Raw genomic sequence first — 55845 nt, forward strand, 5'->3', positions numbered from 1 at the left:
CCTTGGGCTTGTTTACCCAATGGATATAAAATACAGTTGTATACGTTTAAAATGATCTAATGGGATAAGACAATGTCCGATTAAGTGATGTAATTGTACACCCCCATTGATAATACACAAATTTACACCATCTGAAGTTGAACAATTAAACTGTTTTTAACCTATTTTTTTATCATATATCAAAAATATACTATGACACCAGTAGAATCAGACTGCAGAGCCCAAATTTGAATTAAGTCCCCAATAAACTTTTTTTGGGGGATTTAAAAATCAATTTTATATGTTGCTGTGATCATTTTGATGGAAGCAAAAGCATTTTTTAGTTTGGGGTTAAATTGTTTCTTACAGAACAATTTGATGTGATTCAGATTATATCAATACAATAATAAAAACTCTACTCTGTTCGATGCAAATAATTTTTTTCTAAAACAATAATTTATATAGAAGAAATTTAACTTTAAAATAAAACATATTATTCTGAAGTCTGAACCAATTAGAAGCCTTGTTTCATTTCAGTTTTTTACAATTCAAAAAAGAGTGTTTTCACAAAGTGACTTATTTCCAATGTAGTTAAATAATTTTTATTTAATTAAAATGAAAAGAATGAAAACTATACACATAAAAGATACATGCTTTTTAAAAATATTTAAAAAAATAAGTTTGAATAATCTTATATTTTATCATATTTGTATATGTGACAAAAAAAAAATTGTTGTATTGCGTAAACATTTGTTGTCATCTTTCACTATTTAACCCTTTACAGCCAATTTTTTTGTGTTTTAAATAAGTGATGGAAAACAAGCACGATAAAGTTAATTCATTGATATATTGTAAAGAATTAAGTTTTTAATGAATTTTTTAGATGAAATCAAAAGGCCTAATTTTACTCTATACCAGAATACTATATATATGAAGCAAAACACTCTAAAGGCTACGAATTTTACCCAAATAAAAAAAGACCTTTTGCTCTGATCAAAAAAGACCACAGCAACAGTAAAATTAATTTTTAAATCCCCTCAAAAAAGTTTATTGGGGACTTAATTCAAATTTAGGCTCTGCAGTTTAATTCTACTGGTGTCATAGTATATTTTTGATATATGTTTTAAAAATAGGTTAAAAACAGTTTAATGGTTGAAACGATTAGATACTCAACTTAATGAACCAACGAATCAAAGCTCAATTAAAGTCCTCAACGTTGTTAAGTGAACGAATAAGAAAACATTATTAACACCAAACCTTAACCTTGGCCTATTTGTAGTGACCCTTCTAAAATTTTTGAAGCAAAAGATCTTAGAAACTTCTTTTTAATTATTTAATAGAGGTTTTGAAGAAAACAAATTATGTTTTTTTTTATTAGGACAATGGAAATAAAACCTTAACATTGATCTTTTCTCTTTAGTCTATTATTACACCCCTAGTCCATAAAAAGATACTAAATCTAAAATTTATGATGCATCAAACATAATTTTAGGAAATGGAATGGGGGAAATTGTTTATTTCAGTTATAAGAATCATCAAATTACAGAGACAATGATGTCCATAAATAGCTTAGGTACCAACTGCAAAATATTGAATTTATTTCTATGATTAGTTATTTTGATATCTATTAAATGTTTAGTTTAGTTTAAGTTAGTTCATGCAATCTAGCTTAGTTAAAATACTTTCTAGTTTTTAATAGCGGTATTTGCACGAAATGCATTTGAACTTAAATTTAGTGAACAGCATATTTTTCCTGATCAATGGTTTAAACAACATCTTTATGGCATATATTTAAAAGAATTTCAACTTTCTACCCGTAGTTTTTAAAATATCAGAACTTGACAATCGTATTTTTAATATATGAAATTTGTTTATTTTCACAAAACCAACATGACGACCAATTTAGTGTTGTCTAATTGTTTGTTATTTATTGTATTAAAAAATCAAAAATGTTTGATTGTATATTTGAATATTTTGCTTTAAACATTTTTTACTGAAATGCATTTCTTGCAACTATCCTTTTAACAACAGCATTCAAATAACAGCGAAAAAAAAATATTTTTAATTTTAATGATATGAAAATTCCAAAACAAAGAACTCTAATTTTTAGGTACTCTTTCTGTCAAGCACTATTTACTTCTACTTGATTTTATATCATTTGAAAAACAAAACAATATTTTGTATCAATTTTTATTTTTCTCACATATTCTAACAATATATTAGCAACAAAACTATAAAAAATCACAGACAGTTTACTTCAAAAACTCTCAAAATCACAGAAAGTAACAAAACAACAAAGAAAGCATTTTTAAGCGTCGCTTTGAAACCGATTAATATCCGGTGGATTAGAACGGAAAAATGATGTATAGCATCATATTATATCTAGTTTTTTACGAATATGAAAATATAAATCATATATTAAAACAAGTTTTTTGGCCCGGGCCTTCGGCTTCTCGGGGCTTAAAAACTGGTTTTAATCTTATAATTATAATCTTCTAACATGATGCGATAAATAATTAGGTATTCTAATGTCTAAAAAATTGCACTAAGCTTCAGTTTTGATTTCAGTCTCAGTTTCAAAATCATCAAAATATTCCCCTACTTCTGACTCAACTAAACTTTCAATCGTTGAATCAGTTTTCAATGAGTTATTGCTTGATTTCATAGATGATTTTTTCGTTTTGTCACTTTCAGCAATCGATTTTTCAGTGCTTTGTGATTTTGAAGATTTTCTTGAGTTAATTTTCGAGGATTTTCTATTTATATTCTCAGAAAGTTTTTCTAATTCTTCTTGTTCAAGCGCCATATCCTTTTTGACAAGTTTAACAGCTTCTTCATATGTCATTTTGCCATGCTTCGGTTTGCATCGGCCATAGAGAACTTTTTCTTTTGAGGGTTTCTGTTTCTTTATATTGAAATCAAGGGATTGGCAGTACTTTCTGTAGATAGACTGTTGAATTCTAAATTTAAGAAACTGTATTAAAAATAATGTAAATTAAACGGAGTATTCAGTGCTTTCCCTCAAAGTGCCTGTTGTTGGATACTGAAATTCGAACCCCCAAACCTTATTTTTGGAAATACATTTAAAGGAGAGGGAGATTTTTATTCCTATGTCTAACCCCTATGGGCAAAACCAACATAACATAACCTAGCCTACAAAAATAAACAATAAACAAGCAAGGACGGGTCAATGCTCGACAGGCACTTTGAGAGACACCGCCTAATATTCTTTACATTAGTTAAAATCATTGTATTATTGAAATTCAACAAATTCATCATACCGTAAATGTTTTTCTGTTAGCTTTAGCTGTGATTGCATCAGGTTTAAAATACTTTTCTCAGCAGCTACCGCAACTCCACTGTTAAAAAGTTGACTCCCGCCAAAAATCAGCTGATTAGAATCTCCAAATAGCTGATCGTCATCACCAGAATACAGATTAAACATTGGATCCAGGGTTGGGTTGTATAGGTAGTGATTCAAAGTTGGCTTGCCTAAAAAAGGAATAATACTCGTACAATATAATTATTACAAAGAGAAGACAAAGTAATTTCATAAATAAAATGTTGGATTAGTATTTAAACGGAAACAGTGACGTGCGGTAGGGGGGATGTCTATTGTCTGCCTTTTCTTCTTCTCAACCCCGTATAGTTTTACACCCTCTGGAAAATCTCTGTACACGCCACTGAACAGAATTCTAACCTGCTTGAATAGAAGCATCCGTGTTTGTAACAGTTTTCTTATATTCAGATTCTGACTTGTGTTTGGATTTTCTTTGACTTTTTGACTCTTCCAGCCCTTCTTCTTGAACTTTCTCTCTGAGAAAAGAAATACATAAGTAAATTAATGACCTTTGTTGACTCAAAACTCTGCCTCTGATGATGAAAACAGAAAAATATATATTATCCTATTTAATTTTATTAATAAGTTTTTTGTTTGAAGCTTAAGATCTCAATAACTTCTGAACAGATTCGGTTCTATATTTTAGGTAGGCTTTTTATAGGTAAAGAGATTGTTAAAGGCTAATTTAATTTCATATTTATTTAGATTGTTAAAGGCTAATTTAATTTAATATTTATTTCTTGGAATGGTTTTAATTTTTCCAGCCCCTGTCCTAGATGCTAGGGGCGTATCCGCTAGTATGGATATAAAGCTAAACTAAATTCTAAATACCTATGAAAATTGCAGAGATTTCTGCAATAGTAGCAATCTTCTTTATCTAGTGATCTTTGTTTCTTCTTTTTCTTTCCAGCCTTTAATTTTGTTTCTGCTTTAGGCTTCACAGTTTCTCTGTAATTTATATGAAATTATTATAATTTATAACCTTAGGTAGAAAAATCCATTGAATATCTACAACCAATTTCACCCAAATCTAGGGCCCTTTGTGTGGGCTAACCAACTATAACCTTATTTTATGATGGACGGTAAAGATTAGAAAAATAATATAAGGGGGGGGGGGGGGGTGCGTAATGACATCTAAACTTAAACCGTGAGCAAAATGGTCTGAATGGTCTAAACGGTCAGACAACCAACCCTTTAGTCTTTAATTATGAAGCGGTGTCGGCCCGAGATTCGAACTTATCACCTCCCTGGCGATGGGCGGATGCGCTACGTGTTGATTGGGTTAATTCCTAATACTAAGAATCAGAAGTTATTGGTTGATATATACATAATTCAAATTTCCTGACAGACTCGATAAGAGTATCCTCGGAAGTATCATCAGAATTGTTTGAAATGTGAATAGAGGTGTCTTCATTAATACTCTCGGATTTAATGGTTGTTTCTCTTCGTAGCAACTCGGATTTCTTCTTGTTAGAATCTTGTCTGAAAATAAACATTTATTTTACTACTTCTTTGCGTACCTAAGCCCCAAAAAATTGGAGCGGTTGGAATAAACTGAATTTCTTATTATGTGACTGACAGACATAGAGACAAACTACCTAGGTATTAGTTTTTGGAGAACAACAAATGACGAATAAGCGTCTTTCATTACTCATTAGGTATGGTGACTTAATCATAATAAGCTCTCATGAGATAGCGGGTAAAGTTATAATGTTCTAATAAATCGAACGTTGAGCTTGAGTTGGCCCTAGCGGCTATGCAAGTGTCTCAGACTACTCCATGACGACTTAAGTAAAATCCTAAGAAACACTGGCTAATCAAACAATCAAACGAATAAGCATTGAAGAAAAATATCAATAGGTAGATAGAAAAGGTAATGAAAATAATGTTTACTATTTTCCAAAAAGCTACCTTGATGATTTTGATTCCGACTTGATTTCAATAGACTGTTCCAAACTATTGGCATCTTTTTCGTCAGGCTGGTCCAATGTTTCATCTTTGTCAGCTTTGAAAGTGAATGGATTCTTTGGCGCCTTTTCTTTCTCTTTTGCTTGCTCTAAAATAAGAACATTCAAATAAAAATAAGAAGAAAAAAAACGCAGAATAGTGCGAATAGTCCTTTAAAAAAATCTTAGCCATTATATTAGTATGAATTATCAATTTAAATGTTTCTCATTTTTGAAAAACTATTTTACCTTTTTGTTTTGCTGTTAAAACTTCAACAACTTCTACCAAGCTATTCAGTTTCACTCCTAAATACAATACAAGATAAAATTTACAGCAGAACTTTAAAGATTAAAATATATTCAAAGGGTACCTACAACTCTTATAAAATTGTAACTTACTGTGGAACTAAAAAATTTTATTTATAAATTTCTGGATAACAAGATATAAAAATGGGCCTACCTGGGTTATCATGAGGAATGTCGGGTATATGAACACGATTGTCAGCTGCATCTCCCCCGCCCACAGGTGCTACTATCTCCTCATCTAACTGACTTAGTACTTCACTAAATACAAGAATGATTACCAAGTCAGGCGAAGAAAAATTAGTTTTTTTCATTGGAAGATATTGTTGTTGCATAGCTTATATATTTAGGGACCTTAGTTAATTAATAATGTCTGAGTTCAGAAACCTGACCTTAGTCATGAACCATGACAGTCTATGCTAAAACACTTTCTGAGTTACACTACCCAAATTTTGAAGTAAAGGAGCTATACAGGAGTTAGTTATAATACTTAACTTTTAAACTTTATATTTATACAGTGCTATTAGCTGTGCTTGTATAAATATATTTAGGGTCATTTTTTGAAAATGAACCAATTCTAAGGTACTCTACTAGGGATATTGTTACCGTAAAAGGGATATTATTCACATTTATTTTCTTTGAATTTAATATTTCTGGACCGTTTTCAGGAATCTAAGTTTTCCCACTCTACCATCTCTTGTGAACAAACGGACAAACAGAATTATAAAGTAGCTAAGTTTCTAGAAAAAATCAATGCTCGCAATGACCATACAATAAATTTTGTTACAAAACTAGTAAAACATCAAACCTTATATCTCTCAGGTTGATAACATCCAGTAGTGGTGATCTCGGTGATATTGATCGGGACCTGAACAAAATTAATTTATTTCTACCTAATGACTTTTAATTACAAAATAAAATAAGGTGATCTTTAATTGAACTGGGCGAAAACTTAATCAAACTAAAAAACATTTTCTTAAACTTAATTATACTTTTAAATTTTTGTTCCAATTTATGCTTAGGTTTCATTTAATGCTCTTTAGACGTTACCAAAGCTTTTGATAGTATACCTTAACATAAGTTAACTAAAGTTTGAGGAAGGGAAAGAGCAATTGAAAATAAAGGATAAATAAGGATGGCCTACCTGATATCAGAAACTTCAGATATTGTGGGAATTGGAGTTGAACTTAATCGTGCTTCTGCTATTTTCTTGGCTAAAAATTATCAAATCGGTAATTTTAAATAATTCAACATCTACCAATAGATTTTTTATTCTTTTATATAATAAAGTAGTTGGATGTGTTTATATAATGTATCAATGTGAAGTAGGATTCCAAAGACTACCAAACCGAAGTTTTACAGGTCCTGTCATGACAGGTTTTAGGTTATTTCCACAGAGGGGAGAAGGTAAGTCAAGCCCAAAGTATGAAAGTAAAATAAATATTTTCTATGACAAATAAGGTGTATGTAATTTAACGCCTAAATAAGTAATAGATGGCAAAAATTATTAAACAAATAATTGCATACCTACCTAGTTAATTACTAATAATCCTATTAAATAAAGTAGTAAGGTTTATTATGTCTGAAGCCTAGAATCTCAATAATCACTGGGATCACTTTTTTAGGTAAGCTTCACATAAGGCATGTGATGGTTTAAGGCTATTTTTTCAGATTTAAGTCTTGGGTTGGTTTTAAGTTATTTTTCTAGGCCCTTACTCAATGGCAATACCCACTAAAATACAGAGCCCCTAGATGCTAGGGGCGAAGACGCTAGAATATTAATAATGTAGTACCTGCTGCTTGAATATTGAGCTTGAGTGAGGGTCTACGTTGGTCTTGTGGAGATAAACTTGTTCTACGCATCCCTACACCTCGAGGGGAAGGGCTCAATCCTAATTATAGCAAGAATAACTTCTTGATTTTTAAAAGATGGAGAAAAGTTATAAAAAAAAGCATATTAATAGAATAAAAAATATTATATTTGTTGCAGTTTTGTGCAACATACCGACAAATTGGTTTTGAAAATGTAAAATCAAAACACATACCTTAATTGATGAAAACATTGATGTGCAAAAGATAGGTACATGTGCAGTGCAAACAACGTGGTACATGTGCAGAGCAGAGCATACAACATGGTACATGTGATTGTGCAAAGTGTGTTTCACATCAACGGAAAAATCAGTGCAGTCTAATACAAAAAAAATCATTATTTGAGTAAAGTAACAAAGATTTATGCTAAGATAATATTAAAAGTCAAAACAATGTCTGCATACGAGATACAAAAGAAGAAATTGCAACCACCCTTATAAATTCCCACCCTTTCAGTGATGGATAAATAACATACCAGCAGGATTGGGACTTGCAATAGGTTTCCCTTTCCCTGTACTAGATGTTGAGGATTTTCGTCGCCTCCTAAAATAATTTTTTTTAAATTTGGTCCGATGTCAATTTTAAGATAAGCTTAAGTAGTAAAAAACAAGTTTTAGGTGGAAAGGTTACATCGCAAAAATAAACAGAATGACAGATAAAGGCTCTTTTTGTATGTATATACTTCATAGATATATAATCCTAATATATAAAGAAGTAAGCGTTTTTTGTCTGTCCCGAAGAATCTCGCTAACCACTGAACCGATATTGTTCTCCTTTACAGTGAAGCTTCTTATAGGTCCTTGGAAGGTTTTAAACTATTTTTGGGAAGGATGTCTTCAACCCCCTCCCCCCCAAAAAATATTTTTTTACTCTTTTGAAACTCAAATTTAAAATGGGATGAGATCGACTTTTCCCCCCTTCTACCTTAAGTGCCCTTAGAGGATTCTAAGGGCGAAGCCGCTAGTATAGAATATAAGACTATGTATCAGCGTTTTAAATAGGGTGGGAGGGAATATTGGATTTCTTATTGCAATGGTAATAAAAGCTTCTGGCTATGTTAAGTATTTTGTTCGTTGATCATTAACTTTGGGAATTTTATTTGATTTTAATTGGTTAGTTTCAGTGTCCCAACTTTTCAACCAATTATTTTAATCTACATGAGGGGTTATATCAGGATGCATATCAATTTAACTTATATTGTCTTATCCCTTAAGATCCCTGATTTAATGCAAACAATATTTTACTGTTTACCTTGGAAACGTTTTCTCTTCAAGCTCTGAAACAATTTTGACTGGTGTCTGCGCAGATTCGTCCACAGTGGATAACACTGGCTCTGATTCAGAATCTGTTTCTGCTGTTCTTACCTGGATTATGTTCATAGTGAATAATATTATTGAACTCTTTCATATCTAAACAGTAATCAACTAAATCTTTGTGATAAAAAGTGGCGTATGGGCTATTAGCGTGGGTATAGCTTTAGAAATTGTAATAAAAATTAATCTTCCTTTCATGATGTTCAAAGTTTTTACCTGTTTTCCACCGGCGTATTTCTTATCATATTTCATGAAAGAGGCTAAAGCTGTTTCAGCACTAAAATAAAAGTAGAACACCATTTTTAAACTATGAGATTTTAGAGCATGTTATTTTTCAGGTTTCTAAAAATTTTAATTAGTTAGGTAACCTTCTTTGAGATAAACGAAAAAGTAAAATATTTACATTTAAATAAAAATGCTTATATGAAAAAATTGAAACTTACTGTGACGGGTTACTTTGTTTGGTAGCCTGGAAAGTTCCTAGAAATTCAGGTTCTGGAATACTACTCTTTCTTCTTTCCTCTGTGGCCTAACAAAATAGTCTTTAGGCTTTAAAATACTCTTTAATATCTCATCTTTGGCTTGATATTCAAGTCAAGTGTCGTATTTTAAGGGATCTTAATGGACAAGACAATGGCCAATAAATTGATAACAATGCCTAATGAAGATACACAAAATTAACCATGCTGTAGATTACAATTAGATGGTTAAAATGTTTGGACATTCAACTTAATAAACCAACCAAAAAGAATCAATACCTATATAACTCCAAAGTTGTTGAGCCAAAGAATAAGAAAACGTTAGGTATTATAAAACTTTGGGGAGTAGTGTAATAAACAGCCAATTGTCCCTTCCCTCCCTTCGTATTGAATCTACGATTCTACATATTGAAGAACAGAAAAGCAAGACACTCATTTTTAGGAATTTGTCATGTAACATCAACCAAAATAAAAAAAATACCTTAATGAAAGGAGAATCTATCTCTTCGCCAAATTCCTTAAACAAGAAAAAACCATAAATCATTCAATCAATCATTGTATTATTATTTTATAGGCACTAAGTTTTTTCTGAATGGAATTACTCGTGAAAGAAAAACAAACAGCATTAGTTTCCTTTTTTATTTAGAAATGAAATGTTTTTTTTTCTATGGAAACCAAAAAAAGATTTTGATTACCTTTGCCAATGAAAGTAAATCCGAATCCTCCTCACTTGGTTTATCTTCATAATCATCCTGTAAAAAAGTGCAGAATTGTCATTATTACTTTTCATAAAGAAAAGGGTTTTTAAAGACCACCGTTTAGAAGATCCACCACAAGGCCATAAAAAAAAAACAATATAAAGTTTTAAATTAGTGGAAGAAGGAAACACTTTGGATATAATGAACAATTTCTTAAAGTTAAATAAGCTTTACATTTTTGCAATGGTATGAAAATACTTAATAATAATGTTTCTTTCTTATCTTAGCTCTATAATGTAACTGTCTTTGTTTGTACATTTACATTATAAAAGGTTTGATTGTCAATTTCTTAATCATTAACATACTTAGGTATTACTCAAAGTAATCACCTTTAAACCTGAAGTAGAATGTTTTCTTGATCTTGCCGCACTTCGGTTCTCCAGATTTTTCAAATAAGCCTGATGAAAAAAAATTATAAAAAGTTGGAGGATAACAAACCAATAAGTAATCTGCTAGAGAAAATATTTGTTGGAGTTTATCTACTATTTGTATTAACACTAACAGCTACGCCCATAGAGGCTTTAACTCTTATTTTAGGTACACTTTAGTTTTTAAAAGAATTTATTTGGGGGGTATATTAGTATTCAGTGGAGATATTAACTCTCACTTTAGGTACACTTTAGTTTTTAAAAGAATTTATTTGGGGGGTATATTAGTATTCAGTGGAGATATTAACTCTCACTTTAGGTACACTTTAGTTTTTAAAAGAATTTATTTGGGGGGTATATTAGTATTTAATGGAGAGACCCTTCCCAAATATACTTATTAACCTTCCATGGACCTAAAAGAAGCTTCAATGTAAAGGAGAACCAAATCGGTCGAGTGGTTAGTGAGATTCTTCGGTAAAAAACACAAAATCACACAGACGTCTTGTTACTTTTATATAAGGATAAAACTTACATTTAGTTCCATCTTATTTGTAGAACCCAACCCGAGACCTAATGTTGATTTGTACATTTTAAAAATCTAAAAACATCACAGGTTTAGTACATTTTTTAACTTAAAAAATAAGAATGAATAACTTTACAATTTATCAACAACAACAAAAAAACATGCAATTAGTTTTTAAGAAATGTATCAAAAGATGAACGCCTAGCATATATAAATTAAACCAGTATTAAAAGAGAACATCAAAAACTTTGATTCAAATTTCAGTTTCATAAAAAAGTTAAATTGAAATTAACAAAAAACTTTGTTGAAAACCTTAAAGCCAACACATAAGTAACAAAAAAATGGCGCAATTTATCTGCCGACTTTGCCAAGCCTAGTGTCTGTCTTGGGGTTGGCCGTGACTGTCTGGACGGACACAATAGCCTCGTTGATCTGTGTCTGCAGCTTGCGCAGGTCGTTGATGTACAGCAGCCGCAGGATTCTGGCGGCCTCAGACACAGCCTGGTGGTTAATAATATTGATTCATAAATCAAATGTTTTACATAAGTAATTTCAAAAATAGGTTTAGTAGCAAGGACTACACAGTCAAAGTTAGCAAAAATAAAAATAAAATGGCTATCAACAATCTTAAAGTGAGGCGCAGTCTGACAGCTAACATTACTTCATGCTTAAAGATTCACTTTGATTAAGGGAATCTTCACAAAAAGTTCAAAATATTAAATAATTACCTTAATTTAATTCTATAGGTATACAATTATCAATAAAAGCAGCAAAGGGGGGAGGCGGATGTGCCACTTTTTGAAACCAAAACTAAAAGTCAACAAAGGAACACAATTAAAAAAGAGTTACAGGTCTGAGATTTTGCATGGCAGTTGCTTTAAAGGGGTAAAATATGGAACTGTGAAGAAACGGCGGCGCAACCGCCGAAAACCGCCGTTTACCGCCGAATTTTTTCTTGCATTTTTTGGCGGTTTTCGGCGGTTGCGACGCCGTTTCTTCACAGTTCCATATTGTACCCCTATAAAGCAACTGTCATGCAAAATGTCAGACCTGTAACTCTTTTTTTAGTTGAGTTCCTTTGACTTTTAGTTTTGGTTTCAAAAAGTGGCACATCCGCCTCCCCCCTTTTTAATCAATAGCATTGTTTTACAAATAAAAGGACAGACTTTAACAAAGTCAAATGAAAACTTTATGTAAACTTGCAATAATAGGTTTAAAGTTGTTGTATATCATATGAATCAACTTGCCGGATCATTAGAATCCATGTTGAGATCTTTCTGAGCATTGAGATCATATGGGTGACCCTCTGGTATCACTGAATCTGGCTTCTGGATGGCAGCGGCTGTTAATCTGCTGTTTACATAACTTGATACAGCCTAAAATGATAAAATCTTCTGGAAAAAGATAAAATTGATTTACACCCCTAATCATGAAGGTAAATTAAAATTATAGGCGGAAAAGTTTGAACACAGTAGTTTGTAACACCAAATAATGAGTTGTTTAAAGAACTAAGTTTTGAAGCGAATAAATGAGAGAACGGATTTGAATAACCTTCAGACAAAAATAATTTACAGACGAATGACTCCTTCCTCTCTGCTATAATGTTTTTTTTATATTTTTTTTATTCCTAGGATTTAAATGACACCTACAATGTACAACTGGATTTTAAAAACAAACAAACTCAATAGGCATCTACATAAAATTGAATTAAAATGGATTATTTTCAATGAATTTTATAAAACTTGCATGACTTGCATGGTAATAAAATATCAAAGAAGAACTAAACCGAAAATTTTAAAATTCATTGTAATTACCACTATACACAAGAAAAAAAGTACCTAGTCCATAATAAGCGCAGAATAAGCACCAATAAAAACTGTAATACATTAATAATACCTATAGTTACTAATGCTTACCTGAAGAGTTATAAGGTGGTCAGGATGCTTTGGCACATTCAGAAAATCAGCAAGTTTTTCAACTCCAGAAATAAACTTTAAAATGTTTAATATTTAACTTTAATTTCTACTTTGTTTTAAAACAAATATTCAAGTATGTCTTCGAAACCGATTAATATCTGCTTGATTAACATCTGTTCTTGGTCATAGTGAAAAATCATAAATGGCATCGTAGTACAAACAATTTTCCACGAATGTCAATATAAAATTCATAGGTATAATCAAAACCAGTTTTGTTAGATCGGGCCCACAGCCCTTTAAAGGCAACAATACTATTTCATTTTAATATCCGCGAAAAGCTTTTTATAATACGATGCGATAAATAACTATTAATTGTTAAACAGTGCTCAAAAATCGAATCTATGATGAATCAATAGGTAAGAATTGACAAAAACAATTAAAAACTTAGGTACTGCTCTGGCGATTTCGTAGTCTTATAAAAGTGTTTACTCAAAACAAATATCCATAATATATTATTAATATTAATTTCACTTGTTTTCTATTTGAACATATAACTTATTGTTGATAATATTTAACATTCCTCTGGCGAAGAGAAGTCTAAATTGTCCAAAGGATTTGAATGCACCATCTTTGGTTTATCTCCCCCGTTCATTGATTCATTCTGGACCATTTTCATTATTGAAAATCACTTTTGTTTACATAGGTACCTATTTCTTTCAATACAAATTTTTAGATGAAATACCGTAAATGGTAAAAATCAGTATCTACTAGAATTAATTTCTTAGATAATTACATTATTTTAAATTTATATAGGTACCTAAATAACAAAAAAAACCTGAAAAACTAACCCTACCTTGTATTATATTTTATTTAAAAATTTGGGAGAAAAGGGTTATTTGTGGTCAACAGGGCACTTTGTGGGAGAATGCAAGAAATTTTTTTAAATTTAAATAGCTAGATGGTCTTTTGTTTGCTTGTGCAATAATATTCCTGTTGTGAGTGTTTGCTGTAGTTATCTTTGTTATCAGCATATTCAAATCTGACAGATAGTCCCAACAACCAATCTATTGTCTCCTCCTTTCTGTTCAACCTACAACATTTTAATTCTATGATTTTCAGATCAGGGAAAATTGTATCCAGTAAGTAGGTAATAATACAACGTCGTACAAGAATTTCTTGAGTTTGCTAAATAAGGAGTTTTTTTTATAGGTTTGAGAGGGGGGAAATCAAATGTATTTTTATTTTATTTTGAAGGGTGTGGTAAACACCCCTTAACCCCGCCCCCTTGGATATCTATGAACCCACCCTTAATCTTCTTGATGCCTATCTATCTATAATAGGAAAAAAATCTTACTTGGGACAGTCCAAAGAGTTGAGATAGGTTTGAAATTCTTTTTCCCAGTCAGGGCTGTTAATCTTTAAGAAAAATCATAAAAATCTAATCTTATTTCTACATTTTCCAAATTGTTAGGTACCTCCTACTTGGATATAGATACTTTTGCAAAAACTTATTTGAAGTTTTTTTTAAACCTGTTTTTTATTCCCTCCGAGTTACTGTAACCCAGCAGGTACCTTTCCTTTCGAGGATAACCTAAGACAGAATTAAACTGACCTACACCCTTATACAAGCAGAAAAAAGTCTTTGGTCCTCACTCAGTTAAAAATGCAATTTTTATGATATTCCTGTCTTAAACCAGCTCGATCATCAATTTTGTAATGGCGGATTTTCTGATCCTAAAAGAAGAACTTTTGACGGAATTTTGAACGAATTTTTATACATTGACTTGTTATAACTGAGTCAATTTATATTTATTAATGTTCGTTTTTAAACTTCTTTCTAATTTGCTGAGCTTCGCTTTTATGGATGTTGACATCTCTGTTATGAAAAATATAGTAAAGCGTTATCTGAGATCAGGGTTTCAGATCCGCATTGATTTTTTGCGGATCCGGATCCTCAAAATTTGGTCAGTGCGGATCCGGATGCGGATCCGGATCCTTGACAATAAAAATAAAATCACCAAACCTTTCAAAAATATTTATTCTTTAATTCGAAGTCAAAAATACTTTTAATTTTCAAGTCTGACCCTAAACCTTAAAGATTGACTCTCATCAAGAGAATGTCTGAGATTGTATATAAATTTAGGTAGATTTTTCCATTTTTCCCGCATTTTTTTGAGTCCAAGGATCCGGATCCTTGGACTCAAAAATATGCGGATCCTTGCGGATCCGGATCCGGATCCGAAACCCTGTCTGAGATAGGCGTTTCTTTGAGTATAGCAATTACCTCAAGCCAAAGAACTAGACCTCTAAACTCAGTTTGGTTGCTGGCATCAAAAGAATCCGCATTTGGATAGTTTAATGCAGACAACTTTCTCTTGAACATTTTCTTAAATCTGTAAAAAAAACATTTATAGGATCTAAAAACTTTGGTATTTAATGTATTTAAAAGATAACTTTGAAAACAATGTCTGTTAGTATACATACCTTAAAAATAACAAATAGGATTAACATGTTGCTTTTGTTGATATTTGAGAATATCTTTATGTTCATAATTAGAGGGATTGGTTAGGTACTGGTTAGTTTTTTTTGTTTTTTCTTTGAAATATTTTCATAATTCATTTTTTAATACAATATTAATGTACAAAGATTACTAAAAGTTTAAAAAGTAATATAGAGATTTTGGACTTCTTTGTCTTTATAGTGTCATGGTTTTCAACTTTATAAGCATTTATTACAAAAAAAATATTTATTGCAATGCAATGTATTGAAAATTTACAACATATCATAAATATATATAGAGAAAATCATAATAGACAGCTGCATAATAAAATGGAAAATTATATTTTTAAATAAAACAATTTCACTGGATTCGTTTTGGTTCATATCAACTTATTAAGTAATACTTTTATAAAGCTTTCGTTAATTGGTAACTTTTTTGTGCTATATAAATTTTGAGTATATAAAAATAATAATATAGAAAAGTTTATCTTTACATAAAAATTTTTTTTTTTCATAAATAAAAATTGTCTTCATTATTTGCAGTTAAACTCGTACTAAGGACACTTTTAGATTGGAAGCTTACAGTTTCAATATTCTCTAAAAAAATAACTTAAATCTTAATCAAAAAAAGCATAAAATAAGCTTCTATAATTCAAATACAGTTAAAGCTAATATATACAGCATACATTAAAGTATTATTTAAGGATTTGTGATAATATTAGAGGTAAGATTTTTAGAAAATAGATTTAAAAAGTTTTGTACTCTGCGTCGTTTGTTATTTGGTCATGAAGATTTTAAGATAAATTTTTAGTTTACAAATGTTTAATATAACTGTTACTTTTTACCTACTTATACTATGACATAAAAATATTTTCAGGATGGCTTCGATACCGACTAATATCCGCTGGATTAGAACTGAAAAATCATTTATAGCTTCGTATTTAAGACAATTTTCAACGAATATCCAAATAAAAATCATAAATTAATACCAGTTTTGTTAGTCGGTCCTTCGGCCACTCGAAGCTAACAAAACTGGTTTTTATCCTATAATTCTTATAATCCGCGGAAATCTGTCTATAATACGATACGATAAATAATTAGTTGTCTTTTGCGAATTGAAAGAGTTTATAAATGATGGCATTTACAATCTCTCCACCAATAGCAGCATAACCAATGATGGTAAAAATAACTGCAAATGTTATTTTGATTCCCTTTCTTAGTCCTCCGTCACATTTTTGTGTTGTTGTTGTGTTATCCTGTTACAATATTGGGCTCAGTTTAGAGAATTAATATCTATTATACAAAGTAGAATGATGTCTACAGGTGGTATAATCCTATTTTTTTCATTTTGAAAATTACCCCCCCCCCCCCCTCACCCCCGACAAAACTGCGCTCGGCCCCCTGGCCTGCCTAGCCGCAGCGCTCGGCGCCCTAGCCTGCCTAGCTGCGGATAATAACCCTGGGCCTGCATGTATCTCTATATATAATTTTCCGTTGGACTAATGCTGTTTTTTTGTATGGAATATTAAAGCCATACCAAGGTTAAGAATGGAGGCGGGGGCGAGAGTGGTTTCCCCTTTTAGTTCCTCATCCACTTAAATGTATTACAAAAAGGTTTCTCGATATCATTTTCCAAAGACAATTAAGTAAAATATTTCTAGGGTTTGGAATCCGCCCAATTTTTAGGCCAATTTTGGATCCGAATAATCCGGAATTTTTAATAGCGGATTCCGGATTCTTAAATGGTAGGCTAAACTTAGCGTCTTGAGTTTTTTCTTTCAACTCCCTCTTTTTAAAGGCAAAGATCACCCCCCCTCACACACAACCACCACCCCCCACCCCCCCATCTCTTCCCACATAAACCCCGAAGTTGAGAGTTGGCTGTACAGTGGTCACATGACATCAAAATATATTTATTTTCATTTCACAGCTTTTCATGCTTCATTTATTTTTTTAAAAAAGCCTTTTAAAATACTGCTAGAATCCGGAATTCGCCAAAAATAAGAATCCGGAATCCGCAAGGAATCCGCCACTTTTTTTGACGGATTCTTTTTAGAATCCGGAATCCGAAACCGGCCCAAAAATTCGACGGATTGTCATCACTAACATAATCTAAAGGTTTTAATACTTGAAAAATCTTTGATTTTATTTCTAATAGGTATTTATCTCAATTGAGCCAATTCCTCATATATAGGGAGAATATCATCATGTAGAAAGCTTCGTCCCACACCAAAGAACAGACCAGGCACAACACATAAGATCTAAAAAATAAAAAATAAATTAGATTAGAGTAAAAATTGTAAAATACAGAGTAGATCAACAGTGGGAGACATTTATCTAATTCAAGATCGAGTAGGTACACTTTAAAACATTACAAATACAGAAAGTTTATTGCAGTTTTTCAGCTATAATACTTGTGTCTTATGATCCATATTCTTTTTAATATTTGCTTTCTGTGATGTTTTATGTGGCCTAGATACTTGGACTACGAGATATAATTACAATTAAATCATCACCTTCCCTTTTTTCATTACACAATTTATTTCTTTGGTTTACATGTACCTTTTTTACTCTTATAATGAACTAAAGAGTAAAGACATAAGGAGAGTGAATAAAAGAAGGAAAATAGATGTCTAGCTGTGTCAAGCATAGGATCTCTCTAACTCTCTCATTTACGGTGAAGCTTTATACATGTTTTAGGGAGGAAACCTCCACCCTCTCCCTTAAAAAAATACCCCTCAAATATTTTATTAATTTTAAAATTATCATTGAAAGTAGTGTGTTGGCTTATTCCCTCCCTAACTTTTCTCAAGTACCTCTAGACTAAGGGGCCTCTAGGGGCTTAGCCACAAGATTTTATTTAATAAAAGAAATGGTTCTATACTAACCTGTGGCAAAACCAAAACATCATCTGCATTTACTTCACGTTTTGTATTCATGTAGAAGTATATGCTGAAAATTAGCAGGACAACTATATAATAGCAAACATTGATTATTCATGGAATCATGAAACTTGAAAAAAATAATTTAATTGTAAGGTAAAAGGTTAATCTAAAATGTTTTTATTTATTTATTAAATCTTTTAAATCTATTTATGGCTATAAGAAAAACATTGCTTTCTGAGAAAGACAATTTTTTGAGGTAGGCCTTTTTGAGATAACCCAATGAAGTTTAATGTTTAAAATAAGCTAAAAGTATCAATGTTTGTTCCTGTGTTGATGATGATATGTGAGAGAAGATATCTTCCAGACTTCATGGGAACCAAGTGAGTTATGTCCTCCCCGTCTCCATTTGCGGACACCTAAATATTTGGAAAATCTAATAGTTTAAATTTATATACAGTAAACTTTTAAGATATGACAGTTCATTATTCTAAAAATGACAGGATGTCTCTCTGACTGTCTAAGAGTAGCGAAAGATCTTCTGAACTGATATGATTCTCTTTTTCAATGAAGCTTCTCATATCTTCAGGGAGGGTTAATAACAATTTTAGGGGAAGGTTACATGCATCCAACCTTTCAATAAAATAAATGGCACCCAAATTTTTTAATACTTTCTAAAACTTAAATTAAAATAGGAGGGTCAATTCCCCCCATCTCAAACTATTTCTTTGTTAGTCTCTAGAGGCGTTGGTTGACGCTAGCAGTAGCAGTAGATATTTTAATATTTGATTTAAATCATGTAAATAAATAGTATCACGTTGACTAGATAAGGGGGGGGGGAAGTTTTGCCACTTTCGCTTACTCCGTGATTATTGGGCTAGGTATTAAAGTTAGACTATAGGTTATTTGGGATAAAAGTTTACTTTTGGGTAGTAGCTCACGTATTTTTAATCATTTTTTGGATAACCCCACCCCCTAGCCCCCCGGGGCTCAAAAACCCCCTAAAATGAACCTAACCTTAATTTTCTCAGGAACAATTTGACCAATAGAGATGATTTTTTAAACTTAAGCTTATATGCGTGTAAACTAACTTCTAGTTTAGAAGTCATCCCCCTGCCGCCAACCCCTAGCCCTCCGGGGCTCCAAAAAACCCTAAAAATGAACCTAACCTTAATTTTCTCAGGAACCATTTGACCAATAGACATGATTTTTTAAACTTAAGCTTTTATGCGTGTAAACTAACTTATAGTTTAGAAGTCATCTCCCTGCCGCCAACCCCTAGCCCTCCGGGGCTCCAAAAAACCCTAAAAATGAACCTAACCTTAATTTTCTCAGGAACCATTTGATCAATAGACATGATTTTTTAAACTTAAGCTTTTATGGTTATAAACTAACTTCTAGTTTAGAAGTCACCCCCCTGCCGCAAACCCCTAGCCCTCCGGGGCTCCAAAAAACCCTAAATATGAACCTAACCTTAATTTTCTCAGGAACCATTTGACCAATAGAGATGGTTTCTTAAACTTAAGCTTTTATGGTTATATACTAACTCTAAGTTTAGAAGTCAACCCCTGTTTCGGTACGCATGCCTTGCCGTACACGAAATCTTAATCTCCAAGCCCTCCGAATGACCAACATGTGAATGTTTACAAATGTGTATTTATTACCATGAAAACGGTGCATCTAAAACAAAAATATAAAAATTAATAACATAATATTAATGGTTTATTATTTTTGTATATCGAGGTTGCGTGATTTCAATTTAATTAAAAATATAAAATTTCTAAAAAACTTTAAATTGGCACGAAACATATTAAATAGCATCAGAAATTGATAATTTTAGATTCAAATGATCAATAAAATTAAGGAAAATATTCGTATGTCAAAAGTTAGCAGTTAAATGGTCTATTTGTTGAAAAATTAATGTTTTAAATTTCTTCGTAAAAATATACCATACTACACTTATTATTAAGAATTAAAGATAAATTCTTACCACATTATACGTCAAACTAAGCAGGAAGGCTTATTTGAGATCTTCCACGGATTAGAGCGCATGTATATCCATCCAATACATTATTTTTATTCACGTAGCTCTTCACATGGGAATCAACAAGGAAAAAATGTGCGCGCCTTTGTTTGTTTACAAGCGAAGCGCGGAGATAGTTAGGAATGCCGCGTAACACACTCATTCTCTGGTGTAAGGAAAAGGGAATTAATGGGTTCGAACTTGCCAGGGAATACAAGAAAAATCATTCCAACACACACCCGTCTAGTCACTGGGAATCGAACACAATAACTCATCTTAGCATCATGCGTGCAGACAGTGTCCACAAAATCACAATCTCATAACGCATAAATTACAAGAGTTTAAAATGGCATGGCCATCAGGCCTAAAATTAATTATGGTAACTTACGAACACCACAATAACTCAAACCGACTCCACTACCACATAAGGATAGGAATAAGGAATGGGAAAAGCATTCAACATTCATGAAATGCACATCTACCACTCACACATCTCATTAATCATGGCCTCATAATCTCAATTAAAGTTAGAATTACAGACCATGTAATTGCGAATACATGAATTAATAATCAATAGTACCTAAACTTTGATTAGGTACCTACATAATAATAGGCAAATGATTTTTATATTAAAAATCGCATCAATAATTAAATAATCAACTCAAACTTTTAATCAAAAGAAAGAAAGATTAAATAATGACATTTTTTCTACTAAATCTTTTTGCTAGAAAAGAAAAATAGAATTTTCATAAAAAACTTCTCAAAATTAAGCATTTTCTCCAGCGGAAAAATACTCGGGCTTACATCTAGACATTCTTAGATAAGATAGGTAAATCCTTAAATCTAACATGTTTAATAAAATAGATACTTAAATCTAAACAAAATATGACTGTAAAAATCATCAAACATCGGAAAATTAAAATTTCATAATTTTAAATCTTTGTGAATTAAAGTTGCGTAAAATAAAATTGCAATTGAAATATGCAAATTAAATTACCAAAATAAAACAAAAGCTCAATTATAAGAAAAGAACTTCTCTAAATGCTGAGTTTGCAATTTCTCTCTGTTTTAAGAAGAAAGCAACTTGTACATATTCATACAGTCAAAATTAAGGCAATTTGGGGCCTCAGTTAGAATGTACCCCTCAAGATACAAACTAACCAATCTTTCAAATATTAATAATGCCATGTTCCAGCTATCCTGACGGACGTTATGTCTTTCCATCACAATTTTTTGATACTGCATAATTTCCGACAGGATTTCTGGCGCAGGGCTCCATCAACTGAAAATAAACATAATTAGTGATGTTTAAATCAAATCAAAAATTAAAAGAATCATGAATAATTCAAGAAACTTTAGAATCATCAATCAAAGCAATCAAAATAAAATTATCTTATGCTTTAGTTTTGCCGTTCTGTAGTATGTCTGGCCGAGGTAACAGAGCTAAGATACACTATAGAGCGGTCTTATTAAGCTTAAATCTTCGAACTCAAAGAATCTACTTAATTCAAGACGAAAAAAAATCTGCATTTTTCTTTAGGTACATCGGTTAAAAGGTAAATAGAAATAATTTTAATATATATATAATATTAAATTATCTATGTGATTATAATAAATCTTAAGAAATATTTATATGATGTAAAAAATCTCATTGTGTTACTTTTTTATCATATCGAATTTCAATCAAACAAGTATAAAAATGTTCGTATTTGCGTAGGTACCTAGGAAAATTTCCACGAAAAAAATCCCTGGTCCCGGAAAGACTTAAATCATTGAAAAAAACTTGCGTAAACGTATAAATAACTTAAGTTTGCATTTCAAATGAAAAAAATCTTGCGTCGATTTGAAAGTTTAAACGAAATTGAGTTAAAATTTGCGTTTTTTGTCTTTCGAAAAAAATCTGATAAATCTACCGTAAAATAAAATTCAAAGTTAAACAAGAACGATACTTATACTAAACTTTGGGTAGATTGATCTTGAGCAGACGTCTTGCGGAAGTCTCGTTACTCGTGGCGGCTGCGTCATCTGATAATTTGAACTTGCAAACCACGGTCCTCCCACCTGGGCGCACTTCTTCCACACGCCCCAATCTGAACTTCTTCATCAAATTTGTGCTATCGTCGATCAGCACCACGTCTCCCGGCTCAAGCAGCACCTTGTTGCTGCGCCACTTGACGGACTTGAGTAGCTCAGGCATGAGCTGCTCCTTGTACACCTGATGGAACTGACGGGTCAACTCCTCCAAGTTCTCCAGCCTCCTGGTGATGGGCTCTTTACAACCTGTTTCAAAGGTGCAGATTGCATCGTTGGTCCTGCCGCCTAACAGATCAGCAGGTGAAATTATTCTCCAGCAATTGACGTCATCTCCTTGGGTGGCATAGGTCAATGGCTTAGAATTCAGGACTCTTGCAGTCTCAGCACACAACACCAATAAATCATTGAAGGTTACAGTAGCACCAGCCAACTTCTTGTTCAACACACGCTTGACCAGCCCAACCTGCCTCTCCACAGTACCCACGAACGAGTGTGCTGCGGTGGGCACCAGATGCCATTCAAAATGCATTCGGGTATCCTTCAAAAGTTCATCCATAATTCGCTTGGCACCGGCCATATTGGTGCCTCTGTCTGTGGTAACCCTTCTAGGCATATTGTAAAACGCCTGAAGTTTTCTCAAGCCGACCAGCACGGCTTCAGTTGAATAATCAGTCAACACATCAACAAACACAGCCTGTGTAAATCTACAGGCCACAATCAACAACCAAACTTTGTACTTGGTCTTGGAACTCCTGGTACCAACGCCAGGCTTCGTAACTTCAATCGGCCCCGCAAGGTCCATATGCACCTCCTTGAAGGGCATAGAGGGCTCGACACGATCTGGCAGAATATTAGCAATTGCGGGACTCGAACGCTTGGCATATTCAATGGAACATGCAGCACAACTCTTGACCACTTTCATAGCCTCCATGCGGCCATGGGTGATCCATGCATACCTGCGGCTTTGCGCCAACGTCTTACGATGGCCTCCATGCCCCAATTCATCGTGGGACTGTTGAAGGATGAGCCGCGCCAGCCTGTTGTGGCGGCTGAGCAAGACAACACCTGGGCTGTCCTTCATAATCTTCCTGGGGCCTCCAGCAGCGGCCTCAAGAGCCTCATCTCCTCTCCCGGACATTTTCAATATTGTAAATGTCCTAAGAGGATAACATCCATCATGACCCACAATGGGCCAACAAACCTGGACCTTGTGATGATAAGGTTGAAGGGAGTCAAATTTCCCTTCGGCGTCCATGGTCATCTCCTTCTCTTGGTTGAAGGAAGTCAAAAACAGGTCACATACAGAATCCATGTATGTATTTGTGAAAGTATAGTTCTCATAATGCTTAGAACTATCATTGCTGCTAACACCATCCTCAATTGTTGCAACGCCACGTTTCTTGACAAGCAGCGTTTTAAAGCAGTTGGCAGCCTTAAGAACTGCGGCAACAGTCCTCCTTGCCTGCCTGTAGGTCCTTCTTGCCAGGGACCTCCAGAAATCATTGTCCACTACCTGTGTGAACATTACCTTGAGCTTCGCCATCTTGGGATTTAGCTCGCTCTCGGGGATGGATGCATTTACCTCACCCGCCGTCTTAACGGGCCACTGGTCCTGTTCCAGGCGCAACCAGCTTGGACCTTCTTGGTATGTAGATCCAGGTTGTACATCCTCAATCGTACACAAACCACGCGTTGCCAGATCGGCAATGTTGTGCTGGGTTGGAACCCATTTCCAATCTTCAGGGCTCGTCAACTGTTGTATCTCAGAAACACGATGACTGTTAAAAACATTTAACATAACACTGTCACTGGATAGCTGAGCTAGGGCACAGCTGCTATCACTAAAAAATACTTTGCCAGAAATGTTGAAAGGTAGAGCTCTGGCTACAGTATCCACAAGCCTGGCCAAAATTAGACAACTAAGCATTTCTAACCTTGGTATAGACTCAATCTTCACTGGTGCGACACGTGACTTGGCGCAACACAAAACTACATCATATCCTCCAGGAACTGGCCATCTCAGGTAGGTGATGGCTGCATAGGCCTGGTTAGATGCATCGCAGAAACCAACAAGCATTGGAAGCCCCAACGGCTTATCAGGAACCATCGAACGTCTGAACGACACATTTCCAAGTGCCGAACGGTCCTGGAGGCTGGACACGAGCTCCGACCTCAACTCTCCAGGTATAACATCATCCCAGTTACATCCATGTATGCAAACTGAGCGCAGACAAAGCTTGGACTTAAGCAGCAATGGCGCTGCTAGACCCATTGGGTCATAAAGTTGTTGCACAATTCTCCAAACTTCACGTTTAGTTATCAACTCAGGTAGACTTCTCCAGAGATCCTCCAGGTCCAGATCCTCTAGTAACTTTCTACCCTTAATCTTCTCGCCGTGGTTGGCTCTGACAGGTAGGAACAACTTATCCTGTTTAGGGTCCCAAACGAGGCCCAGAACTTTTACACTGTCAACATCATCTCCAGAATAAACAACAGATTTAAACTTGAAATTGCCAGGTGCAATCATATCCTCCAGCTCTTGGACCAGCTGGACAGCTTCAGGTTTACTGTTATGACCGCTCAAACAGTCATCCACGTAAGTACAAGTCTCCAATTTGACCGATGGAGGATCTTGATACAAAACAAATTCAGAACTGAGTGGTTGCTGAACATCTCTCCACACATCCTGCTGGGCTACAACGTCACAACCTCTAATCTTCTCAGATCCATAAACATCTTGAACATCCTGCTGGGAACGTCCACCAAAAATACGACCAGTGAGTCTGAGGGCGGTCACGGCCATATCTCCAGCCAAGGCCTCACCAAAGTTGATGGTTTTGGTAAGGTAGACCTCTGGCTCTCCATCAACTGTATCAGCGAAAAAAACACGTTTCAGCTGAGAATCTTCATAGGTAGCTAATAATGAATTATAGAACTTCTGGATATCAGCCACGAATGCACACTTAAAACTTCTGAACCGGATAAGATTGTGCATCAGAGTATATAATGGAACTGGGCCGTCCATCATAATACTATTGAGGCTTAGCCCCTTGCAGCAGAGGCTAGAATTAGCGCATATCCTCAACGGTGTGGAAATAGACTCTTTATATGCGCAGACTAGGCTCGAGTAATACACGGGCTTAGTATAAGCTAGGTCTTCTGGCGAAGCTTTCTGATACACTCCACGAGACACAGCTTCTTGAAACACTTGGCAGAAGGTGCTGTATTCACCTTTTTTAATCATTCTCTGCCGGTCACGTAAGCAGATCTTATAGGCCTGCTCTGAATTATCAAATAACACACTTGGCGGCTGCTTGTAGGGATATGAGGCCGTCCAAATATGGTTCTCAAGATCTAATGTCAGACCTTCTTCAATCAGCTGCCGCTTACGCACGTCCAAGGCGGACTGCCCGGCGGCTATGGCGGCGCAATGACGGCAGTTCTTACAACCGCTGCACCTTGATGGCGGCTGTATTCCCAAACTCTCAGTACTCAGGAACTCCATCTTGCTGACCTCCAACTTCACAGCTTTACAGGCGACAGGATTAGCAACAGTCCTGCCATCTGCAGACACAACTAAATAGCCTGTACCAAATAAGCTTCTGTACAGTCTAGAATCACCAACCATTTTATCTGCACACGGAAACATAGCTGGTGTTAAATGGCCGATTAAAACATCAATCTTGCCGTCGACCATAGAAAAATTATCAGGCTTCATGTTGAAAATATCGGCGGCGGCTGTAGGATCAATAGAACGCAACCCTTCTTCAGTACCAATGCTGGGCACTACCGCCGCCTCCAGAATATGTGAATTCCGGTTGCGGTCAACCAAACAAATCTTGACTGTAGGACACGCTTGGCTCTTTCCATCTGCCAGAGAAATAGTAGCTGTGCGACCAGTAGATGGCAACTCTAACTTCTTGGCAATACTTCTAGAAATCAACGTCAAATTTGCTCCACTGTCCCACATGGCATTGACGGTGACTTGACGTTTGTCAGCCGCCAACGCCGGGAACTGCTGCAACATCAGCATAAAATTGTTCTTGCTAAACAATTGTGACTCATACACTGCCGCAACTTGTCCACTAGCAACCGATTCATGTAATAATGAATTATGAGGCTGGTTGCAACTGTCAATGGTGCAGCTGCCAAGCTTATCGGCTCTGGGACAATCGGCCACCCGATGCCCTTTTTGTAAGCAGAGCAAACAGGCGCCTATCTTCTTGATGAAGACTTTGCGTTCAGGAACAGACATATCCCTAAACTTGGAGCACTTGAACAACAGGTGATCAGAGTTACAACCTTCCGACGGGCAAGGCTGTTTCTTCTTGGTCTTAGCTGGAGACCCAGGTTTACCAACGGCTGTAGCTGCGGCCGCAGGATTACCTTTCTTCTTGGAGGGGGTGTCTACATCGAATGAACACCTCATCAAAATGGCGCCACGCTGTTCCTCTATAATCTTCAACAGCTTAGGAATATTTGGGGTATCCATTGAGCCCAACGCCAGGTTGAGCTTGTCCTGGAAATCACGTGGCAACTTTTTGGATAACATTTCCAAAAGAATAATGGTCAACCACTGGCTTGTGGTGACTTCCTCATCATCATCATCTTTAGTCAGCTGCTCGAGCTGGCTAACTGCACCACCAAACTCTGCTAAGACTGTGACAATCTGGTTGGAGTCCGACGGTTTAGGCTTCTTCTCCCATTGGTTGAAAAGGCAGAGCATCTGACGTGTTTTGGACTTAAAACGTGCGTCGAGATAAGCCCATTGAGATTCATGTGATTGAATCTGAATTAACTGAAGTCTCAACTCTTTATTTCTGCAGACCTTTTCACTGCTCAACAATAACTGCAAATATGACGGGTCCTGTCCTACGGTAAGCTTTTTAAAATTGTCCTTGAAACTTACGTAGGCTGACTCTGAGCCGTCAAAGCTTGGAAGAAGACGTTCGTCGACACGATTCATATATCCTGGCGTGAATATAGAACCGGTGCCGAACTGTGGTGTGCCAAACGGCGACACAAATGGCGATGCTGTCGAAGCACCCGCCGTCGTTGTAGGCGGCTTCACAGGTTCAAGCTTAACCTCGGCCAGCCGTTTCATCAAAGCAGACAAAGTGTTTATAATTGGTTCTGGTAAGGGAAAATATGACCCTTTAATAACTTTCACAATCTTTATGCAACGATCATATAGTTCAGCCTTATGGTCAGGCAAATTATCACCAACTAAATCAACAACACTTTGAATGTCACTGAGCTCCTCCATAGCATCTAGAGCATCTTTTAGAGCGTTATAATCTTTTTGCACAGTAATTATATTAGAATAAATGTCACTAAACTCCTCAAGCTCTTGGATTCTCACTCCAAGCTTGCTAAAACCGACCATAATGCTATCGAATGTCTCGAACTTGTCATGGACAAGGATTGACTCCTTAGTGAAATGTCTAACATCAAGCTCTGAAGATTCACTGACCAACTTCATCACTTTATTTAGTTCACTGGTTAGGGCCTCGACGGCTGGGCGCAGCCGTAGCCCCAGTTGAGCGCCTTTATTCTTTTTAGGACCCATGATTGTCACAATAATTAACTGTACTGATTACGATTATAATAGTGTGTGGTAAGGTATCACAACCAACACATTCACAAAACTTCACAGATATTTTCTTAGCCGCATCTGTTCTGTCTCGTTTTCATTGTTTCGGTACGCATGCCTTGCCGTACACGAAATCTTAATCTCCAAGCCCTCCGAATGACCAACATGTGAATGTTTACAAATGTGTATTTATTACCATGAAAACGGTGCATCTAAAACAAAAATATAAAAATTAATAACATAATATTAATGGTTTATTATTTTTGTATATCGAGGTTGCGTGATTTCAATTTAATTAAAAATATAAAATTTCTAAAAAACTTTAAATTGGCACGAAACATATTAAATAGCATCAGAAATTGATAATTTTAGATTCAAATGATCAATAAAATTAAGGAAAATATTCGTATGTCAAAAGTTAGCAGTTAAATGGTCTATTTGTTGAAAAATTAATGTTTTAAATTTCTTCGTAAAAATATACCATACTACACTTATTATTAAGAATTAAAGATAAATTCTTACCACATTATACGTCAAACTAAGCAGGAAGGCTTATTTGAGATCTTCCACGGATTAGAGCGCATGTATATCCATCCAATACATTATTTTTATTCACGTAGCTCTTCACATGGGAATCAACAAGGAAAAAATGTGCGCGCCTTTGTTTGTTTACAAGCGAAGCGCGGAGATAGTTAGGAATGCCGCGTAACACACTCATTCTCTGGTGTAAGGAAAAGGGAATTAATGGGTTCGAACTTGCCAGGGAATACAAGAAAAATCATTCCAACACAACCCCCCTTGTGCCAACCCCTAGCCCCCCGGGGCTAAAAAAAACCCTAAAAATGAACCTAACCTTAATTAAAATTTCTTATTTGAAGAGTTAGATTTACATTTATTAAACCAAATATGCTTCTTTTTGGATGTTATTGACATATTTGCTGAAAAAAATAGAATCTGCCTCCAGGTTCAGGTGCTGCAGGCCTCCAGGTCCACTCTGGAGACAGGTAAAATTAAAATTTTTTATTTGAAGAGTTAGAGGTACACTTATTAAACAAAATATGCTTCTTTTTGGATGTTATTGACATATCTGCTGAAAAAATGAGAATCGGCCTCCAGGTCCACTCTAGAGACAGGTAAAAATTAATATTTCTTATTTGAAGAGTTAGAGGTACACTTATTAAACCAAATATGCTACTTTTTGGATGTTATTGACATATCTGCTGAAAAAATTAGAATTGGCCTCCAGGTTCAAGTGCTGCAGGCCTCCAGGTCCACTATGGAGACAGGTAAAAAATATAATTTTTTATTTGAAGAGTTAGAGGTACACTTATTAAACCAAATATGCTTCTTTTAGAATGTTATTGACATATTTGCAGAAAAAAATAGAATCAGCCTCTAGGTTCAGGTGCTGCAGGCCTCCAGGTCTACTCTGGAGACAGGTAAAAATTAAAATTTCTTATTTGAAGAGTTAGAGGTACACTTATAAAAACCAAATATGCATCCTTTTGGATGTTATTGACATATCTGCTAAAAAAATGAGAATCGGCCTCCAGGTTCAGGTACTGCAGGCCTCAAGGTCCACTCTGGAGACAGGTAAAAATTAAGATTTCTTATTTGAAGAGTTAGAGGTCAACTTATGAAACAAAATATGCCTCTTTTAGGTTACTATCAACAAACCTAAAGAAGATAATAAATTCGGCCTTCAGGTCCACTCTGGACAGGTAAAAATTGAAATTTCTTATTTGAAGAGTTAGAGGTCAACTTATAAAACAGAATATGGATCTTTTGGCTGTTATTACTATTTCTGGAGAAAAATATTAAATTGGCTCTAAGTTCAGATATTCACCTGGCCAGCTGCAACCAGCGGTCACCAAGACGCAGGTAAAAGTGTCCATATCAAAAAGTATCAATTAATATGATACCTAACATGTCTAAAAAAATAGCGAAAATATCTGAAAATACCCCCAAAAAGCCATCTGGAAGCCTGCAGTACCTGGAGGCCGATTTTATTTTTTTCTTTAAATATGGTAATATTATCCAACAAGATGCTTATTTTCTTGTGAATTGACCTCTAACTCTTAAATTAAGAATTTAAATTTTTTCATGTCTAGAGTTGAACTGGAGGCCTGCAGCACCTGAACTTGGAGGCTGATTTAAATTTTATCTTCAAGTATGTTATTAACATCAAAAACAATACATAGATTGTTTTATAAGTTAACCTCTAACTCTCCGAATAAGAAATTTTATTTTTACCTATCCAGTGTCCACCTGGAGGCCTGTAGGACCCGAACCTGGAAGCCGATTTAAATTTTTCAGCAGATATGTCAATAACATCCAAAAAGAAGCATATTTGGTTAAATAAGTGTACCTCTAACTCTTCAAATAAGAAATTTAAATTTTCACCTGTCGAGAGTGGACCTTGAGGCCTGCAGCACATGAATCTGGAGGCCGATTCTAATTTTTTTTATCAGATATGTCAATAAAATCCAAAAAGTAGCATATTTGTTTTAATAAGTGTACCTTTAACTCTTCAAGTAAGAAATTTTAATTTTTACCTGTCTCCAGAGTGGACCTGGAGGCCTGCAGCATCTGAACCTGGAGGCCGATTCTAATTTTTCAGCAGATATGTCTATAACATCCAAAAAGATGCATATTTGGTTTAATAAGTGTACCTCTAACTCTTTAAATAAGAAGTTTTAATTTTTACCTGTCTCCAGAGTGGACCTGGAGGACTGCAGCACCTGAACCTATAGGCCAATTCTTATTTTTTTAGCAGATATGTCAATAACATCCAAAAAGATGCATATTTGGTTTAATAAGTGTACCTCTAACTCTTTAAATAAGAAGTTTTAATTTTTACCTGTCTCCAGAGTGGACATGGAGGACTGCAGCACCTGAACCTATAGGCCAATTCTTATTTTTTTAGCAGATATGTCAATAACATCCAAAAAGATGCATATTTTGTTTAATAAGTGTACCTCTAACTCTTCAAATAAGAAATTTTAATTTTACCTGTCTCCAGAGTGGACCTGGAGGCCTGCAGCACCTGAACCTGGAGGCCGATTCTAATTTTTTCAGCAAATATGTCAATAACATCCAAAAATAAGCATATTTGGTTTAATAAGTGTACATCTAACTCTTCAAATAAGAAATTTTAATTAAGGTTAGGTTCATTTTTAGGGGTTTTTTTAGCCCCAGGGGGGCTAGAGGTTGGCGGCAGGGGGGACTTCTAAACTTAAAGTTAGTTTATAACCATAAAAGCTTAAGTTTAAGAAATCATCTCTATTAGTCAAGTGGTTCCTGAGAAAATTAAGGTTAGGTTCATTTTTAGGGATTTTTGGAGCCCCGAAGGGCTAGGGGTTGGCGGCAGGGGGGTGACTTCTAAACTAGAAGTTAGTTTATAAGCATAAAAGCTTAAGTTTAAAAAAATCATCTCTATTGGTCAAATGTTTCCTGAGAAAATTAAGGTTAGGTTCATTTTTAGGGTTTTTTTGAAGCCCCGGAGGGCTAGGGGTTGGCGGCAGGGGGGTGACTTCTAAACTAGAAGTTAGTTTATAACCATAAAAGCTTAAGTTTAAAAAATCATGTCTATTGGTCAAATGGTTCCTGAGAAAATTAAGGTTAGGTTCATTTTTAGGGTTTTTTGGAGCCCCGGAGGGCTAGGGGTTGGCGGCAGGGGGGTGACTTCTAAACTATAAGTTAGTTTATAAGCGTAAAAGCTTAAGTTTAAAAAATCATCTCTATTGGTCAAATGTTTCCTGAGAAAATTAAGGTTAGGTTCATTTTTAGGGTTTTTTTGGAGCCCCGGAGGGCTAGGGGTTGGCGGCAGGGGGGTGACTTCTAAACTAAAAGTTAGTTTATATGCATAAAAGCTTAAGTTTAAAAAATCATCTCTATTGGTCAAATTGTTCCTGAGAAAATTAAGGTTAGGTTCATTTTAGGGGGTTTTTGAGCCCCGGGGGGCTAGGGGGTGGGGTTATCCAAAAAATGATTAAAAATACGTGAGCTACTACCCAAAAGTAAACTTTTATCCCAAATAACCTATAGTCTAACTCAAATACCTAGCCCAATAATCACGGAGTAAGCGAAAGTGGCAAAACTTCCCCCCCCCCTTAATAAACCTGATCATTTTGCTGTTGCAATTGAATTTCAATTTCATCTCTACTTCCCTGTTTTCTTAGACGTGGGGCTTTTGCATATTTTGTCTAAAAATATAGTTCTTGTCAAAATTTCAATGTGAAATATAAAAAAATTTAAAACTAAGCACTAAGTAGGTATAACATTAAGTTTTAAAATATGAAAAAGACTAGGTAGCTTATGATATTAGGGTACCTGGGGTTTCAGAAGATTTTGATTTGGCAGCTGGTAATAGAAAGGATCATTTGCATATCCAGATGGAACCAACAATGATGTCAGGCTGAACACAATACTGCGAGGCCAGTCTTGGCCGCACCATCTATAATAAATTGATGAATTCACAAAAATTTTATAATGCAACATGAAATCAATTTATATATAAAATCCACTTAGAGTATTTCATAAGTGTTTTAGGTTTAATAGTTAAGTTATTTAGAGTTTCAAACGAAATTTTGAACTTGAGTATATAAAAATATTTATACCTGTAGAGTCCTAAGTTGATGGCAGCCATAACGATAAGGACACCAAAGCCAGAAGCTTGATGGAGACCCCAAGTATTATCTTTCAAAGCTTCCCGCATAAACACAGCTAATGTGAATGCCCTGAAATTTAAAAGTATGATTTACTTGAATTCTACAACATTCTCATAAATTTGAGGAAATTAGCGGTTATGCCCCTAGACCCCTAGCGAAGACCCTAGACCTTTCACTTAGGAACATAATATCGATTCAGCGGTTGGCGATATCTTAAGTTACAGACAGACAGCAATCCTGTTACTTTTAAAAAAGGATTTAAAAATATTTTGATTTAAATAAGGGGGGGGGGAAGTTTGTACACTTATAGGAAATGAAATTCAGTACCAAAGTTTGGGAGGGTCGTATGGGCTTGTTTTTAAAGTTATCAACCTAATTCTTTTTGTAGGCTCTCTTATATGACTTGATATACACGTATTTCTTTGAAAATTGAATTTCGGTACTTTCCTTCTAGGGGCTTGTGGAGAAAAAGACCCCCCAAAACACTAAAAATATGAGTTCTGACCTTATTTTTAAAGATATCGACCTGATTTTTTCTTTATAATACTTTTTTAACATACCCGAATCAACTAACCATTACAGATTTCATTTTGGGACTTTCCTTCTAGGGGCTTGTGGAGCAAGAGACCCCCAAAACACAAAAATATGAGTACTGGGCTTATTTTTGAAGATATCGACCTGATTTTTTTTATAATACTTTTTTAACTTAACCGAATTAACGAACCATTACAGATTTCATTTTGGGACTTTCCTATTAGGGGCTTTTGGAGCAAGAGACCCCCAAAACACAAAAATATGAGTACTGGGCTTATTTTTGAAGATATCAACCTGCTTTTTTTATATAAAAATAATATTTAAACAAAACCGAATCTACGAACCATTACAGATTTCATTTTGGGACTTTCCTTCTAGGGGCTTGTGGAGCAAGAGACCCCCAAAAATCATAAAAATATGAGTTGTGGGCTTCTTTTATAAGATATCAACCTGATTTTTTATATAAAAATACTATTTTAACATAACCGAATCTACGAACCATTACAGATTTCAATTTGGGACTTTCCTTCAACGGGCTTGTGGAGCAAAAGGCCCCAAAAACACTAAAAATATGAGTTCTGAGCTTATTTTTTAAGATATCAACCTGATTTAAAAAAAAAAATACTTTTAACATAACCAAATTAAGAAAACATTACAGATTTCATTTTGGGACTTTCCTTCTAGGGGCTAGTGGAGCAAAGATTCCAAAACCACTAAAAATATGAGTTCTGAGCTTATTTTTAAAGATATCAACCTGATCTTTTTAAAATAATACTTTTTTAACATAACCGAACTAAGAAACCATTAAGGATTTCATTTTGGGACTTTCCTTCTAGGGGCTTGTGGAGCAAAAGACCCCCAAAACACTTAAAATATGAGTTCTGAGTTTATTTATAAAGATAACCTGAGAACTCAATTTATTTTGTTTTGGATGTGTTTTACCCTACTTTCCTCTAAAAGGAAAGTGCCAAAATAAAATTATTAGTGGCTACCTAGTTCATACATGTGAAAAAAGTTTTCATGAAAAAAATCAGCTCAATATCTATAAAAATATTTTTTGGGGGTCTTTTGCCCCACTAGCTTCTAGAAGGAAAGTCCCAAAATGAAATCTGTAATGGTTTCTTAGTTTGGTTATGTTAAAAAAAGTGTTCCTAAAAAAATCAGGTTGATATATTTAAAAATAAAGTCAGAACTCATATTTTTAGTGTTTTTGGGGTCTTTTGCTCCACAAGCCCCTAGAAGGAAAGTCCCAAAATGAAATCTATAATGGTTCGTAGATTCGGTTATGTTAAATAAAATAGTATTTTTATATAAAAAATCAGGTTGATATCTTTAAAAATAAGCTCAGAACTCATATTTTTAGTGTTTTTGGGGTCTTTTGCTCCACAAGCCTCTAGAAGGAAAGTCCCAAAATGAAATCTGTAATGGTTCGTAGATTCAGTTATGTTAAAATAGTATTTTTTTATTATATAAAAATATAAGGTTGATACCTTAAAAGAGAAGCCCACAACTCATATTTTTATGATTTTTGGGGGGTCTCTTGCTCCACAAGCCCCATAGAAGGAAAGTACCAAAATGAAATCTGTAATGGTTCGTAGATTCGGTTATGTTTAAATATTATTTTTATATAAAAAAAGCAGGTTGATATCTTCAAAAATAAGCCCAGTACTCATATTTTGGTTTTGGGGGTCTCTTGCTCCAAAAGCCCCTAAGAGGAAAGTCCCAAAATGAAATCTGTAATGGTTCGTTAATTCGGTTAAGTTAAAAAAGTATTATAAAAAAAATCAGGTCGATATCTTCAAAAATAAGCCCAGTACTCATATTTTTGTGTTTTGGGGGTCTCTTGCTCCACAAGCCCCTAGAAGGAAAGTCCCAAAATGAAATCTGTAATGGTTCGTTGATTCGGGTATGTTAAAAAAGTATAATAAAGAAAAAATCAGGTCGATATCTTTAAAAATAAGGTCAGAACTCATATTTTTAGTGTTTTGGGGGGTCTTTTGCTCCACAAGCCCCTAGAAGGAAAGTACCGAAATTCAATTTTCAAAGAAATACGTGTATATCAAGTCATATAAGAGAGCCTACAAAAAGAATTAGGTTGATAACTTTAAAAACAAGCCCATACGACCCTCCCAAACTTTGGTACTGAATTTCATTTCCTATAAGTGTACAAACTTCCCCCCCCCCCTTACCTTGCAGAAAAAATGGCAGCAAACATTGGCACACTTATGAACAATCGTACAGCGACAAATACCCTAAAAATAATTTTGTTAATAATACATTTTTGTTAGTAAAAATTTGACTTGTGTATTTACTGTTTACCATTAAATAAATACAATTATATACAATCTTTTTAAAGCACAATTTATTTGAAATATTCAAAAAGTCCAACCTGCTTTCATTGAAAACAATAGCAGATAAAACCAGAGACAAAATACTCGCCACCATCGATAAAATGAACGCAGTGTCATTTCTATAAACCATGAATCCATTGTGATATTGGTAGCTAAATAAAAATTCTTCTATGACTGATTTTTAGATCATGATATTTTTTTCGTGAAATTCTTTTGATTTTAGCGCAAAGGATTGTGAACATTGAGGGGATGATAAAAAAGAAAAGGAAGGACTTTCAAATTTCAACTTTGAAGGGGGTGTTACTGTTGACACGCCTCAAAATACACCTTTGCACGTCTTCGAATATAAATGAAATGGATTCATCCCTTGTGTAAAGCCCTCTGTGGGGAATACCCATAAGTACAACAACTACAACTCTGATAACAAACTGTGGGGCATGATCAAGAAATGAGGCGAATAATCTGGCTAGTCTAGCTCGCTCATAATGGACATCGTCTATTATTTATAAAGTTGTAACAATAATTAAATCGTATAGGTATACAACAATGTTATAATTAATAATTATATACCCACCTAAGTTTTCATAAATGTAAGAGTTTTTTAATCAAACATGTATTGTAATTTTTAGATAATGGGCTACACTAAAAAATGCCTAGCACTCTTTGAAAAAAATTACGTTTTTAAAAATATACCTATTGTAGGCAAAAATATTTTTAAAGAATGCTTTCAATAAGAATGGCATTTCATGAGATGGGCGTCTTTGAATTGACCTGAAATAACATTATTGTTACAAATTTTCCCTTTTTTAATGAGATAGACAACCGTCAGCAAAACTGGTAGGATTGGATAGAATAGCAGAAGAATGAGTGGGTAGGCGACTACTTTCTTTGTGTCAAGTTGTTCTGTGGCTTTTGAGCCTGTAAAATATAGATACAGGAATCCAGCTGCTGTTACTATACCTGAAATAATGAATATGTACGTAAAACTTCTTAAAAGTCAAAATACGAAAAAGAATAAGATTGCCAGATAATTGTGATTTATTCAGGGTGGGAAAGGACAAGGACTAAATTTACACAGGTCCTCAAACTTAAATTAAAAAGTTGATTGGTTATATAAGGGGGGGGGGGGGTTTAATGCAACCATCTCGTAATCAGTGAGCAAATGGCACTTAGAATTCGAATTTCCATCTATAATTTTGCATGAGTAATCCTTGGTAGGTCTATTTTCCCTAAATCGAACAAAACGTTGGAAAAGTAACGGCTAACGGCTCAGCTATTTTGCCATTTTTTTTATATTTATACTGCAAATTAGTCACGAAACCTCTCTCAACATAGTACTCTTTTCTACTCCAAAACGCTATCTAACGGTTCTAGACGGTAGCTGTTGGTACTAGAAGTTTTAAAATTGGTTATTCTTATCATTTAACATGAATTAAACCAAAAATATGTTTTAAAAAGTCGATTCCTACGTAATTGATGATGGATTTACCCTGAAAATAGGCAAAAAAACGGATGAACGGCTGAGCCGCTAGCCGTTACTTTTCCAACTTTTTGTTCGATTTAGGGAAAATAGACCTACCAAGGATTACTCATGCAAAAGTTCAGATCGAAATTCGAATTCTAAGTGTCATTTGCTCACTGATTACGAGATGGTTGCATTAAACCCCCCCCCCCCTTAGTGTAAAAATTGGCAATTCATTTAAATCTAACTTAGATTATACTATCTCTTTACCGTCATGCAATATAATTAAAGGGATAATTTAAAATCATAATTGGGGGTGTACTATTTTATCGGATCATGTTACTTGTCGATGCAGCGCTGCACTTACAAGTAACATGTTTATAAGAGCTGCATCTACAAGTAACATGATAAAGGGAGATAAAAAAAAAGGAGATGGGCAGACAATGTTAGTTATATTTTTATTGAAAATAGCTTTTTAGTCATTATGATAATATAATGATAATGCATTTTACAATTTGTGCAACCAGATTGCTATTCAATATCATGTTTAATTATTTAATAATGTTTTTGCATATATTCAAAACCATTACTAATAAATGTTGAGCTAACGAATTAATCTTAATTGTTTCTATCTATAATCATATTAGTATCTCTATAGGAAATGGAGGGGGGATATTGCTGCACTTACAAGTAACATGTATGAGTTTGCTGCATCGTCAAGTAACATGTGATAAGCGCTGCATCGACAAGTAACATGATCCATTTTATCTTCCAATATCATATACCTTATAAGACAGTTACATTGTTTGATAATGATTTAGTCGATCCATGATACAAATAACTTTGACTTGCTATAAGATAAAACTGTAATTACCTGGAAACCATAATAGAAAGAGAGATATGTTTCCATACTTGGAATTTTCAGTTTCATAAAACAGATGAATATTGATAAAAGTCAAGACTAGATTTGTCAAATTTAAACAAATATCAAGTAATATCAATTTTGTGATTTTTAAACAACCTGCTACACCCATTTTTAATTACTGTTGGATAAAAAAATAATTTTTGATAACAAATTATTTTTATTATTTTTGATAAGAAATTAATTGTTGTTTGAGTAACGTTTCATGTTTTTTGAGCAGTTTTTGCGGTTTGTTTTGGCTCAAGAAGCAGAAAATTGAAGGAATGTGTAAATTTGAGATCAGAATCTGGACAAAATCTTTAGTGCTAAAATATCCCTAAATACATTTGTTAAATGGAATCAGATAATTGACTTTTCTGCTTTTAAATGAAGAAAACAAGATTTTTAAAAACAATTAGCATACTTTTAAACTTTCTAAGCTAGAACTGGTAGATGTAATAAAAAAGATATTCTGCTGCAAATTTTAAAGGAAAATTACTATAGAGAAAATATTGATAACATTTTTAAGATATAAAAAAACAAATACGACATTTTATAATTGTATTAAAAATATTTAAAGGTAAACAACAATTATTATCATAATTTTTTTATTTGAACATATATATAAATGACTTTGAATTTTTTTGTCTCTTTTTAAAAATTTAAATGAAATATAAATGGTTTTCCTAATTAGAAAAATAAAAGATGTAAAAAATAAGTTGTACACTTCTTTGAAGAAATCAATACAACTAAGAGTTGCCAAAATTCTGAACTTTTATAATAATTTTTACATTTTTTTCATAATTTAAAAAATCACATTATAAGTAAGTTAGTTCGCATACAAAAGAAGGTAAAAACTAAAATTTTTATTACAAAAACAAGTTTTATAATTTGGCAACCATGGTGGGGCCAAAGTTCGGCTAGCGTGGTTTAGGGAAATTAAATATGGCGGAATAGTCCTTGGAGAAATGCCGGCAATTAGCGCCGGCTTATTTTTTAATGGTTTTAATTAAAAATATGTAAAGTTATTGTATTATTTGAGGTCGTTTAGTGTAATGTTAAACTTTTAATAGTGTATGATACCTACCTATTTTAGTTATTAAAATTTATACCTACAAATGAAACGTTTTTTGACAACATTTTTTTTGGTGATATATTTGATGTTATAGTCCCTATTGTTGATATTAGTAGTAGTTTTGTGATTTATGACCGGCTGAAATTTTTCAATAGCTTCCCAGTCAGTCAAGGATTCCAATCTTTTTATTTTGAAGGGGTGTTATATTACTAGCTGGGTATGTTGGAGGCGTAAGGGATATGTGGTCAGCCCAAGTTTTTATACCACCCGACTCTCGTCCAATTTCAAACTTTCAGAGATTTAGCTAGGTTGGGTATTACCCCTCCTCGTTCATTTGGGACCCCAAAATTTGTACGTTTTGCCTGTTACACTCCCAAAGGTTTTGCCTAAATTTCGGGGGAGGGGTAAAATCCAAAATATTTTTTTATGACACCCTGATCATATGCTCTATTATTGTCTGTTGGATTGTCGTTTTAACTATTTTTCATTATTATGCTTTTATATTTATGCATTCATTCAACATAGTATTAATTATCTGTTTTCTTTCAGAAATATTTGATATTCGAGAACAGACATGGTAAGTTTATTTTCATTAGTTTGGGCTAAATACAAATTATGCGATTCGTCATATGTTTTTTTTTTACTTTCGAGATAATTTTAAGATGTCAATATAGGGAATCCCCCCTTAATAAATGAGTCTACCTACGATATGATACTAATTTTATATTCTATGTTTTCTTTTTCATATTTAGGAATCTAGGAATAAGGAACCTAAGTCCCTTAGGAAGTTATTCATAGGAGGACTCAGTTTTAATACTGATGATGACAAACTTAAAGAATATTTTTCACAATTCGGAGAAATTGTTGATAGTGTTGTTATGAAATTTCCTGATAATGGAAGGTGAGATTATTAATGTAAACAAAATTAGATATCTTCATTTAAGATTTAGAGAGGGGTCTGTAGTCTTTCTTATTATGCTTCCCTTTACTTTTCATTATTTAATAGCTTAATGTGCCTTCTGACATTACCTGTCTTATGAGAAAAAAAAGTTCATTGAGATCCATATATATTGTGTTTTGATTTTAATATTTTGATGTAGAGTTGACTGCCTCTTGGACATAATGTAATAAATGTCTTATATTTTATACAAGCTTAACAATTAACCTTATAATTGTTTTGATTGAGATAAAATTATTATTTGTTCCTATAGGAGCCATGTTCATCTTTATTATCATCAATTCAGCACATATGACAACAGACCCCTATTACTTCCCATGAGGCAATTTGATTAAGTTTCAAAAGCAAATTTCTTAGGCTTAAGTTCTGATAAGTTAGCCAATAAGTTTATATTTAAGATGATTGCCTCATGACTTTATATTTAATGCTCATGTAATGTATATGTATTAGGTAGGTAAGGTACTTATTTAACAGCGGGGAATCTTTTTTTTTTAATAAAGCTTAACTTTTACTTTTGTTCAATGTTTGGACAAATAAAATAGTAAAATCATTTAGGTATAAAGTTTTTATGTTTTGATAGAACTTTATTTTAACATTCTTTTATAATGGTGCTATAAGATTGCGATTTATGCTACACTTTTTTTTGTTAATTGAAGATTCCCCATTGTTAGCATTCTGAACTCTTAAAAAGCCTTCCATTTTAGCTTACTTTACGTACTATAGGACTAAGTCATAGGATATTATTAAGGTCTTAAGTTAAGTCCTTAAGTTCCTAAGCTAAGTAAGTCTTCCATATAAATATCAAAAAATTAAGGTAAGGCCTTCTAGGACCTCAGATGTATGTTTAGATATTTAATGTATAAGATCAAAGTCAATATTCTGCAATCAGTAAGTTTTATTGGGTTTAAGTATAAATATTCATAGAAAGGATCCCATTCCCTAGGTAAATTATTTTGTTATCTTTTTAAAGAGGTAAGTATATCTTCAATTATTTTTTTTGTACATTTTTAGCCTTGCTTCAACGATGTCTTTACAATTTTAAAAAAAAATCCATACATTAAGGATTACATACTCAGTCTATAATTTGATTATATTTTGTTAGACCTCGTGGATTTGGATTTGTGGAATACTCTACATTAGAGGAAGTCGACAAATGTCAGGTAACTGTTAATTTTCCATAGTTTTACCTAGTTATTTTACATAAAAAAATTAAAGTTTCCCTCATTTTGCAAGGCAAAGCCTGAAATGTGAGGGGGGGGGGGGAGTTTAATATATCCAAACTCAATCTTTATTTGCCACAAATTACAAAACCGATAAAACGTACAGTTTAAAGTGGATTTGTATGTACATAAAGAAAAAATTGATAATCTGATAAACAATCCCAAAATTAAAAAATAAATTTCTTCCCTTTCAGTTTAAATTTTTTGTACTTAAAAATGCAAAACCTCCTCCAATTGTTTGTGTAAAATTAATTTGTGTGATTTAGGCTGCCAGACCCCACAACATCGATGGAAAGACCGTTGAGACAAAGCGTGCCACTCCTAGGGAAGAAAACCAGGGACCTGGGTAAGCTACAGCGAATTGTAAAGCTGCTACTCTATGGCTTTGTCATAAATATTTGACTAATAATGCCGTAACTTCAGGTTTACGGTTTTGATTTTTCTTAGCAGGGGAGGACACAAAACCTTAAAATATATGTACAGGACACTCTGCACAGGACACTCTGCACGGGATTCCCTGTTAAATGGGAGGGGAAATAAACAGTACACCTTATTAATGATTATATCATCTGCGATAATAAATCACTTTTCTCTGTGCATTAAAATGTTAGTTTCTTTTTGCTGAGTTGCTTGGAAACCAAATTTTTAAGTGTGTGTAAAAGTTAAAAGAATCATCATTTGATCTATGAGCTCTCTACAATAAACAGAGAAGAGTCCTCCTTCATATGGGTATTCGGTGGCCTCTTCTTGTCTGCTAGGATGTGTGTGATCTATGGCAGTTCTCTAGGTAGGTATATGGTCTATGGTCACAGCAGCAGGCTACCTAGATAATAACAGGAATAATGTCTATGATCTATGATTCTCACACATCATTTCTATAAAAAAAAACTTTCTTTGTCACTACATTAAAGACTTTTTTTCTATTATAGAAGCTCACACAGTCAAACCGTACAGAAAGTATTCGTTGGAGGTATTAAGGTAAGCAAACACATTTTATTGATTATTTTTATATTCTTTGTAAGTATATAAGTAGATAATGACTTTATGTTAAGAAAACTCTAAAATAATTTCTACACGATTTTTTCCTTTGCTATATGTAGGTAGGTAAATTTTTAGCAAAGAATTTTTAATTTAAGGCTCTAGGATTCCTAGAAGAGAACTCCTAATTTTGAAGAAAAAAGCTTGCTTCTTTCTTTCTTGCTTCTCTCTTAGCTACATAATTGTCTTGTCTATTATATTATTTGTGTATATTTTCAGGACGATATTGAGGAAGACGACATGAGAGAATTCTTTGCTCAGTTTGGAACCATCACAGATATTGTCAGGATGACTGACAAAGCTACAGGTAAACAGATAGATTAGAAATATAGAATAGATTGTGGTAGAGTGGTGAGAGGGAGAAGGATTGGGGTGATAAAGATAACAAAAAAGATAAGTATTTATTTTTCTACGGAAAATAAGTTGCGGGGTCACACCACCTTTTTGCAGGTTGAATAGATAAGATTTGATATGCGTCTTAGATCTAGGCTCAAATACTTGGTAATGTGTTTAACATGGCTTTTTTAATCAGGTTGATGCATAAAATAACTATTTTAACATTTATTTTAATGATCCTTAGAATATTACATAATTCTATTTTATATTGTAGGCAAAAAGAAGGGATTTGGTTTTGTTGAGTTCAGCGATTATGACCCAGTTGACAAGCTCGTGCTTACTGTAAGTAACTATTTCTTTATAAAAGGGAGACAGCTTTCTTTTTTTAAGATCTCCTAATCCACGTTTAAAGTGCAAATAAAAATGCTCTATAAAGTTAGTTTTTTTTACTTATTCATCTCTGTTTCTTAAGACTTCCTTATACCTTATTCCACTAAGTTTTCTACCTATGGAAGTTAACCTAGCTTTCTATGATGTTTCTTAATGCACCAGCAACTTTGATTGCGAGATCGTCTTTGTAAACATTTTTTTCCATATATTGTACTTCTGCTCTTTAATTTTCTTTGGATTAACGATATGTTTGTAACATGGGGTTGCTATTCTTATTTTTTTTCTTTATTTAATCCTGCTTATCTATCAAAGATATAATATACCTATACTATCGGATTCGCCCTTATTTCTTAGTATAAACCCTTGGTATGAGAAGCAGATTTCTACCAATCCAGCGATTAATGAGTTAAAGCTTTATCCAGACAGACTGACAGACCATGTTCTACTTTGCATTAGAGAATAATAAAATGTTACTTTTTTTAGGGCCCCCACTCTATCAAGGGCTTCAGAATTGACGTGAAGAAAGCCATGCCCAAAGATTCGCAGAACAAGGGTGGTCGCGGCGGTTTCGGCGGCGGAGCTGGCGCCCAGGGAGGCTACGGAGGTGGCGGCTATGGTGCTGGCGCTGGAGGTTATGGCGGCGGCGGCTATGGAGGTGGATATGGTGCTGCTGCCGGTGGATATGGTGGCGGGTACGGCGGTGGATATGGAGGCGCTGCTGCTGGCGGCTATGGCGGTAAGATATATAATTACTGTTATAAAATAATGGTATAAAGAGCTTTTTCACCTCAAAGTGCCTATCGAGCACTGAACTTTACCCCATTACTTTAAAAAATGAAAATCTTTTTTTTTTTTTCACTGATCACAAAACTGGGGATTAGTGTAATTTACAACCCAGTGTCTCGAGAGTTACCCAGTACCCAACTTAACCTTTACTAAAGTAATAAACAAACAATAAACTAATCACCAATTCTAAATTTACCATTAGAGAAACCGACCAATTTGTGAAAACTTGGACAAGCCTTAATAAGAGTTTACCTAGGTTGTTTTTGTAAATATTATTTAAAACCAAATATTTGCAGGTGGATTCGGAGATGACATGGGTTTCGGCGAGCAGGGCGGTTGGGGAGGCGGATATGGCGGTGGCCCCATGAGAAACGGCGTTAGCGGTGGACGTGGCGGCTCTGGCCGTGGCGGTCCCTACCAGGGAGGCGGCGGTAGGGGAGGTAGAGGCGGCCAGGGACGCGGCGGCGGCAGAGGACGTGGAGGTTTCTAATCCTTTCGTACACTCATCTTTTTCCCGCCGATTTCTAAATTCTCAGGGTTAAGTGGGTGGTGTCACATTTCAGGATTAAAGGATAACTCAGACCTTTTTTTCCTAAATGATTTTTAACTTTATATTTTAATCAGAATATTCATGTCATATGATTTCTGTATCAAAAATTGTACTTTAACATTAATGAAATCATGAAAATCTTTATTTAAAATTAAGTTATATTGAAATGATTTCATTTATGTAGGAACTATTAAAAGTTTATTAAATGATTATATGATAATTTTATTGTTATATATTCATTTAACTAAACCAGGTGTGATTACGAAAGGGTTAATGATTCTAGATTATGAAATGAAAACCGAAAGTGAATATTATTAAAATATCAAAATATTTCTCTTAAAATTAAATGTATTAAAGTAATATTTATATAATATAACAGCTTGATGTCGTTTTTTACCCTCTCCCGTAAATAAAAGAAACAAACCAAAAACACCTGAAATGAAAAAAATACTAAATCTTAACAATTTTCTTGTACCTTTATAACATGAAAATAATTCCTCATATTTGTTGATATGTAATAAACCAAAAATAAAATGAAAAAGTTTTGTTGTAATAATGTTTTGCATTTCGTCAATTTTCTCTGAATAAATATTGTAACTTTTTATTTATTTTCTATTAATGTTTACTATTTAGAAGCAAAACTTTTCTGTAATAAGGTTATTTACTTCACTCAGTCTGGTCTTATAGGATATAAACAAGTGGATATCATGACGGGGCCTTCATTGATTAGTCAGACTTAACCAATGGGATGGGATTGGAATGGGGCTTAACATTACTTTAGACCAGGGTGGGCATACAAAAAAACCACCCAAAAAAACCCACTCAGGGTTTTAAAAAACCCAAGGTTTTTTGGGTTTTTGAAAAAACATTGAAATTTCACGTTAAAATTTACAAATTAAACCTCTATTTACTCAAAGACTAGGATCTAATAACATTTTAAAGCAAATTTTACCTAAAAAACATAAAAAAATATGAAGTGGGGGGGGGGCGTAATGACATTTATTCGTAATCCGTGAGCAAAATGGTCTAAATATTTAGCTAGACCATTCAAACTTGGTATATAAGCCTAGTCCTATAGGTATTACATCTAAATGGCAAAAAAATCCAAAATTTTTTTATTTTAAGGTTAGGTTAGGTAAGAAAAACCCTGCGGAAATGGGGTTTTTAGGCTTTTTTTGGTCTATTTTCATGTGGAAACTTACCTTAAATTGTTTTTTCTTAGGGTTTTAACTTATATACATTGTATCTATTCATATGGACATTATTTAAGATGATTCAGCAAGTCGGGGACCGACCCCAGGGGGCTAGGTGGGTGGCCCGCAGGGGTTAAGTGCCTTTTTCCCAATACATATGTTGTGATACATCTAATTATAGGTTTTTTAGGTCAAGGAACTCAAATTCAGAGCTAAAATAAGCATCAGACTAATCTGAAGCTAGCCCCAGCGGGCTAGGTTGGTGGCCCGCAGGGGTTAAGTGCATTTTTTCCAATATATATCTTGTTATATATCAAAATATAGGTTGTTTAGGTCAAGAAACTCAAATTCTGAGCGAAAATTAGCATTAGACTAACCTGAAGCTACCCTTCCCCCCCCCCCCCGGGCTAGGTTGGTTTTCTGCAGGGCTTAAGAGCATTTACCTAACCTAACCTAGAAACTTACTTATAATTTTACTTGTTTTTTTAAAATTAACTTTGTCTATTAATGAGGACTTTATTTAAGATAATCCAGCAAGTCGGGAACCGACCCCAGCGGGCTAGGTTGCACATATCATTTTGGAAAAGTATATACTTTCCGGAAGCCAATCTTTATGAGGAAGGTATTTTTAGAAAGGGGAAAATGTGTAGAAAACACCCATGTAAATTAGAAAATCCGCAGAAATCATTTTTAAAAGTTATTGGCAAACATTTGCAATGTTAATTGGCAAAATTAATTTTATGCCCAAAATGACATATTCTGAAATAAATCTTTTATGAAAGTTTATTATCTTTGAGTTTAGGACATGCTTAAGACGTAAAAAATATTTTCAGTGTTACTTTTTTCGCCCTACATGTAAAAAAAGGCATTTCTCACATTTTATTATAGAAAATTGCATATAAACAAAATAATTATTTTTTTCTACAGTCAACACAAAAATTGGCATAAAATCTTTCATTTTAAATGTAAAAGTCAGATAAAGAATCCTTTTTAGAGCAAATATAGTGCAAAAAGTAACAAAGACGTCTTATCAAAGTATGAATATCTAATGAAATAGATACTTTTAAATTTTGATATACATATCAGATAAAAATATATCAAAAAAGAGATCAAAAACTATAAAACAAGGTATATATTTTTTTCACTCTGTCACTGAATAAAGAGCACTTTTAGGTTTGATTTTAACCAATGCAGCACTTAAACACTCATTTTTCAAGGTAAATAAACAAAATAAATGCAATTATACAATTAAGTCAGTTTAATAATACAGTAAGCCTTTTTGTAGCAATTTTTTTTTGTTGAAATTATTCTTTATTTCTATAATAAATTGTATTAAAATCTAATGATTTGAAAATTCGTAATTAAGAACTTCATTTTTACACTGTTTTGACATATAAATTACAAAGAAAAAGATTAAATCCTTTAAGTTTGAATAATACTTTATATATTTACATAATAAAAACATTAAAATTGTTAAAGATTAAAAAAAAGATAAAAATAAGTAATTAGCATTAGACTAACCTAACCTAGAAACTTACCTAAATTTTTACAGGTTTTTTTCGTGTATAAACTGGGTCTATTAATGAGGACTTTATTTAAAATGATCCAGAAAGTCGGGGATCGACTAATCTGAAGCTAGCCAAAGCGGGCTAGGTGGGTGGCCTTTTTAGGTTTTGTTTCTCAAATAAACTGTCCATTCATGAGGATCTTATTTCAGATGATCCAGCAAGTCGAAGACTGGCCCCAGCGGGCTAGGTGGGTGGCCCGCAGGGGTTAAATGCATTTTTAAGAAAAAGTATGTTATCATACATCAAATTATAGGTTTTTTAGGTCAAGAAACTCAAATTTACAGCTAATAAAAGTATCAGACTAATCTGAAGTTAGCCCCAGCGGGGTAGGTGGGTTGCCTGCAAGTCTTAAGTGCATTTTACCTAACCTAACCTGGAACCTTACTTGTTATTTTAGGGTTTTTTTCTGGTATGAACTGTGTCTATTTATTATTTAAGATGATCAAGCAAGTCAGCGACCGACCCCAGCAGGCTAGGTGGGTGGCCCGCCAGGGTTAAGTGCATTTTCAAAAAGTATGTGCTGTCATACATAAAATTATAGGTTTTTTAGGTCCAGAAATTCAAATTTAGAGCTAATAATAGAATCAGACTAATCTGAAGCTAGCCCCTGCGGGCTAGGTGGGTTGCCTGCAAGGCTTAAATGCATTTTACCAAACCTAACCTAGAATCTTACTTTTTTGAAAGTTTTTTAATTAAATAAACTGTTCATGAGAACATTATTTAAGGGGATCCAGCAAGTCGGGGACTGACCCAGGCGGGCTAGGTTTTACATAGATACACAGTGTTCAGTCCTAAAGCCATCATTTAAAAGATTCTTCATACAGGAGGCTGACCCAAGGAGGTCCCCAACTCTCTGGATCATCTAACATTCATAGACACAGTTCATTCAAGGAAAAAAACAAAAAATAAGTAAGTTTCTAGGTTAGGTTAGATAAAATGCACTTAAGCCCTGCAGAAGATCTACCTAGCCCACAGGGGTTAGCTTCAGGTAAGTCTTATGCTAATTTTAGCTCTGAATTTGAGTTTCCTGACCTTAAAAACCTATATTTTGATATATAACAAGATGTATAATGGAAAATAATACATTTAACCCCTGTGGGCCACCCACCTAGCCCCCTGGGGTCGGTCCCCGACTTGCTGAATCATCTTAAATAATGTCCATATGAATAGATACAGTGTATTTAAGTAAAAAGTAAGTGTATTTTGGAAAATAATGCACTTAACCCCTGCAGGCCACCCACCTAGCCTGCTTGGGCTAGCTTTAGATTAGTCGGTCCCCGACTTTCTGGATCATTTTTAATAAAGTCCTCATTAATAGACCCAGTTTATACACAAAAAAAACTGTAAAAATTTAGGTAAGTTTCTAGGTTAGGTTAGATAAATGCTCTTAAGCCCTGCAGAAAACCAACATAGCCCGGGGGGGTTAGCTTCAGGTTAGTCTAATGCTAATTTTCGCTCAAAATTTGAGTTTCTTGACCTAAAAAACCTATATTTTGATATATTACAAGATATATATTAGAAAAAATGCACTTAACCCCTGCGGGCCACCAACCTAGCCCGCTGGGGTCGGTTCCCGACTTGCTGGATTATCTTAAATAAAGTCCTCATTAATAGACAAAGTTAATTAAAAAAACCAAGTAAAATTATAAGTAAGTTTCTAGGTTAGGTTAGGTAAATGCTCTTAAGCCCTGCAGAAAACCAACCTAGCCCGGGGGGGGGGGGGGGTTAGCTTCAGGTTAGTCGAATCCTAATTTTCGCTCAGAATTTGAGTTTCTTGACCTAAAAAACCTATATTTTGATATATAACAAGATATATATTGGAAAAAATGCACTTAACCCCTGCGGGCCACCAACCTAGCCCGCTGGGGCTAGCTTCAGATTAGTCTGATGCTTATTTTAGCTCTGAATTTGAGTTCCTTGACCTAAAAAACCTATAACCTATATACCAAGCTTGAATGGTCTAGCTAAATATTTAGACCATTTTGCTCACGGATTACGAATAAATGTCATTACGCCCCCCCCCCCCCCCCCTTATATAAATGATGCTCTACTTATTGTTTATTTAAATGTTTATGAAATTACTTTCTCTCAAAACTTAATTTCAGAAAACGCTTTGCTACTAAATTGATGATATATAAATTGTGTAAATTACATAATCATAATTGATTTTTAAAAGCGAAGCTTTTCTATAATTAGGGTCGGTCCGTACGTCCGTCCGTCCGTCCGTCACGGATAGCTTTTTTCGTTAATTTAGACATGTTAGAATTGTCCTATCGATTTCAAATTTTGCATGGTGATTCCTTTAGTAGTTAGGTACGATTTAGAAAGCGTAGCAACTCTATAATCATTACCAGAATGTGTGTACGTCCATTTTAAACATGTTGATTTTTTTACTTTTTAAAAGCGAAGCTTTTCTATAATTAGGGTCGGTCCGTCCGTACGTCCGTCCGTCCGTACGTCCGTCCGTCCGTCACGGATAGCTTTTTTCGTTAATTTAGACATGTTAGAATTGTCCTATCGATTTCAAATTTTGCATGGTCATTCCTTTAGTAGTTAGGTACGATTTAGAAAGCGTAGCAACTCTATAATCATTACCAAAATGTCCGTACGTCCATTTTAAACATGTTGATTTTTTTACTTTTTTAAATAGCTTTTTTCGTTAATTTAGGCAAGTTAGAATTGTCCTATTGATTTCAAATTTTGCATGGTGATTCCTGTAATAGTTAGGTACGAGATAGAAAGCGTAGCAACTCTATAATCATTACCAAAATGTCCGTACGTCCATTTTAAACATGTTGATTTTTTTTACATTTTTAACAACAAATTTGTATGTGACCTAATTATCCTATTGGTCTGATTTTTGGTATACTGATTCCTGGGACAAAAAAGTACAATATTATAAGCGAAGCAACTCTATAATCAAGTCCTAAAAATGTAAGTATGTCCATAATCATTATCATGTATCAAGCAGTTTTTCAACAAGTTTACTTACAATTTTGCTTTGACTCTTATACATTCGCATTCTGATTATTCAGTTCTGACATTATACAAGTGTTAATGTCCGTTTGTCCTCCCGTTTCAGAGCTTCGCTTTTATGGATGTTGTCATCCTTGTTTAAATAGCTTTTTTCGTTAATTTAGGCATGTTAGAATTGTCCTATTGATTTCAAATTTTGCATGGTGATTCCTGTAATAGTTAGGTACGAGTTAGAAAGCATAGCAACTCTATAATCATTACCGGAATGTCCGTACGTCCATTTTAAACATGTTGATTTTTTTTTACATTTTTAACAACAAATTTGTATGTGACCTAATTATCCGATTGGTCTGATTTTTGGTATACTGATTCCTGGGACAACAAAGTACAATATTATAAGCGAAGCAACTCTATAATCAAGTCCTAAAAATTTAAGTATGTCCATAATCATTATCCTGTATCAAGCAGTTTTTCAACAACTTTACTTACAATTTTGCTTTGACTCCTATACATTCGCATTCTGATTATTCAGTTCTGACATTATACAAGTGTTAATGTCCGTTTGTCCTACCGTTTCAGGGCTTCGCTTTTATGGATGTTGTCATCCTTGTTTAAACTAAAACATAACAATTTATGAAAGGAAATAGTTACAGTGGCGTGCAGAGGGTTTTATTAAGAGGATGTAAAAAGGAAAAGACCTTAATAATTTCTGGACGGGGGGGGGGGGGGGGTGTTGACAGCTTAAGAATAGAGGAGTAGGTTCCATGTTTTGAAGCTTTTAACCTCCCCTCCCCCTTAATAGAATTTTTTGTGCACCATTGCTAATAAGGGTTTATAATTGATCGGAATGCCAGCTTTCTTCATTATCTATCTTGTTTATTGTGAAATCTTGCTTACCTTTTACCTACAACAACATAAACATTAATATTTCATCAATATATCAAATATATTTGACTCCTAAATGAAAAAACCCTAAAAAAAACCCAGGGTTTTAAGGGTTTTTACGGGTTAGGTTGGGCTTTTTAAAAAAAACCTGGGTTTTTCCCCACCCTGCTTTAGACAGCTGCGGGTTTCACTTTATTGGAGAACATGAAAACAGGTGTAACAAACTAGTACAAAACATATTGATTGTGTTATTTAAAGGAATAGTCCAAGCGTAGCATCTCAAAAACAAAGTCCGTTCTGAAAGGATCGGCCAATTTCAACATCCAAGAATTTAAGCAATTTACATTGAATTTTTGTCCAGTAAAAGCTTGTTTACTTTATACTTTTAACAAGTGGCTCCTATTCTAGCATCTAGAGGTTCTGTCATAGGGGGAATATAAATGACCTGTCCTAAAATAACAATTGTGGACCATCTTATTCGCTGGACTGGTGAGTTAAGAAGGTAAAACATTCTGGGAGATGCATGAAGCTTCTCTAAAGTGGTTTAACTTAATTGGTTCAGTGGTTAGCGAGATTCTAACGGACAGTCCAAGTTTGGCCTTTCTCTGTTAAAATCTAGGAAACTAGCCTGATTGCTTGTCTAATTATCCACAAAATATTTTGACACAATCTTAAATCATAATCAAGATTTTTTCTTGTAAGTGGAAAGAAATACTGGATCATGAAGAAAATGACGAAGTAGCGGGTTTCGTCGAATTTTAATAGTAGATTTTCTCCTAGTTCTAGCACCTGCGAGGGCTGTAACCCTACAGGGCAATCATTAAAATTTATTTACCTAACCTATCAGAAGCTCATGTGAAAAATAAAATACTTATTTAATTATAAGCACATAATAATAACCGTTGATAGATTTGGCACATGTAAAATTTTGGATTATTTGTATAAGTAAAAGGATGTCTGACTGGAGAAAAAAAAAATTTTAAGTGGAGTGTCGACCCTTAAATGCCCTAATTGATAATTTATCAAGATTGATTTTAATAGCACATCTACTCTATAACTACGGGCTGCAGCGTATACGTAGACAGTCAGGCTTTTCCTTGGTTATTGGTCATATTTCTGTTTGACCTTTCATTTAATTCTTAAAAATTTGGAATTTGCGTTTTAAAAAATCTTAAGTACAAGGCTAAATATCTTTTCTAACTTTCATTTTGCGTAAAATAATAATCAATTTTGTGAATAGAATTGTTAAAATCCCATATTTTGCATAAAGATTTGGTCGGTAAAAATGTTCCAACAGTAGTGCCGAAAATTATTTGTAGAATAGCAAATAGTTTAAATTATTTTAGCTGATTTTTTATGTGAAGAAAATTATTCAGAAATAAACTACTTTGATTTACTCTTAACTCGTAGTTCAGATAAATAGTCTAAAACCACCCAGAGACATTTATAATGCTTCCCTGAAAAATACAACCAATTCAGACCAGTATTTTCTGAGATCTTAAGCTTCAGACAAAAAAATCTTGTACTACTTTATAATTCAGGATAGGTCTTGTCTGTTCTAATTCAGTAAAATTATGATGCAGTGGTGTGCACAGAGTTTTGCACAGCTTATCCCAAAATTTAAAATCAATGGGGTGTATTGTAGACAACAAGAAGGGTTTAATTTTAGTGTCAGTGGGTGTATCCACCACCCCCTAGGTGTCTACACACTATATTTATTGTCACAACCCCCTTCAATTCATGGGGTTCTGACTTTTTACCTAAACACCCCCTTTGGACTGGGTGTTTTATAGCGGTGCAGGCCCTTGACAAGGGGTGGGGTCACCTAGATGGGTGCATACACCCCTCTTCTGTTATTGATTTTTATCTCAGCAGTAATGTTTGCAGCATTGCATGCACATCTGGTAAAAAAGAGGGTTGCATATTATTCTAAAAAATTGATCTGTTGACCTCTTAGACCCTCCTGTTAGGGTGGGTAGAGGGGGGCTACAAAAATATCCAGTATTTTATCAGGTAAACTATATATTTTGGAGTAAACTAGCTGCTGCCAAGGCACAACTCTAAAAATCAACCTAATAAAACGAATCCTACTGCTGCTATGACTGGTGTGTGATAACAATACTAATAGTACAAAGTTGCCTTTTCCATAAAAAGGCTATACCAACTTAATTATCTTTAGCAGTAAGAGATAATATTAAAGTTGATTGCTATCACAACCTTAGGAGAAAATCTAATTGGAAAAGACAGTATGAGATAAACTGTATGACACCCAATGTTTTCCAATAACCTTATACAGAATTTAGATAATTTGCAACAAATAAAATTTTTCTTGGCTAAATTTACTATATAGGAAAAATTATTTGAAAAATTTTGCGTATTATTGTAATTATGCAGATTCAGATTTCAGATACATGCAATTTTCTGCTTTACAATTTAGATACATGTAAGTTCCTTAACAATTTTTTTCTAAGAGGTCCTACAAAATTTTAATCAAAATTTAAAGGGTGGCTCGGGTGTAATGAACTTTCTCTCACTTTATAATTAAAGATAGGAAAGATTTTTGGGGGGGAGGGAGGGGCGCGGAGATTGTTTTTTTTCTGGGGCAATATTTCTTTAAACTTGCCCTTTAACAATACTAAATTTACCTTCAGAGTACAAGATCTTACTAGATTACTTCCATATATACATCTTATTGATTTAAAATACAGGAATATGTGGTTATTTATCTCATGGTATTATAAACAGCTTTCCGCGGATATAAAGATGTACAATTATAAGACTAAAACCAGTTTTGATAGCCTTAAGATGCCGAAGGCTCGGGCTTCCAAACCTGGTTTTAATATTATGATTGAACATTTTAATATTCGTGAAAACTGGATATAATAAGATTCGAAACATGATTTTTCAGTGTGGCTGAGAACTGGTTCATATCCACTGGATATAAATCTGTTTCGAAGCCATAGTGGAAAGTTTTCACGCGTTGTTTTAAGATTAGTAATTTTTGTAGCACCTAATTTTCTCATGGAAAACCTAAGAATTTCGTGATTTGAATAAAATTTTGTTGCAGGAGAAATATACTATACTCAAGGATTAAACAAGAAAGGTTAAAAAATTGGAGGATTAATTACTCAAAATAAATTTTTTTCCCATTTAAATCAAAATCCCGTTGATGATACACAAAATGCTCCTTCTGTAGATTACAATTATTGTTTGCAACGTTTGGACACTCAACTTCATGAACCAACAAATAAAAATCAAATACTAGTTATTAAGCCAACGAGGAAGAAAAATTTAATATAAAACTTAGGGAACTAGTGTAATAAACAGGCAAATGTCCTCTCCCTCCCTGGTAAAGAACACACGTAACATGGGAAGAAGGTGATACAAAATCTGTATTAATTACTTTTAGAACCTTTAATTGATTTTAGTCCAAATAAGAATTTTTTTTCAATTCTATCCCTAAATTTTTTAAAATCAAACCTAAGGCATTATCTCAAGTGTCGGCTAGCAGTTGGGGAAGTTTTAGCTCGAGTCCAAGCTACAAGAGACGTTAAAAATGACACCTGTTGTTATGTCAGGCAAGTGACATTCATTGTAAAAGAAGGAATAATACCTTTGCCCATCAACAGACACAACTCATTTATGCATAATTAGGACTTCCAGACAAATATCGTGCAATCAAGTTATTGCTGCACTTAGTTTTCCTTTCAATGTATTGGACAACAGCCGATCACAAATACATAAAATACAAGTAACAGTAATTTTATGTATAAAAATGCAGTTGTTTACTTATTTTCTGTTATCAAACTATTTTCTTATTGATTTGAGTGTTTGTCCTAATGTTAAATGTTAATAATGGCATGCAAAAAGTACGTTGATTTATTTAATTTTTTATTAAAGAAAAAAAATCCATTATGGCTAAGTTAAATCACGCAACCTTTATAATTTACAAAATATTTTAGTGATTTCCCACAAGTGGCCGAATGAGAACTGATATCCCTCCACAGGCTAACTTTGAATTAAAAAGGAATAGATTTACTGTAAGAGGCATTTTTAAACAAATGAATATATTTTGAATTTTAGTTTCTCAATGCTAAAAATGTACCAATTTTACAAAATTTATAAAAACTAAAACTTAACAAATCAGTGTACAAAAAATACATTGATAAACATAAAGTTTATTCGCTTGGTGCCTGATCGCCCTAGGAATCACCATTTTAAAAATTAAGGTAAAAGAACAGCTATATCACATATCATATGCTTGAACCTCTCTATAATGAATATATCAGAGCTATCCGTTACGGCTGGAAGTAACGATCCTAAATGTAGAAAACCTTTGCTTTTTAAAAGCGAAGCTTTTCTATAATTATTGTCGGTCCGTCCGTAAGTAACGGATAGCTCTTTTCGTTAATTTGGGCATGTTAAAATTGTCCTATCGATTTTAAACTTTGTATGATGATTCCTATAAGATTGGAAAGCAAAGCAACTCTATAATCGTTACCAGAATGTCCGTACGTCCATTTTAAACATGTTACTTTTTGACTTCAATTTTTTATGGGATAAAATTATCAGATTGGTCTTATTTTTGGAACACTGATTTCTAGGACAACAAAGTACATTGTTAAAAGTGAAGCATCTCTATAATCAAGTCCTAAAACTGTAAGTATGTCCTTAAACAATATCCTGTATTTAAGCAGTTTTTCAGCAGATTTACTTACAATTTTGTTTCGTTCGACTATTATACATTTAGTTTAAAGCTTCGCTTTTATAGATGTTGTAATCCGTGATAATAAATATGGTCGTTAAATACAAAGATGATGGCATGATATATTTCACTTTCAAACAGTGAAAGCTGGAAGTCGGGGACAAGGACAATAAAATAATTTCATAAATTTTTGTTTGGGGAAATTGGCTTGGTATTTGGGTTGGCTATTCTTTAGTTATGGGGTAACCGTATTAGAAAAATCAACAATGAAATTTTATGTTTTTTTTATCTATTACCTTCTTTAATGATATTGTTTGTTAAACTAATAGTCTAATAAACGTTCATTTTTATGACTTTAAAAAATCCGCTTGCCCTCTTTATTTTACAGATAATTTGTTCCTGTGTTTTAGTAAAAGTAAAAG

General features: G+C 33.8%; 4 protein-coding genes across 7 annotated transcripts; 1 reads left to right on the forward strand and 3 right to left on the reverse strand.

Annotated features, from left to right (window-relative positions):
- Positions 1-2155: 2155 nt before the first annotated feature.
- LOC145323632 (uncharacterized) lies at positions 2156-10996 on the reverse strand. The gene is made up of 19 exons (XM_080166030.1): positions 10888-10996; positions 10317-10385; positions 9925-9981; positions 9711-9746; positions 9194-9279; positions 8967-9027; positions 8689-8801; positions 7913-7980; positions 7362-7460; positions 6713-6782; positions 6377-6436; positions 5726-5829; positions 5515-5571; positions 5231-5375; positions 4661-4801; positions 4151-4267; positions 3680-3795; positions 3261-3471; positions 2156-2939 (listed from the first exon to the last, which is right to left on the reverse strand). The coding sequence occupies exons 1-19, from the start codon at positions 10942-10944 to the stop codon at positions 2525-2527; spliced, it is 2082 nt and encodes a 693-aa protein (XP_080022156.1). The 5' UTR covers positions 10945-10996; the 3' UTR covers positions 2156-2524.
- LOC145323635 (tRNA-splicing ligase complex subunit RTRAF) lies at positions 10953-15276 on the reverse strand. Of its 4 annotated transcripts, none has more exons than XM_080166034.1 (8): positions 15079-15276; positions 14478-14528; positions 14149-14210; positions 13785-13884; positions 13375-13455; positions 12795-12869; positions 12126-12254; positions 10953-11379 (listed from the first exon to the last, which is right to left on the reverse strand). In XM_080166034.1, exons 1-8 carry the CDS (start codon positions 15274-15276, stop codon positions 11230-11232), a joined length of 846 nt encoding a protein of 281 aa, XP_080022160.1. In that variant the 3' UTR covers positions 10953-11229. The 4 variants fall into 4 exon arrangements, with proteins under 4 accessions (XP_080022160.1, XP_080022159.1, XP_080022162.1 ...); XM_080166033.1 differs by having other exon boundaries at positions 13785-13887; XM_080166036.1 differs by lacking the exon at positions 14478-14528.
- LOC145323633 (uncharacterized) lies at positions 15187-38008 on the reverse strand. Its single transcript, XM_080166031.1, has 13 exons — positions 37717-38008; positions 36182-36340; positions 35747-35876; positions 35419-35499; positions 35219-35281; positions 32445-32564; positions 32158-32281; positions 31947-32030; positions 18504-18594; positions 18182-18264; positions 17475-17554; positions 16382-16547; positions 15187-16208 (listed from the first exon to the last, which is right to left on the reverse strand). Exons 1-12 carry the CDS (start codon positions 37874-37876, stop codon positions 16391-16393), a joined length of 1332 nt encoding a protein of 443 aa, XP_080022157.1. The 5' UTR covers positions 37877-38008; the 3' UTR covers positions 15187-16208; positions 16382-16390.
- Positions 38009-39318: 1310 nt separating this feature from the next.
- LOC145323630 (heterogeneous nuclear ribonucleoprotein A1, A2/B1 homolog) lies at positions 39319-44700 on the forward strand. Its single transcript, XM_080166027.1, has 10 exons — positions 39319-39395; positions 39571-39719; positions 40879-40936; positions 41263-41342; positions 41926-41974; positions 42254-42341; positions 42645-42712; positions 43244-43496; positions 43843-44028; positions 44380-44700. Exons 1-10 carry the CDS (start codon positions 39393-39395, stop codon positions 44412-44414), a joined length of 969 nt encoding a protein of 322 aa, XP_080022153.1. The 5' UTR covers positions 39319-39392; the 3' UTR covers positions 44415-44700.
- The last annotated feature ends 11145 nt before the right edge of the window (positions 44701-55845 follow it).

The sequence above is a fragment of the Acartia tonsa genome, chromosome 7 (genome assembly GCF_053477335.1).
Source record: "Acartia tonsa isolate MP-2025a chromosome 7, ASM5347733v1, whole genome shotgun sequence".
NCBI lineage: Eukaryota > Metazoa > Arthropoda > Copepoda > Calanoida > Acartiidae > Acartia > Acartia tonsa.

Excerpts from the sequence above, each read along its gene's own strand:
- LOC145323630 (XM_080166027.1), top strand. Across the intron at positions 40,937-41,262 it reads AGGAAGTCGACAAATGTCAG|GCTGCCAGACCCCACAACAT; the intron begins GTAACTGTTAAT and ends TGTGTGATTTAG. Across the intron at positions 42,713-43,243 it reads TTGACAAGCTCGTGCTTACT|GGCCCCCACTCTATCAAGGG; the intron begins GTAAGTAACTAT and ends TACTTTTTTTAG.
- LOC145323633 (XM_080166031.1), bottom strand. The coding sequence starts at position 37,876 with ATGGGTGTAGCAGGTTGTTTAAAAATCACAAAATTGATATTACTTGAT. Across the intron at positions 32,031-32,157 it reads AAAATCTTCTGAAACCCCAG|ACAAAATATGCAAAAGCCCC; the intron begins GTACCCTAATAT and ends CTATATTTTTAG. Across the intron at positions 16,548-17,474 it reads ATTCTCCCTATATATGAGGA|TAACACAACAACAACACAAA; the intron begins ATTGGCTCAATT and ends ATTGTAACAGGA.
- LOC145323635 (XM_080166033.1), bottom strand. The coding sequence starts at position 15,276 with ATGTATACTAACAGACATTGTTTTCAAAGTTATCTTTTAAATACATTA. Across the intron at positions 13,456-13,784 it reads ACAGCAAACACTCACAACAG|AATGAATCAATGAACGGGGG; the intron begins GAATATTATTGC and ends AAAATGGTCCAG. Across the intron at positions 11,380-12,125 it reads ACATGGATTCTAATGATCCG|GCTGTGTCTGAGGCCGCCAG; the intron begins GCAAGTTGATTC and ends ATTAACCACCAG.
- LOC145323632 (XM_080166030.1), bottom strand. The coding sequence starts at position 10,944 with ATGTACAAATCAACATTAGGTCTCGGGTTGGGTTCTACAAATAAGATG. Across the intron at positions 7,981-8,688 it reads GAAGAGAAAACGTTTCCAAG|GAGGCGACGAAAATCCTCAA; the intron begins GTAAACAGTAAA and ends AAATTATTTTAG. Across the intron at positions 2,940-3,260 it reads CTAACAGAAAAACATTTACG|AATTCAACAGTCTATCTACA; the intron begins GTATGATGAATT and ends TCTTAAATTTAG.